This window comes from Oncorhynchus tshawytscha, unplaced genomic scaffold (genome assembly GCF_018296145.1).
Source record: "Oncorhynchus tshawytscha isolate Ot180627B unplaced genomic scaffold, Otsh_v2.0 Un_contig_10349_pilon_pilon, whole genome shotgun sequence".
NCBI classification, from domain to species: Eukaryota; Metazoa; Chordata; class Actinopteri; order Salmoniformes; family Salmonidae; genus Oncorhynchus; species Oncorhynchus tshawytscha.
The window spans coordinates 2,161-74,249 of record NW_024608928.1 but is presented as its reverse complement, the minus strand read 5'-3'; the positions used below and the strand labels follow the sequence as shown (position 1 = coordinate 74,249).

The following is a 72,089-nucleotide window of genomic DNA, read 5'->3' as shown; positions in this document are numbered from 1 at the left end:
GTAGTTGACTGTGTTGTGGTGTTGTGTAGGAGACCTGGGGATTTAACCTGGTTCATTCATGTAGTTGACTGTGTTGTGGTTTTATGTAGGAGACATTGGGATTTAACCTGGTTCATTCATGTAGTTGACTGTGTTGTGGTTTTGTGTAGGAGACATTGGGATTTAACCTGGTTCATTCATGTAGTTGACTGTGTTGTGGTGTTGTGTAGGAGACCTGGGTATTTAACCTGGTTCATTCATGTAGTTGACTGTGTTGTGGTTTTGTGTAGGAGACATTGGGATTTAACCTGGTTCATTCATGTAGTTGACTGTGTTGTGGTGTTGTGTAGGAGACCTGGGTATTTAACCTGGTTCATTCATGTAGTTGACTGTGTTGTGGTGTTGTGTAGGAGACCTGGGTATTTAACCTGGTTCATTCATGTAGTTGACTGTGTTGTGGTTTTGTGTAGGAGACATTGGGATTTAACCTGGTTCATTCATGTAGTTGACTGTGTTGTGTTGTTGTGTAGGAGACATTGGGATTTAACCTGGTTCATTCATGTAGTTGACTGTGTTGTGGTTTTGTGGAGACATTGTTGGAGTTGACTGTGTTGTGTGTTGTGTAGGAGACCTGGGTATTTAACCTGGTTCATTCATGTAGTTGACTGTGTTGTGGTGTTGTGTAGGAGACCTGGGTATTTAACCTGGTTCATTCATGTAGTTGACTGTGTTGTGGTTTTATGTAGGAGACATTGGGATTTAACCTGGTTCATTCATGTAGTTGACTGTGTTGTGGTGTTGTGTAGGAGACCTGGGGATTTAACCTGGTTCATTCATGTAGTTGACTGTGTTGTGTTGTTGTGTAGGAGACATTGGGATTTAACCTGGTTCATTCATGTAGTTGACTGTGTTGTGGTTTTGTGTAGGAGACATTGGGATTTAACCTGGTTCATTCATGTAGTTGACTGTGTTGTGGTGTTGTGTAGGAGACCTGGGTATTTAACCTGGTTCATTCATGTAGTTGACTGTGTTGTGGTGTTGTGTAGGAGACCTGGGTATTTAACCTGGTTCATTCATGTAGTTGACTGTGTTGTGGTTTTATGTAGGAGACATTGGGATTTAACCTGGTTCATTCATGTAGTTGACTGTGTTGTGGTGTTGTGAAGATTTAACCCCATTGGTTAAAAAAAAACAGCTGCCTGATTGATCCGCTTCTTCCATCCTGACCTCTGACCAACAGCAACACCTTCTTAGAGGTCAAGTCCGTCTCCAACCAGATCTGGAAGTTCCAACGTTACCAGCTGATCATGAAATTCCACGACCGGCCCCTCCTCCCTCCGCCCCTCATCATCTTCAGCCACATCTACATCGTTCTGAAACACGTCTGTCGTCGCTGCAAGAGGAGAACAGAGGGAGAGCAGGACGACAGGGACAACAAAGGACTACGTCAGTGGTTTTCGGGGATATGGGTTGACTGATTGGATGACTGGTTGATTGGTTGACTGATTGGATGACTGGTTGATTGGTTGACTCTGATTGGATGACTGGTTGATTGGTTGAGTGATTGGTTGACTGATTGGTTGAGTGATTGGATGACTGGTTGATTGGTTGAGTGAATGGATGACTGGTTGATTGGTTGACTGATTGGATGAAGGCTTGATTGATTAGCTAGCTGGCTAACTGGCTGAAATGGTTTTCTGGCTGGCCAGCCGGTTGGTTGGCTGTCTGGTTGGTTGGCTGGGTTGACTGATTGGATGACTGGTTGATTGGTTGACTGATTGGATGACTGGTTGATTGGTTGACTGATTGGATGACTGGTTGATTGGTTGATTGATTGGATGACTGGTTGATTGGTTAATTGATTGGATGACTGGTTGATTGGTTGACTGATTGGATGACTTGGTTGATTGATTAGCTAGCTGGTTATCTGGCTGAAATGGTTTTCTGGCTGGCCAGCCGGTTGGTTGGCTGTCTGGTTGGTTGGCTGGGTTGACTGATTGGATGACTGGTTGATTGGTTGACTGATTGGATGACTGGTTGATTGGTTGATTGATTGGATGACTGGTTGATTGGTTGATGGATTGGATGACTGGTTGATTGGTTGACTGATTGGATGACTTGGTTGATTGATTAGCTAGCTGGCTAACTGGCTGAAATCGTTTTCTGGCTGGCCAGCCAGTTGGTTGGCTGTCTGGTTGGTTGGCTGGGTTGACTGATTGGATGACTGGTTGATTGGTTGACTGATTGGATGACTGGTTGATTGGTTGACTGATTGGATGACTGGTTGATTGGATGACTGGTTGGTTGTCTGGTTGGTTGGCTGGGTTGACTGATTGGATGACTGGTTGATTGGTTGACTGATTGGATGACTGGTTGATTGGTTGACTGATTGGATGACTGGTTGATTGGTTGACTGATTGGATGACTGGTTGATTGGTTGACTGATTGGATGACTGGTTGATTGGTTGACTGATTGGATGACTGCTTGGTTGTCTGGTTGGTTGGCTGGGTTGACTGATTGGATGACTGGTTGGTTGTCTGGTTGGTTGTCTGGTTGGTTGTCTGGTTGGTTGACTGATTGGATGACTGGTTGGTTGTCTGGTTGGTTGTCTGGTTGGTTGTCTGGTTGGTTGTCTGGTTGGTTGACTGATTGGATGACTGGTTGACTGGTTGGTTGTCTGGTTGGTTGACTGATTGGATGACTGGTTGGTTGTCTGGTTGGTTGTCTGGTTGGTTGTCTGGTTGGTTGACTGATTGGATGACTGGTTGGTTGTCTGGTTGGTTGTCTGGTTGGTTGTCTGGTTGGTTGTCTGGTTGGTTGACTGATTGGATGACTGGTTGGTTGTCTGGTTGGTTGTCTGGTTGGTTGGCTGGGTTGACTGATTGGATGACTGGTTGGTTGTCTGGTTGGTTGTCTGGTTGGTTGTCTGGTTGGTTGGCTGGGTTGTCTGGTTGGTTGTCTGGTTGGTTGGCTGGGTTGACTGATTGGATGACTGGTTGGTTGTCTGGTTGGTTGTCTGGTTGGCTGGTTGGTTGACTGATTGGATGTCTGGTTGGTTGGCTGGGTTGACTGATTGGTTGTCTGGTTGGTTGGCTGGGTTGACTGGTTGGTTGTCTGGTTGGTTGTCTGGTTGGTTGTCTGGCTGGTTGTCTGGTTGGTTGTCTGGTTGGTTGGCTGGGTTGACTGATTGGTTGTCTGGTTGGTTGTCTGGTTGGTTGTCTGGTTGGTTGGCTGGGTTGACTGATTGGATGACTGGTTGGTTGTCTGGTTGGTTGTCTGGTTGGTTGTCTGGTTGGTTGTCTGGTTGGTTGTCTGGTTGGCTGGGTTGACTGATTGGATGACTGGTTGGTTGTCTGCTTGGTTGTCTGGTTGGTTGGCTGGGTTGACTGATTGGATGACTGATTGGTTGTCTGGTTGGTTGTCTGGTTGGTTGTCTGGTTGGTTGTCTGGTTGGTTGTCTGGTTGGCTTGACTGGTTGGTTGTCTGGTTGGTTGTCTGGTTGGTTGTCTGGGTTGACTGGTTGGTTGTCTGGTTGGTTGACTGGTTGGTTGACTGGTTGGTTGTCTGGTTGGTTGTCTGGGTTGACTGATTGGTTGTCTGGTTGGCTGGGTTGACTGATTGGTCCTTCCGAGACCGATGTCAGTGCGTTCTACCAGGTTTCAGAAGCAGTTGAACTCCACCAACCCCGGAACCAACGTGTGACGTGTGTTTCTCTCTCTGACAGAGCTGCTGCTGAACGCTGAGGAGCTGAAGGCTCTGTATGACTTCGAGGAGCAGTGTGTGGAGGAGTATTTCAGAGAGAAGGAGGACGAGGAGCAGTCGTCTAGCAACGAACGCATCCGGGTCACATCGGAGAGGTCTGAGACCGGACAGCTATGGTCTTTCCTCTTTGGGGGAACTACTTTAAATTAGCCTTGTAGAACTGTCTCAGTATTCGCTACAGTTATTCATATTTATTAGTAATACATTTGGTGTAATCCCAATACATTTGGTGTGATCATTTAGTAATACATTTGGTGTAATCCCAATACATTTGGTGTGATCATTTAGTAATACATTTGGTGTAATCCCAATACATTTGGTGTAATCCCAATACATTTGGTGTAATCCCAATACATTTGGTGTAATCATTTAGTAATACATTTGGTGTAATCCCAATACATTTGGTGTAATCACAATTAATTTGGTGTAATCACAATACATTTGGTGTAATCGGCAGGGTGAGTAAAGTGTTGTGGTACCGTTGACTCTCTCTCCACTCAGGGTGGAGAACATGTCGATGCGTCTGGAGGAGGTGAACGAGAGGGAGCACTCCATGAAGGCTTCCCTGCAGACGGTGGACCTGCGACTGGGTCAGCTGGAGGAGTTCTCTGGACGTATGATGAACGCCCTGGAGAAGCTGGCCGGGGTGGACCACAACGACCTGGTCAGAACCCAGTCGGGGGTCTCCTCGGTCTGCGACACGTCCTCTCTGCTCCGGCACAGCTCCATCAACAGGTTCAATAACTTCTTTAAGGACTCCAGATGAGAAAGACGGAATGGTCTGCTCTGTCATGTACAGTACAGTAGTCTAGTGTTTAATAAGGATGATGAGAGGATGATGTTTACTGATGATCAGTACAGTAGTCTAGTGTTTAATAAGGATGATGAGAGGATGATGTTTACTGATTATCAGTACAGTAGTATAGTGTTTAATAAGGATGATGAGAGGATGATGTTTACTGATGATCAGTACAGTAGTCTAGTGTTTAATAAGGATGATGAGAGGATGATGTTTACTGATGATCAGTACAGTAGTCTAGTGTTTAATAAGGATGATGAGAGGATGATGTTTACTGATTATATATCTGTCTGTGTGTCTGTCTGTCCATCAGCTCTGACGGCTACAGTCTGTACCGGTACCACCTGGAGATGGGAGATGACACCCGCTCTGAGGCTGGGGACATCAGGAGCCCTGAGAGGAAGAGGAGCCAGAGGAAGGTGGTTGAGAGGAAACGGAGTATGAGAGAAACCACGACCGGCATCACGGCCTCTGTGAAGGAGTACGGAGCCACGTTAGACGTGGTGGGCCCCAGAGAGAGGAATCATTCCAGCTCCAGCGTCTCTGTCTGCGAAGGGGCGAAGGAAACCCCAACCCAGAGGCCTGAGGTTCCTACAGAGCCTTCTCCACAGCCCTGCAGCCCTTGCAGCCTCGATGGACGCGGCCCTGGAGAAGGCAGGCGTGACCACGGAGAAGATCAAGCTAGAAGCAGCCATCTCATACCCTCTGGAGAGGGTCAGGTCCCTGCAGTACCAGTCACCCGAGACCCACAGTGACTGTCTCACCTCCAGGCCCAGATCCAGGAGCACTATGGTGTTCAACCCAGCCGATGGGGGAGACGACGGGGCTACTTGGGCCACAGACGTCAACAACCCCCGCACAGGGGATCAGGAAACGGTTACCTCCAGATCTCCGACCATGGGTCACTGGGCAGTGCGCTTCGAGTACAAAGTCCACCCCTGCCCGTTCGGCCACATGCCCAAAGTCTCCATGGAGAAGCTAGTCCCCACCACCACAGATACAAAGGACGAGGCAGAGGCCAAAGAGACAACGACAGACAGTGAACCACAGGAGCCAGGGAAGAGTCAGTCAGAGAGCAACCAAGATGGAGGTGAGGAGAAGCAGGAAGCGGAGGCTAAAGATACTGGTGGACGCCTTCTGCTTGTGGCAGAGGACAGGATGTATCCCTCACTGAGGTCTAAGAGCCTGAACACCAACGCCAGAAAAGTGAAGGCCAGAGGGGACTGGGCACAGAAAACCAAGTCAGACAGTAGTGTAAAAGACCTAACAGCTATGTTAGGAGGGAATGGGGAGACAGAGACAGAGGTAGAGACTGACAGACAGTATTAAAGACCTAACAGCTATGTTTGGAGGGACTGGGGAGACAGAGACAGAGGTAGAGACTGACAGACAGGGTTAAAGACCTAACAGCTATGTTAGGAGGGACTGGGGAGACAGAGACAGAGGTAGAGACTAACAGACAGTATTAAAGACCTAACAGCTATGTTAGTAGGGACTGGGGAGACAGAGACAGAGCTAGAGACTGACAGACAATATTAAAGACCTAACAGCTATGTTAGTAGGGACTGGGGAGACAGAGGTAGAGACTGAGACAGAGGTAGAGACTGACAGACAGTATTAAAGACCTAACAGCTATGTTAGTAGGGACTGGGGAGACAGAGACAGAGGTAGAGACTGACAGACAGTATTAAAGACCTAACAGCTATGTTAGTAGGGACTGGGGAGACAGAGACAGAGGTAGAGACTGACAGACAGTATTAAAGACCTAACAGCTATGTTAGTAGGGACTGGGGAGACAGAAACAGAGGTAGAGACTGACAGACAGTATTAAAGACCTAACAGCTATGTTAGTAGGGACTGGGGAGACAGAAACAGAGGTAGAGACTGACAGACAGTATTAAAGACCTAACAGCTATGTTAGGAAGGACTGGGGAGACAGAGACAGAGGTAGAGACAGAGGTAGAGACTGACAGACAGACAGTATTAAAGACCCAACAGCTATGTTAGTAGGGACTGGGGAGACAGAGGTAGACACAGACAAAAAGCCTCAAAGACACAACACCTGTGAATGACTTCTGATGATGTCTGACTGGCATTACTCACTGTGGAATGGAATAAACTAGCCAATGGTGTGTGGTAGAGCTGAGCAGCGCTGAACTACTGTCTGAGACTCAGGAACGTTGCATATCTTGGTTTTTCCAATTCATTCCAGTTGATGGGGACAGCTTTGAGCGAGCGAATGGCGAAAGTGCGGTGATTATTCAGTTGTTGTTAAATGTTTATTTGTTTTTAAATGTTTATTGTATTAAATGTATTTCATGTTGATTAAACAAGCAAATAACATTGCAGATACAGATCTTATAAAGATAAGGGATATTTGTATTAATCTAAAATGGAAATCATTACACAAACAAGGTAAGAGACAAGGGGCGGCAGGTAGACTAGTGGTTAGAGAGTTGGACTAGTAACCAGCAGGTAAACTAGTGGTTAGATTGGAGGGGCGGCAGCGTAAACTAGTGGTTAGAGTGGAGGGGCGGCAGCGTAAAGTGGTTAGACTAGTGGTTAAAGGGGAGGGGCGGCAGCGTAAACTAGGTTAGAGTGGAGGGGCGGCAGCGTAAACTAGTGGTTAAGGGCGGCAGCGTAAACTAGTGGTTAGAGGAGTAAAACTAGTGGTTAGAGTGGAGGGCGGAGGTAAACTAGTGGTTAGAGTGGGGGCAGCAGCGTAAACTAGTGGTTAGAGTGGAGGGGCGGCAGCGTAAACTAGTGGTTAGAGTGGAGGGGCGGCAGCGTAAACTAGTGGTTAGATTGGAGGGGCGGCAGCGTAAACTAGTGGTTAGAGTGGAGGGGCGGCAGCGTAAACTAGTGGTTAGATAGTTGGACTAGTAACCAGCAGGTAGACTAGTGGTTAGAGAGTTGGACTAGTAACCAGCAGGTAAACTAGTGGTTAGAGCGTTGGACTAGTAACCGGAAGGTAAACTAGTGGTTAGAGCGTTGGACTAGTAACCGGAAGGTAAACTAGTGGTTAGAGCGTTGGACTAGTAACCGGAAGGTAAACTAGTGGTTAGAGCGTTGGACTAGTAACCGGAAGGTAAACTAGTGGTTAGAGCGTTGGACTAGTAACCGGAAGGTAAACTAGTGGTTAGAGCGTTGGACTAGTAACCGGAAGGTTGCAAGTTCATGTCCCCGAGCTGACAAGGTACAAATCTGTTGTTCTGCCCCTGAACAGGCAGTTAACCCACTGTTCCTAGGCCGTCATTGAAAATAAGAATTTGTTCTTAACTGACTTGCCTAGTTAAATAAAGGTAAACAAGGCATAGTTTTTCCAAACATTTGTTTGATCCTTAAAAATGGGTAAAAAGGGACAATTATAACGATCTCTATGTAACAGATTGAATAACGTTGTATTCTGAAATAAATAAAAAAATATTATTTGAATTATACTTGTGTTCAGTATCAGCATGTCGGTCTATCTGTGAGTTAAAATGTTGTAACAGCGCCATCTAGAGCTCAGCTGAGGAAAACAAAGCACCTTAATTACATCAACAATCCACATGGGAAGAACATACAGCAGGGATGGTCAGCTCCGGTCCTCTGGGCCGGATTTATAACACACTTTTGACCCAGTCCAAGCTGGTAAACCTGACTCTAAGAATCAGCTAATCATGGGTCGCGTTCCCCTATTCAGGTGTTGTTATATCTACTATGTGTCAGCAGCTTTCTGAGTCGGGGAACAACAGACAAAGTCTGAGTCGGGGAACAACAGACAAAGTCTGAGTCTGGGAACACAGTCTGAGTCGGGAAACAACAGACAAAGTCTGAGTCGGGGAACAACAGACAAAGTCTGAGTCGGGGAACACAGTCTGAGACGGGGAACAACAGACAAAGTCTGAGACGGGGATCAACAGACAAAGTCTGAGACGGGGAACAACAGACAAAGTCTGAGACGGGGAACACAGTCTGAGACGGGGAACACAGTCTGAGACGGGGAACACAGTCTGAGACGGGAGTCAACAGACCAAGTCTGGGACACAGTCTGGGGGGAACACAGTCTGAGACGGGGAACACAGTCTGAGACGGGGAACACAGTCTGAGACGGGGAACACAGTCTGAGATGGGGAACACAGTCTGAGACGGGGAACACAGTCTGAGACGGGGAACACAGTCTGAGACGGGGAACACAGTCTGAGTCGGGGAACACAGTCTGAGACGGGGAACAACAGACAAAGTCTGAGACGGGGAACAACAGCCAAAGTCTGAGTCGGGGAACAACAGACAAAGTCTGAGTCGGGGAACAACAGACAAAGTCTGAGTCGGGGAACAACAGACAAAGTCTGAGTCGGGGAACAACAGACAAAGTCTGAGTCGGGGAACAACAGACAAAGTCTGAGACGGGGAACAACAGACAAAGTCTGAGTCGGGGAACAACAGACAACGTCTCAGGTTTGGAATGGAATTAGTTGAATCAGGGCCCAGACCTACAAAGCATCTCAGAAAAGGCCCTAGGAGTCCTGTTAAAACCTGTTAACGAAAACAACAACCTCCCAGCTCAGAGTAGGTTTTAGGATGATGTTAGACACAGCTCAGATTAGGTTTTAGGATGACGATAAGACACAGCTCAGATTAGGTTTTAGGATGATGTTAGACACAGCTCAGATTAGGTTTTAGGATGACGATAAGACACAGCTCAGAGTAGGTTTTAGGATGACGATAAGACACAGCTCAGATTAGGTTTTAGGATGATGTTAAGACACAGCTCAGATGAGGTTTTAGGATGATGTTAAGACACAGCTCAGATTAGGTTTTAGGATGATGTTAAGACACAGCTCAGATTAGGTTTTAGGATGATGTTAAGACACAGCTCAGATTAGGTTTTAGGATGACGATAAAACACAGCTCAGAGTAGGTTTTAGGATGACGATAAGACAAAGCTCAGATTAGGTTTTAGGATGATGTTAAGACACAGCTCAGAGTAGGTTTTAGGATGATGTTAAGACACAGCTCAGATGAGTTTTTAGGATGATGTTAAGACAAAGCTCAGATTAGGTTTTAGGATGATGTTAAGACACTACTGAGACGGGGAACACAGTCTGAGATGGGGAACACAGTCTGAGACGGGGAACACAGTCTGAGACGGGGAACACAGTCTGAGACGGGGAACACAGTCTGAGTCGGGAACACAGTCTGAGACGGGGAACACAGTCTGAGATGGGGAACACAGTCTGAGAGGGAACACAGCCAACGTCTGAGTTGGGGAACACAGTCTGAGACGGGGAACACAGTCTGAGACGGGGAACACAGTCTGAGTCGGGAACACAGTCTGAGACGGGGAACACAGTCTGAGACGGGGAACACAGCCTGAGATGCGGAACACAGTCTGAGACGGGGAACACAGCCAACGTCTGAGTTGGGGAACACAGTCTGAGACGGGGAACACAGTCTGAGACGGGGAACACAGCCAACGTCTGAGTTGGGGAACACAGTCTGAGACGGGGAACACAGTCTGAGACGGGGAACAACAGACAAAGTCTGAGTCGGGGAACAACAGACAAAGTCTGAGACGGGGAACAACAGACAAAGTCTGAGTCGGGGAACAACAGACAAAGTCTGAGTCGGGGAACAACAGCCAAAGTCTGAGTCGGGGAACAACAGACAAAGTCTGAGACGGGGAACAACAGACAAAGTCTGGGTCGGGGAACAACAGACAAAGTCTGAGTCGGGGAACAACAGACAAAGTCTGAGACGGGGAACAACAGACAACGTCTCAGGTTTAGAATGGAATTAGTTGAATCAGGGCCCAGACCTACAAAGCATCTCAGAAAAGGCCCTAGGAGACAACAACAACCTCCCCGCTCAGATTAGGTTTTAGGATGATGTTAGACACAGTTCAGATTAGGTTTTAGGATGACGATAAGACACAGCTCAGATTAGGTTTTAGGATGATGTTAGACACAGCTCAGATTAGGTTTTAGGATGACGATAAGACACAGCTCAGATTAGGTTTTAGGATGACGATAAGACACAGCTCAGATTAGGTTTTAGGATGATGTTAGACACAGCTCAGATTAGGTTTTAGGATGATGTTAGACACAGCTCAGATTAGGTTTTAGGATGATGTTAGACACAGCTCAGATTAGGTTTTAGGATGATGTTAGACACAGCTCAGATTAGGTTTTAGGATGACGATAAAACACAGCTCAGATTAGGTTTTAGGATGATGTTAGACACAGCTCAGATTAGGTTTTAGGATGACGATAAGACACAGCTCAGATTAGGTTTTAGGATGATGTTAGACACAGCTCAGATGAGTTTTTAGGATGATGTTAAGACAAAGCTCAGATTAGGTTTTAGGATGATGTTAAGACACTACTGAGACGGGGAACACAGTCTGAGATGGGGAACACAGTCTGAGAAACACAGTCTGAGACGGGGAACACAGTCTGAGACGGGGAACACAGTCTGAGTCGGGGAACACAGTCTGAGACGGGGAACACAGTCTGAGATGGGGAACACAGTCTGAGACGGGGAACACAGCCAACGTCTGAGTTGGGGAACACAGTCTGAGACGGGGAACACAGTCTGAGACGGGAACACAGTCTGAGTCGGGGAACACAGTCTGAGACGGGGAACACAGTCTGAGACGGGGAACACAGCCTGAGATGCTGAACACAGTCTGAGACGGGGAACACAGCCAACGTCTGAGTTGGGGAACACAGTCTGAGACGGGGAACACAGTCTGAGACGGGGAACACAGCCAACGTCTGAGTTGGGGAACACAGTCTGAGACGGGGAACACAGTCTGAGACGGGGAACACAGTCTGAGATGGGGAACACAGTCTGAGACGGGGAACACAGTCTGAGTTGGGGAACACAATCTGAGACGGAGAACACAGTCTGAGACGGGGAACAACAGACTGAGTCGGGGAACACAGTCTGAGTCGGGAACACAGTCTGAGACAGGGAACAACAGACTGAGTCGGGAACACAGTCTGAGACGGGGAACACAGTCTGAGACGGGACCACAGTCTGAGACGGGGAACACAGTCTGAGACGGGGAACACAGACAACGTCTGAGACGGGGAACAGTCTGAGACGGGGAACACAGTCTGGGAACAACAGACAAAGTCTGAGACGGGGAACAACAGTCTGAGACGGGGAACAGACAAAGTCTGAGACGGGGAACAACAGACAAAGTCTGAGACGGGGAACAACAGCCAAAGTCTGAGTCGGGGAACAACAGACAAAGTCTGAGTCGGGGAACAACAGACAAAGTCTGAGTCGGGGAACAACAGACAAAGTCTGAGTCGGGGAACAACAGACAAAGTCTGAGACGGGGAACAACAGACAAAGTCTGAGTCGGGGAACAACAGACAACGTCTCAGGTTTGGAATGGAATTAGTTGAATCAGGGCCCAGACCTACAAAGCATCTCAGAAAAGGCCCTAGGAGTCCTGTTAAAACCTGTTAACGAAAACAACAACCTCCCAGCTCAGAGTAGGTTTTAGGATGACGATAAGACACAGCTCAGATTAGGTTTTAGGATGACGTTAAGACACAGCTCAGATTAGGTTTTAGGATGATGTTAGACACAGCTCAGAGTAGGTTTTAGGATGACGATAAGACACAGCTCAGAGTAGGTTTTAGGATGACGATAAGACACAGCTCAGATTAGGTTTTAGGATGATGTTAGACACAGCTCAGATTAGGTTTTAGGATGATGTTAGACACAGCTCAGATTAGGTTTTAGGATGATGTTAGACACAGCTCAGATTAGGTTTTAGGATGATGTTAGACACAGCTCAGATTAGGTTTTAGGATGACGATAAAACACAGCTCAGATTAGGTTTTAGGATGACGATAAAACACAGCTCAGATTAGGTTTTAGGATGACGATAAGACACAGCTCAGAGTAGGTTTTAGGATGATGTTAAGACACAGCTCAGATGAGTTTTTAGGATGATGTTAAGACAAAGCTCAGATTAGGTTTTAGGATGATGTTAAGACACTACTCAGACTCTGAGCCAGGAGTAAAAATCAACTCATAAGGTTGATCTCAGCTGGTAATCACGACAGTTTGAGGTACTGCCAAGGAAAGATAATGATGACGCTCATTGACATTGTTGCAAACGATGAGGAAATAACCAATCACGATGAGGTGTCGCCAGCTGTGAATTCTATTGGTGCGCTCAAGACAACTGGGCACTGCATCTCAGTGCTAGAGCCGTCACTGCAGTACCTGGTTCAAATCCAGGCTGCGTCACGTCCGGCCGTGATTGGGAGTCACATTGGGCGGCACACAATTGGCCCAGCGTCGTCCGGGTTTGGCCGGTGTAGGCCGTCATTGTAAAATAAGAATTTGTTCTTAACTGACTTTCCGTAGTTAAATAAAGGTCACATAAAGGTCACATAAAGGTTAAATAAAGGTCACATAAAGGTTAAATAAAGGTTACATAAAGGTTACATAAAGGTCACATAAAGGTTAAATAAAGGCTACATAAAGGTTACATAAAGGTTACATAAAGGTCACATAAAGGTTAAATAAAGGTTACATAAAGGTCACATAAAGGTTAAATAAAGGTCACATAAAGGTTAAATAAAGGTTACATAAAGGTTAAATAAAGGTTAAATAAAGGTTACATAAAGGTTAAATAAAGGTCACATAAAGGTTAAATAAAGGTCACATAAAGGTTAAATAAAGGTTACATAAAGGTTAAATAAAGGTTAAATAAAGGTTACATAAAGGTCACATAAAGGTTAAATAAAGGTCACATAAAGGTTAAATAAAGGTTACATAAAGGTTAAATAAAGGTTACATAAAGGTCACATAAAGGTTACATAAAGGTTAAATAAAGGTTACATAAAGGTTACACATTAAAAATGTTGGAAAGTCAGAGCTATTTTTTATAGCTCTAGAAGAGTTGGAATTCCGAGTAGGATGACCGAGTAGGATGACCGAGTTGGATGACCGAGTAGGATGACCGAGTTGGATGACCGAGTTGGATGACCGAGTAGGATGACCGAGTAGGATGACCGAGTTGGATGACCGAGTAGGATGACCGAGTTGGATGACCGAGTTGGATGACCGCTCAAACCTATTTTTCCCCAGTCGGAGTTCGTTTTTACCAAGGTGAAAGTTGCTTTGAACAGCACATTTCAGACAACAACAGCGATCGTGACTTCTAATATTTCACGTTTTTATGTCACATGCACAAGTACAGTGAAATGCCTTGTTTTCAAAACCCAACAATGCAGTATTCAATAAGAATGTATTACAAGTAAGTAAGAATACTATATACAGGGTCAGTTAGTACCATACTATATACAGGGGCAGGTAATACCATACTATATACAGGGTCCGTTAATACCATACTATATACAGGGTCAGTTAATACCACACTATATACAGGGTCAGTTAATACCATACTATATACAGGGTCCGTTAATACTATATACAGGGTCCGTTAATACCATACTATATACAGGGTCAGTTAATACCACACTATATACAGGGTCAGTTAGTACCATACTATATACAGGGTCAGTTAATACCATACTATATACAGGGTCAGTTAGTACCATACTATATACAGGGTCAGTTAATACCATACTATATACAGGGTCAGTTAGTACCATACTATATACAGGGTCAGTTAATACCATACTATAAACAGGGTCCGTTAATACCATACTATATACAGGGTCCGTTAATACCATACTATATACAGGGTCAGTTAATACCATACTATATACAGGGTCAGTTAATACCTTACGATATACAGGGTCAGTTAATACCATACTATATACAGGGTCCGTTAATACCATACTATATACAGGGTCAGTTAATACCATACTATATACAGGGTCAGTTAATACCTTACGATATACAGGGTCAGTTAATACCATACTATATACAGGGTCAGTTAATGCCTTACTATATACAGGGTCAGTTAATACCATACTATATACAGGGTCAGTTAATACCATACTATATACAGGGTCAGTTAATACCATACTATATACAGGGTCAGTTAATACCATACTATATACAGGGTCAGTTAATACTATATACAGGGTCAGTTAATACCATACTATATACAGGGTCAGTTAATACCATACTATATACAGGGTCAGTTAATACAATATACAGGGTCAGTTAATACCATACTATATACAGGGTCAGTTAGTACCATACTATATACAGGGTCAGTTAATACCATACAATATACAGGGTCAGTTAGTACCATACCATATACAGGGTCAGTTAATACCATACAATATACAGGGTCAGTTAATACCATACTATATACAGGGGTAGTTAATACCACACTATATACAGGGTCAGTTAATACCTTACTATATACAGGGTCAGTTAATACCATACTATATACAGGGTCAGTTAATACCATACTATATACAGGGTCAGTTAATACCATACTATATACAGGGTCAGTTAATACCATACTATATACAGGGTCAGTTAATACTATATACAGGGTCAGTTAATACCATACTATATACAGGGTCAGTTAGTACCATACTATATACAGGGTCCGTTAATACCATACCATAAACAGGGTCCGTTAATACCATACTATATACAGGGTCCGTTAATACCATACTATATACAGGGTCAGTTAATACCATACTATATACAGGGTCCGTTAATACCATACCATAAACAGGGTCCGTTAATACCATACTATATACAGGGTCCGTTAATACCATACTATATACAGGGTCAGTTAATACCATACTATATACAGGGTCAGTTAATACTATATACAGGGTCAGTTAATACCATACTATATACAGGGTCAGTTAATACCATACTATATACAGGGTCAGTTAATACCATACTATATACAGGGTCAGTTAATACTATATACAGGGTCAGTTAATACCATACTATATACAGGGTCAGTTAGTACCATACTATATACAGGGTCAGTTAATACCATACTATATACAGGGTCCGTTAATACCATACCATAAACAGGGTCCGTTAATACCATACTATATACAGGGTCCGTTAATACCATACTATATACAGGGTCAGTTAATACCATACTATATACAGGGTCAGTTAATACCATACTATATACAGGGTCAGTTAGTACCATACTATATACAGGGTCAGTTAATACCATACTATATACAGGGTCAGTTAATACCATACTATATACTATATACAGGGTCAGTTAGTACCATACTATATACAGGGTCAGTTACTACCAGACTATATAGAGGGTCAGTTAATACCATACTATATACTATATAGAGGGTCAGTTAATACCATACTATATACTATATACAGGGTCAGTTAATATCATACTATATACAGGGTCAGTTAATACCATACTATATACAGGGTCAGTTAATACCATACTAAAAACAGGGTCAGTTAATACCTTACTATATACAGGGTCAGTTAATACCATACTATATACCGGGTCAGTTAGTACCATACTATATACAGGGACAGTTAATACCATACTATATACAGGGTCAGTTAATACCATACTATATACAGGGGCAGTTAATACCATACTATATACAGGGTCAGTTAATACCATACTATATACAGGGTCAGTTAATACCATACTATATACAGGGTCAGTTAATACCATACTATATACAGGGTCAGTTAATACCATATACAGGGTCAGTTAATACCATATACAGGGTCAGTTAATACCATACTATATACAGGGTCAGTTAATACCATACTATATACAGGGTCAGTTAATACCATACTATATACAGGGGCAGTTAATACCATACTATATACAGGGGCAGTTAATACCATACTATATACAGGGTCAGTTAATACCATACTATATACAGGGTCAGTTAATACCATACTATATACAGGGTCAGTTAATACCATACTATATACAGGGTCAGTTAATACCATACTATATACAGGGTCAGTTAATACCATACTATATACAGGGTCAGTTAATACCATACTAAAAACAGGGTCAGTTAATACCTTACTATATACAGGGTCAGTTAATACCATACTATATACCGGGTCAGTTAGTACCATACTATATACAGGGATGGTTAATATGCAAATAGTAATGATGTAATAATGGGTAGCCATTTGATTAGACATTCAGAAGTCTTCTGGCTTAGGGGTAAATGCTGTTTAGAAGCCGCTTGAATCTAGACTTGGCGCTCCAGTACCGCTTGCCGTGGGGTAGTAGAGAGTACAGTCTATGACTAGGGTGGCTGGAGTCTTTGACAATTTTTAGGGCCTTCCTCTGACACCGCCTGGTATAGAGGTCCTGTATGGCAGGAAGCTTGCCCCTGGTGATGTACTGGGCCTTAAGCACTACCCTCTGTAGTGCCTTGCGGTCGGAGGCCGAGAAGTTGCCATACCAGGCAGTGATGCAACCCGTCAGGATGCTCTCGATGGTGCAGCTGTAAAACCTTTTGAGGATCTGAGGACCCGTGCCAAATATTTTAAGTCTCTTGAGAGGGAATAGGTTTTGTCGTGCCCTCTTCACGACTGTCTTGGTGTGTTTGGACCATGTTAGTTTGTTAGTGATGTGGACGCCAAGGAACTTCAAGCTCTCAACCTGCTCCACTACAGCACAATCGATGAGAATGGGGGCGTGGTCGGTCCTCCTTTCCCTTTAGTCCACAATCATCTCCTTTGTTTTGATCACGTTGAGGGAGAGTTTTTTTTTATTTTTAATTTTTACCCCTTTTTCTCCTTAATTTCGTGCCCACCAGGACACCTACACCACCCGATGTCACAGGAAGGCCAAAAAGATCATCAAGGACAGCAACCACCGGAGCCACTGCCTGTTCACCCCGCTGTCATCCAGAAGGCGAGGTCAGTACAGGTGCGTCAAAGCAGGGACGGAGAGACTGAAAAACAACTTCTATCTCAAGGCCATGTGGTGGTTAATTTCTTAACTATCAAATGAGGAGAGACAAACTTATCACACAAGTCAGAGTTATACTTAAACTACATCTTTAATAATAAGAGCTTTGTGCCATTTCTAACGAACCATTGAAAATGACAACACAAAAGTACAAAGATCTTTCAGAGTTTTCATTGTATAGGTACCAGTGTCTGGTCCTCTGACTCCATACTGGAACCATCTCTTCCTGGTACGGTATAGAACAGAACCATTAACTCACGTTCTCCGGAATGCTCTTTAGGTTTTATCACCCAAAGACATCGTAAATCTCCTCTGTCACCTCCTCTGTCTCATAGAGGCCCATCCTCAGTAGAACACACACCCAATAGTTAACAGAATACTCTATTCTGTCAAATAAAACAACCATTATAATGCAATACAAGCATTATAACATAATCTTACAGCCATCAAACTGTTAAACGGCCATCACTAACATTGAGTGGCTGCTGCCAACATACTGACTCAACTCTAGCCACTTTAATAATGGAAAAATTGATATAATAATTGTATCACTAGCCAATTTAAACAATGCCACTTTATATAATGTTTACATACCCTACATGACTCATCTCACATGTATGTACTGTACTCTATACCATCTACTGCATCTTGCCTATGCCGTTCTGTACCATCACTCATTCATATATCTTTATTACTGCATCTTGCCTATGCCGTTCTGTACCATCACTCATTCATATATCTTTATTACTGCATCTTGCCTATGCCGTTCTGTACCATCACTCATTCATATATCTTTATTACTGCATCTTGCCTATGCCGTTCTGTACCATCACTCATTCATATATCTTTATTACTGCATCTTGCCTATGCCGTTCTGTACCATCACTCATTCATATATCTTTATTACTGCATCTTGCCTATGCCGTTCTGTACCATCACTCATTCATATATCTTTATTACTGCATCTTGCCTATGCCGTTCTGTACCATCACTCATTCATATATCTTTATTACTGCATCTTGCCTATGCCGTTCTGTACCATCACTCATTCATATATCTTTATTACTGCATCTTGCCTATGCCGTTCTGTACCATCACTCATTCATATATCTTTATTACTGCATCTTGCCTATGCCGTTCTGTACCATCACTCATTCATATATCTTTATTACTGCATCTTGCCTATGCCGTTCTGTACCATCACTCATTCATATATCTTTATTACTGCATCTTGCCTATGCCGTTCTGTACCATCACTCATTCATATATCTTTATTACTGCATCTTGCCTATGCCGTTCTGTACCATCACTCATTCATATATCTTTATTACTGCATCTTGCCTATGCCGTTCTGTACCATCGCTCATTCATATATCTTTATTACTGCATCTTGCCTATGCCGTTCTGTACCATCACTCATTCATATATCTTTATTACTGCATCTTGCCTATGCCGTTCTGTACCATCACTCATTCATATATTTATATGTACATATTCTTATTCATTCCTTTACACTTGTGTGTATAAGGTAGTTGTTGTGGAATTGTTAGGTTAAATTACTTGTGAGATATTACTGCATTGTCGGAACTAGAAGCACAAGCATTTCGCTACACTCGCATTAACATCTGCTAACCATGTGTATGTGACAAATAAAATTGGATTTGATTTCTTGGGCACAGGGACTATGGTGGTCTGCTTGAAACATGTTGGTATTACAGACTCAGACAGGGAGAGGTTGAACATGTCAGTGAAGTCACTTGCCAGTTGGTCAGCACATGCTCGGAACACACGTCCTGGTAATCCGACTGAAACTCAAAGCGGCTGCGGAGAGTGTGATCACACAGTCATCCGGAACAGCTGATGCTCTCATGCATGTTTCAATGTTATTTGCCTCAAAGCGATCCGAGAAGTTATTTAGCTTCTGGTTGGGTTATGTACGTACGGTCACCATGGGGACGACGTCCTCAATGCACTTATTGATAAAGCCAATGACTGATGTGGTGAACTCCTCAATGCACTTATTGATGAAGCCGGTGACTGATGTGGTGAACTCCTCAATGGACTTATTGATAAAGCCAGTGACTGATGTGGTGAACTCCTCAATGCACTTATTGATGAAGCCGGTGACTGATGTGGTGAACTCCTCAATGGACTTATTGATAAAGCCAGTGACTGATGTGGTGAACTCCTCAATGGACTTATTGATAAAGCCAGTGACTGATGTGGTGAACTCCTCAATGGACTTATTGATAAAGCCAGTGACTGATGTGGTGAACTCCTCAATGCACTTATTGATAAAGCCAGTGACTGATGTGGTGAACTCCTCAATGCCATTAGAAGAATCCCGGTACATATTCCAGTCTGTGCTAGCAGAACAGTCCTGAAGTTTAGCATCTTCTTCATCTGACCACTTTTTTATTGACCGAGTCACTTTTTTATAGACCGAGTCACTAGTTGCACATTTAACATATTGATAGAAATGAGGTAAAACTGATTTAAGTTTCCCTGCATTAAAGTCCCCGGCCACTAGGAGCCTGGCCTCTGGATGAGTGTTTTCCTGTTTGCTTATGGTGGTATACAGCTCATTGAGAATGCTATTAGTGCCAGCATCAGTCTGTGGTGGTATGTAGAAAATGAAAACTCTCTAGGTAGACAGTGTGGTCTACAGTTTATCATGAGATACTCTACCTCAGGAAAAGCAAAACCTTGAGACTTCCTTAGATATCTTGCACCAGCTGTTGTTTACGTGAATGAATAGACCCCGCCCCCGTGTCTTACCAGAGGCTGCTGTTCTCTCCTGCCGATAGGGTGTATAACCCACCAGCTGTTGTTTACGTAAATGAATAGGCCCCGCCCCCGCGTCTTACCAGAGGCTGCTGTTCTCTCCTGCTGTGTATAACCCACCAGCTGTATGTTCTTAATGTCGTTGTTCAGCCACAACTCGGTGAAAGTAGGTAGGATATACGTGCTTTCAGTTCCTCACATTTATTTTCCAGCGATTGAACACTAGCTAGCAGGACAGAAGGCAAGGGCAGATTAGCCACTCGTCGCCTGTTCCTCGCAAGACACCCTGATCTTTTTCCACCAAATCTCAGTTTCCTTCTCAAGCGAATCACAGAGATCTTGGCCTGGTCGGGTGTCTGTGGTAGTATACCCCTCCTGTCCGACTTATTGAAGAAGAACTCTTTGACCAGTTTGAGGTGACCATCGCAGTTCTGATGTCCAGAAGCTCTTTTCGGTCAAAAGAGATGGTGGCAGCAACATTATGTACAAAACAAGTTACGAATAACGCCAAAAAAACATGTCAGATAAACACACTAGCAGCAGCTTGTACAGTTGAAGTCGGAAGTTTACATACACCTTAGCCAAATACATTTAAACTCAGTTTTTCACAATTCCTGACATTTAATCCTCGTAAATTTTTGCTCTCTTAGGTCAGTTAGGATCACCACTTTATTTTAAGAATGTGAAATGTCAGAATAATAGTAGAGAATTAATTATTTCAGCTTTCGTTTCTTTCATCACATTCCCAGTGGGTCAGAAGATTACATACACTCAATTAGTATTTGGTTGCACTGCCTTTAAATTGTTTAACTTGGGTCAAATGGTTCAATATATCCACATAATTTCCCTTCCTCATGATGCCATCTATTTTGTGAAGGGCACCAGTCTCTCCTGCAGCAAAGCACCTCACAACATGATGCTGCCACCCCCATGCTTCACGGTTGGGATAGTGTTCTTCGGCTTGCAAGCCTCCCCCTTTTTCCTCCAAACATAACGATGGTCATTATGGCCAAACAGTTGTATTTTTGTTTCATCAGACCAGAGGACATTTCTCCAAAAAGTGCGATCTCTGTCCCCATGTGCAGTTGCAAACCGTAGTCTGGCTTTTTTCTGGCGGTTTTGGAGCAGAGGCTTCTTCCTTGTTGAGCGGCTTTTCGGGTTACGTCGATATAGGACTCGTTTTACTGTGGATATAGATACTTTTGTACCTGTTTCCTCCAGCATCTTCATAAGGTCCTTTGCTGTTGTTCTGGGATTGATTTGCACTTTTTGCACCAAAGTATGTTCATCTCTAGGAGACAGAACGTGTCTCCTTCCTGAGCGGTATGACGGCTGCGTGGTCCCATGGTGTTTATACTTGCGTACTATTGTTTGTACAGATGAACGTGGCACCATCAGGTGTTTTGAAATTGCTCCCAAGGATGAACCAGTCTTAGTGGAGGTCTACAATTTTTTTCTGAGGTGTTGGCTGATTTCTTTTGATTTTCCCATGATGTCAAGCAAAGAGGCACTGAGTTTGAAGGTAGATCTAGAAATACATCCACAACTACATCTCCAATTGACTCAAATTATGTCAATTAGCCTATCAGAAGCTTCTAAAGCCATTACATCATTTTCTGGAATTTTCCAAGCTGATTAATGGCACAGTCAACTTAGTGTATGTAAACTTCTGACCCACTGTTATTGTGATACAGTGAATTATAAGTGAAACAATTGTTGGAAAATGTACTTATGTCATGCACAAAGTAGATGTCCTAACCGATTTGCCAAAACTATAGTTTGTTCACAAGAAATTTGTGAAGTGGTTTAAAAAACAAGTTTTAATGACTCCAACCTAAGTGTATGTAAACTAGTGTTAATGACTCCCAACCTAAGTGGATGTAAACTAGTTTTAATGACTCCAACCTAAGTGTATGTAAACTAGTTTTAATGACTCCAACCTAAGTGTATATAAACTAGTGTTAATGACTCCAACCTAAGTGTATATAAACAAGTTTTAATGACTCCAACCTAAGTGTATGTAAACTAGTGTTAATGACTCCAACCTAAGTGTATATAAACAAGTTTTAATGACTCCAACCTAAGTGTATATAAACAAGTTTTAATGACTCCAACCTAAGTGTATATAAACAAGTTTTAATGACTCCAACCTAAGTGTATATAAACAAGTTTTAATGACTCCAACCTAAGTGTATATAAACAAGTTTTAATGACTCCCAACCTAAGTGTATATAAACAAGTTTTAATGACTTTTAATGACTCCAACCTAAGTGTATGTAAACTAGTGTTAATGACTCCAACCTAAGTGTATATAAACAAGTTGTAATGACTCTCAACCTAAGTGTATATAAACAAGTGTTAATGACTCCAACCTAAGTGTATATAAACAAGTTTTAATGACTCCCAACCTAAGTGTATATAAACAAGTGTTAATGACTCCAACCTAAGTGTATATAAACAAGTGTTAATGACTCCAACCTAAGTGTATATAAACAAGTGTTAATGACTCCAACCTAAGTGTATATAAACAAGTTTTAATGACTCCAACCTAAGTGTATATAAACAAGTTGTAATGACTCTCAACCTAAGTGTATATAAACAAGTTGTAATGACTCTCAACCTAAGTGTATATAAACAAGTGTTAATGACTCCAACCTAAGTGTATATAAACAAGTTGTAATGACTCTCAACCTAAGTGTATGAAAACTAAATGACTCCCAACCTAAGTGTATGTAAACTAGTTTTAATGACTCCAACCTAAGTGTATATAAACAAGTTTTAATGACTCCAACCTAAGTGTATATAAACAAGTTGTAATGACTCTCAACCTAAGTGTATATAAACAAGTTTTAATGACTCCAACCTAAGTGTATATAAACAAGTTGTAATGACTCTCAACCTAAGTGTATATAAACAAGTTTTAATGACTCTCAACCTAAGTGTATATAAACAAGTTTTAATGACTCCAACCTAAGTGTATGTAAACTTCCGATGAGGAAATAATAAGGAAGGAAACAAACAAAAAACACCCACACTGGATTTAAAAAAAAGACAAAAGTAATTTAATTTTTATACAATATCAGTTCACACTGATCAGTTCGATATGTTACAGAGTTGACAAAAAGTAGCCGGAAGACAAGGTAACAAGCTGCTTGTACAAAGTACGTCGATAAGGAGAAAATACCAATTTAAACATGTCTTTCAGATCTGAAGAGAATGAACGCCAAAACAAATGGAGGAATGCTTTCATTGTTACACCAACAGGATAGAAAACAAATGGGAGGAATGCTTTCATTGTTACACCGACATGATAGAAAACAAATGGGAGGAATGCTTTCATTGTTACACCAACATGATAGAAAACAAATGGGAGGAATGCTTTCATTGTTACACCGACATGATAGAAAACAAATGGGAGGAATGCTTTCATTGTTACACCGACATGATAGAAAACAAATGGGAGGAATGCTTTCATTGTTACACCAACATGATAGAAAACAAATGGGAGGAATGCTTTCATTGTTACACCAACATGATAGAAAACAAATGGGAGGAATGCTTTCATTGTTACACCAACATGATAGAAAACAAATGGGAGGAATGCTTTCATTGTTACACCAACATGATAGAAAACAAATGGGAGGAATGCTTTCATTGTTACACCAACATGATAGAAAGTATTCTAGAATGTCTGCATACATCTGTATTTCCAGACATGATGCTACATGACGTTCCCATGAGAATTCATGTCCCTCGCCATCACTGCATTACAACAACAGCTCTCTATCAGACATATCTACTACATGTAGTAACTCAAGCCTTCACGCATCGTTCCGAAAAAAACAAGTGATTATTATACCGTCAGTAACTGTCCCGTATTTACAAATGTCTATGAAATATGATCTGCAAAATGTATTAGTTTTCCTTCCAAAAATGGGTAATTAATTACGTTAAAAAGCAGCTTTTCTGTTTGGAACGGTGTGGAGGTAACCCTAACAACAGAACGGTGAGTTAACAGAACGGTGTGGAGGTAACCCTAACAACAGAACGGTGAGGTAGAAAACAGAATGGGAGGTAATGAACTGTTATCCCCATGGTGTTACCCCAACAACAGAATGATGGAGGTAAAACAGAATGGGAGGTAACCCCAACAACAGAACGGTGAGTTAACAGAACGGTGTGTTAACCCCAACAACAGAACGGTGTGGAGAACCCCAACAACAGAATGTGTGAGGTAACCCTAACAACAGAACTGTGAGATAATAGAACGGTGTGGAGGTAACCCCAACAACAGAACGGTGTGGAGGTAACCCCAACAACAGAACCCCAACAACAGAACGGTGTGGAGGTAACCCCAACAACAGAACGGTGTGGAGGTAACCCCAACAACAGAACGGTGTGGAGGTAACCCCAACAACAGAACGGTGTGGAGGTAACCCCAACAACAGAACGGTGTGGAGGTAACCCCAACAACAGAACGGTGAGTTAACAGAACGTGTGGAGGTAACCCCAACAACAGAACGGTGAGTTAACAGAACGGTGTGGAGGTAACCCCAACAACAGAATGGTGTGGAGGTAACCCCAACAACAGAACGGTGTGGAGGTAACCCTAACAACAGAACGGTGTGGAGGTAACCCCAACAACAGAACGGTGTGGAGGTAACCCCAACAACAGAACGGTGTGGAGGTAACCCCAACAACAGAACGGTGTGGAGGTAACCCCAACAACAGAACGGTGTGGAGGTAACCCCAACAACAGAACGGTGTGGAGGTAACCCCAACAACAGAACGGTGTGGAGGTAACACCAACAACAGAACGGTGTGGAGGTAACCCTAACAACAGAACGGTGAGTTAACAGAACGGTGTGGAGGTAACCCCAACAACAGAACGGTGTGGAGGTAAACCTAACAACAGAACGGTGTGGAGGTAACCCTAACAACAGAATGGTGTGGAGGTAACCCCAACAACAGAACGGTGTGGAGGTAACCCCAACAACAGAACGGTGTGGAGGTAACCCCAACAACAGATCGGTGTGGAGGTAACCCCAACAACAGAACGGTGTGGAGGTAACCCTAACAACAGAACGGTGAGTTAACAGAACGGTGTGGAGGTAACCCCAACAACAGAACGGTGTGGAGGTAACCCCAACAACAGAACGGTGTGGAGGTAACCCTAACAACAGAATGGTGTGGAGGTAACCCCAACAACAGAAGGGTGTGGAGGTAACCCTAACAACAGAACAGTGAGATAATAGAACGGTGTGGAGGTAACCCCAACAACAGAACGGTGAGATAATAGAACGGTGTGGAGGTAACCCTAACAACAGAACGGTGTGGAGGTAACCCTAACAACAGAACGGTGTGGAGGTAACCCCAACAACAGAACGGTGTGGAGGTAACCCCAACAACAGAACGGTGTGGAGGTAACCCTAACAACAGAACGGTGTGGAGGTAACCCCAACAACAGAACGGTGTGGAGGTAACCCCAACAACAGAACGGTGTGGAGGTAACCCCAACAACAGAACGGTGTGGAGGTAACCCCAACAACAGAACGGTGTGGAGGTAACCCCAACAACAGAACGGTGAGTTAACAGAACGGTGTGGAGGTAACCCTAACAACAGAACGGTGTGGAGGTAACCCCAACAACAGAACGGTGTGGAGGTAACCCTAACAACAGAACGGTGTGGAGGTAACCCCAACAACAGAACGGTGTGGAGGTAACCCTAACAACAGAATGGTGAGTTAACAGAACGGTGTGGAGGTAACCCCAACAACAGAACGGTGAGTTAACAGAATGGTGTGGAGGTAACCCCAACAACAGAATGGTGTGGAGGTAACCTTAACAACAGAATGGTGAGTTAACAGAACGGTGTGGAGGTAACCCTAACAACAGAACGGTGAGTTAACAGAATGGTGTGGAGGTAACCCTAACAACAGAACGGTGTGGAGGTAACCCCAACAACAGAACGGTGTGGAGGTAACCCCAACAACAGAACGGTATGGAGGTAACCCCAACAACAGAACGGTGTGGAGGTAACCCCAACAACAGAACGGTGTGGAGGTAACCCCAACAACAGAACGGTGTGGAGGTAACCCTAACAACAGAACGGTGAGTTAACAGAACGGTGTGGAGGTAAACCCCAACAACAGAACGGTGTGGAGGTAACCCCAACAACAGAACGGTGTGGAGGTAACCCCAACAACAGAACGCTGTGGAGGTAACCCCAACAACAGAACGGTGTGGAGGTAACCCCAACAACAGAACGGTGTGGAGGTAACCCCACAACAGAACGGTGAGTTAACAGAACGGTGTGGAGGTAACCGGTGTGGAGGTAACCCCAACAACAGAACGGTGTGGAGGTAACCCCAACAACAGAACGGTGTGGAGGTAACCCCAACAACAGAACGGTGTGGAGGTAACCCCAACAACAGAACGGTGTGGAGGTAACCCCAACAACAGAACGGTGTGGAGGTAACCCTAACAACAGAACGGTGAGTTAACAGAACGGTGTGGAGGTAACCCCAACAACAGAACGGTGTGGAGGTAACCCCAACAACAGAACGGTGTGGAGGTAACCCTAACAACAGAACGGTGTGGAGGTAACCCTAACAACAGAACGGTGAGTTAACAGAACGGTGTGGAGGTAACCCCAACAACAGAACGGTGAGTTAACAGAATGGTGTGGAGGTAACCCCAACAACAGAACAGTGTGGAGGTAACCCTAACAACAGAACGGTGTGGAGGTAACCCTAACAACAGAACGGTGTGGAGGTAACCCCAACAACAGAACAGGTAACCCTAACAACAGAACGGTGAGTTAACAGAGGTGTGGAAACCCTAACAACAGAACAGAACAACAGAACGGTGTGGAGGTAACCCTAACAACAGAACGGTGTGGAGGTAACCCTAACAACAGAACGGTGTGGAGGTAACCCCAACAACAGAACGGTGTGGAGGTAACCCCAACAACAGAACGGTGTGGAGGTAACCCCAACAACAGAACGGTGTGGAGGTAACCCCAACAACAGAACGGTGTGGAGGTAACCCCAACAACAGAACGCTGTGGAGGTAACCCCAACAACAGAACGATGTGGAGGTAACCCCAACAACAGAACGGTGAGTTAACAGAACGGTGTGGAGGTAACCCCAACAACAGAATGGTGTGGAGGTAACAGAACAGAACAGTGTGGAGGTAACCCTAACAACAGAACGGTGTGGAGGTAACCCCAACAACAGAACGGTGTGGAGGTAACCCCAACAACAGAACGGTGTGGAGGTAACCCCAACAACAGAACGGTGTGGAGGTAACCCTAACAACAGAACGGTTTGGAGGTTAAAAAAAAAGTTTTCAGAAAAAAATTAAGTTAGGTTTGACAGCTAGACTAACCGTAAATTAAAATAAAAAAATTAATTAAATCCTATCTGGTGTGTCTTTTGTCATGACATGGAGTGGTACAGACATCATCAAACTACTGACCCTTCACATGAAATATAGATGTGTTAGAAGCACCTTCAATCTGAACACACACACACACACACACACAAACACACACACACACAAACACAAACACACACCCAGAGAAGATAAAGTGCAGCAGAACAGAATAATACAACGGTGGTTTTATAAACCAGAAAGAACAGGATGTAACAACAGATATAAGGATATTAATATGAACTGGAAAAAGTGTCCTTATCAACATGTTTTTGTTTGGCGATAATAAAGAGCTAATAAATTGAAACATGTAGAAAGTGGTTTACCTTGTGGTTTCACAAAGCATGCTGGGAGTAAACGCCAGTGTCCAATGTCTTATAGGATACCGTACGAAAATATAATACCATAAACAACATTTGCATGAACGCACCAACGATAGAACACAAGAGGTTTTTTGCTTGTTGCTACTTTTCAAAAGCACTTATACGAGTCGGTATCTGCTACCCTGGTGGATGTATGAGTTGGTATCTGCTACCCTGGTGGATGTATGAGTCAGTATCTGCTACCCTGGTGGATGTATGAGTTGGTATCTGCTACCCTGGTGGATGTATGAGTTGGTATCTGCTACCCTGGTGGATGTATGAGTCGGTATCTGCTACCCTGGTGGATGTATGAGTTGGTATCTGCTACCCTGGTGGATGTATGAGTAGGTATCTTCTACCCTGGTGGATGTATGAGTTGGTATCTGCTACCCTGGTGGATGTATGAGTCGGTACCTGCTACCCTGGTGGATGTATGAGTTGGTATCTGCTACCCTGGTGGATGTATGAGTCGGTATCTGCTACCCTGGTGGATGTATGAGTTGGTATCTGCTACCCTGGTGGATGTATGAGTTGGTATCTGCTACCCTGGTGGATGTATGAGTCGGTATCTGCTACCCTGGTGGATGTATGAGTCGGTACCTGCTACCCTGGTGGATGTATGAGTCGGTATCTGCTACCCTGGTGGATGTATGAGTCGGTACCTGCTACCCTGGTGGGTGTATGAGTCGGTAGCTGCTACCCTGGTGGATGTATGAGTCGGTATCTGCTACCCTGGTGGATGTATGAGTCGGTATCTGCTACCCTGGTGGATGTATGAGTCGGTATCTGCTACCCTGGTGGATGTATGAGTCAGTATCTTCTACCGTGGTGGTTGTAGTCATTGTATGAGTCGGTATCTTCTACCGTGGTGGTTGTGGTCGTTGTATGAGTCAGTATCTGCTACCCTGGTGGATGTATGAGTCGTTATCTGCTACCCTGGTGGATGTATGAGTCAGTATCTGCTACCGTTGTGGTTGTATGAGTCGGCATCTGCTACCGTGGTGGTTGTGGTCGTTGTATGAGTCAGTATCTGCTACCGTGGTGGATGTATGAGTCAGTAGAGCCTGCTCAGTGGTTTTAAGTTGAGTAGAGGCTAATCAGTGGTTTTAAGTTGAGTAGAGGCTGATCAGTGGTTTTAAGTTGAGTAGAGGCTGCTCAGTGGTTTTAAGTTGAGTAGAGGCTGCTCAGTGGTTTTAAGTTGACTAGAGGCTGCTCAGTGGTTTTAAGTTGAGTAGAGGCTGCTCAGTGGTTTTAAGTTGAGTAGAGGCTGCTCAGTGGTTTTAAGTTGAGTAGAGGCTGCTCAGTGGTTTTAAGTTGAGTAGAGGCTGCTCAGTGGTTTTAAGTTGAGTAGAGGCTGCTCAGTGGTTTTAAGTTGAGTAGAGGCTGCTCAGTGGTTTTAAATTGGAGTCATTGAGAAACCTCCTTCTGTAAGTGCATGACTAAGTGACAACATTAAAACTAGTCATTCATTACGTCCGATTGAGTGAAGCCAATTCTGAGACCGTCATCAGTTGAAGTGCCGAGCAATGAGCATCCTTTAACTCTTTAGAGTGGTTCTGAAGAGCGGTTCTGAAGAGCGGCTCTGAATCTAGCCTTTAGTGCTCTGGACCAGGGATGCATCGTCGAATGACTGCAGTGTCCTTTTTGACAGAGGCGGTGTTTTAACAATCATTGAAACATCCATAACGATCTCCAGTGCGATTATCATAAAGATTATATAAAACTAAAAGACCCAAAAAATAAAAAATAAAGACATGGGTGAAACAACCACCACAATGAAGTCATCAGCTTTGGTAGAATACTAAACAACAGTTACATTTTCCTTTCTAGCGTGGGCAGAACATGCAGTACAACACTCTCTTTTCTCTCCATCTCTCCCTGCAGTCATGTTCATTCATCACTTTAAAAAATGACTATATTCTTCTCTAATAGCAAACCAACCCGAGATCCACGTCAAAACAAACTCTTCCAATCCTTCAGGTGTCAATCTTATTTTTTTCCCCCTGCAGAAAGATAGGCAGGTAAAGAAAGACAAGACACGCGACATCAAAATAAAAAGTTAACTGTGCATCGAGTGGATACAGGGGGAAGTCAGCTTCAGCTAATCAGGAAGCTGAACAAACAACGAAGCGTTTCCAGGGTTAAAGTTAAAGAACACAGAAGACAGGGTTCAACTGTCAATCAGAGCTGTTGGGGGGGGAGTGGAGAAATGTACTGCATCCAAAATGCCACCCTATTCCCTATATAGTGCACTACTTTTGACCAGGGCCTGCATAATAGGGCTCTGGTGAAGAGTAGTGCACTATATAGGGAATAGGATTCCATTTGGGACGCAAGCCCTAGACTAACTCCTTTGGGGAAGGGAGAGAGGGGTGCAGTTGAGGGGCATTCCTTGTTCTTTTCAGAATTTTGGTTCTCTAACGTGTCATTTTTTAAAATGGGATGGTGAGTCGCTTTCCTCTGTAGCCTACGGAATAGTCAGGCAGTTCAGCAGCAATAAGTAGCCTAGCCTGGCCAAGACCCAGTGCTTTGTAGGTAGCCTGGTACCAGGCCTGGTGAGGGGTTGGAGGAGTGCTAGGTAGGTAGAATGGTTTCAGGCCTGGTGAGGGGTTGGAGGAGTGCTAGGTAGGTAGAATGGTTTCAGGCCTGGTGAGGGGTTGGAGGAGTGCTAGGTAGGTAGAATGGTTTCAGGCCTGGTGAGGGGTTGGAGGAGTGCTAGGTAGGTAGAATGGTTTCAGGCCTGGTGAGGGGTTGGAGGAGTGCTAGGTAGGTAGCCTGGTACCAGGCCTGGTGAGGGGTTGGAGGAGTGCTAGGTAGGTAGCCTGGTACCAGGCCTGGTGAGGGGTTGGAGGAGTGCTAGGTAGGTAGCCTGGTACCAGGCCTGGTGAGGGGTTGGAGGAGTGCTAGGTAGGTAGCCTGGTGAGGGGTTGGAGGACTGCTAAGTAGGTAGCCTGGTACCCAGGCCTGGTGAGGGGTTGGAGGAGTGCTAGGTAGATAGCCTGGTACCAGGCCTGGTGAGGGGTTGGAGGAGTGCTAGGTAGGTAGCCTGGTACCAGGCCTGGTGAGGGGTTGGGGGTGTATTCTGCTCAGCTCTAGGTTGAAGCAGCAGTTTGGGGGTGTATTCTGCTCAGCTCTAGGTTGAAGCAGCAGGTTGGGGGTGTATTCTGCTCAGCTCTAGGTTGAAGCAGCAGGTTGGGGGTGTATTCTGCTCAGCTCTAGGGGGAAACAGCAGGGCAGGTAAAGGCTGTATCAGTCCATGGAAAGGAGAGGACGGATCCACTAGAACAGTGAACATCTGAAGAAGTTGCTCTTCTTTGACCGGGTCTCTGTGATCTTGACCGGCCCACCTCCTCCTGGAGGACTGCTGTCGTTCTAAAGCGGGGGGGTGAAAGGGTTTGTGTCAAAGGTCAATTACCATTCTTAAGTTCCCATTGTTGTCAACAACTGAAGATACATCATATCATATGAGCATCATCTGCAAAACAACAAACATAAACTCACTATTTTTCTGTTGAGTCTCGTCATTATGTCTCTTCCCAGTGTGAAAAAGGACTGTGTTTCAAAACAAAACAAGACTAAAATGTATACTTCAGGAACACGTTGATTAGAGGAAAACATGTCCTGTTTTCAATGGAAAAAGACTGAGAGAAGAATGAATAAATAGGTATAAATGAATAGTATGGAACAGAACTCACCTCTTCCACGTTCAGGCTGGATTTGGCGCTCGTTTCTAAGAACTTGATGCCGTAATCAATCGCCAACTGTGACAAATAAAACATTATGAGAACAATTCATGATAATAACTCATGTTACAGATGTACCCCCCACATGCAACACATCCCATGAGGCATAGCACAGAACATAAAAGTGATGTTACCTTTCTGTTACAAAAGGGAATTGTACTACATCATGAAGGGAGAACTGGGCTGGCTATGACAGACATAGATCATACTGTATATTATGAGTATTGTCAAACATACAACTGGGAGTACATTTACACCAAATACACTATGAAGAGCAGTGTGGGGGTTTCTCCAAATACACTATGAAGAGCAGTGTGGGGGTTTCTCCAAAGATACTATGAAGAGCAGTGTGGGGGTTTCTCCAAAGACACTATGAAGAAATGATACTATGAAGAGCAGAGGGGTTTCAGATACTATGAAGAGGTGGGGTTTCTCCAAAGATACTATGAAGAGCAGTGTGGGGGTTTCTCCAAAGATACTATGAAGAGCAGTGTGGGGGTTTGTCCAAAGATACTATGAAGAGCAGTGTGGGGGTTTCTCCAAAGATACTATGAAGAGCAGTGTGGGGGTTTCTCCAAAGATACTATGAAGAGCAGTGTGGGGGTTTCTCCAAAGATACTATGAAGAGCAGTGTGGGGGTTTCTCCAAAGATACTATGAAGAGCAGTTCTCCAAAGATACTATGAAGAGCAGGGGGGGTTTCTCCAAAGATACCAAAGCACACTATACTGAAGAGCAGTGTGGGGGTTTGTCCAAAGATACTATGAAGAGCAGTGTGGGGGTTTCTCCAAAGATACTATGAAGAGCAGTGTGGGGGTTTCACCAAAGATACTATGAAGAGTAGTGTGGGGGTTTCTCCAAAAATACTATGAAGGGCAGTGTGGGGGTTGCTCTTTTCTCGGGAACGTTATCACATTGTTTCCAACGCACCCTGCAACAAGACATCTCAGACTCGTCAGTGCTTATTTGAAACACACAGAGACCCTGAAACTTGGAGACCCTCCATACCTTTTCTCCTCGTTCTTTTGACACCTGTCTTTTGTCGTTCATGTCACACTTGTTTCCTAGGATCATCCTCTCCACGTCAGAGGAGGCATGCTACAGACAGACAGAGAAGGAGGAGACTCAGTAATACTACAGACAGAATGAGAGAAGACTGATTATTGCTACAGACAGAATGAGAGAAGACTGATTATTGCTACAGACAGAATGAGAGAAGACTGATTATTGCTACAGACAGAATGAGAGAAGACTGATTATTGCTACAGACAGAATGAGAGAAGACTGATTATTGCTACAGACAGAATGAGAGAAGACTGATTATTGCTACAGACAGAATGAGAGAAGACTGATTATTGCAACTGATTGTTTTTAGGCTACCTGCTGCGGTAGCTTCACAACTGATTGTTTTTAGGCTACCTGCTGCGGTAGCTTCACAACTGATTGTTTTTAGGCTACCTGCTGCGGTAGCTTCACACCTGATTGTTTTTAGGCTACCTGCTGCGGTAGCTTCACACCTGATTGTTTTTAGGCTACCTGCTGCGGTAGCTTCACAACTGATTGTTTTTAGGCCACCTGCTGCGGTAGCTTCACACCTGATTGTTTTTAGGCTACCTGCTGCGGTAGCTTCACACCTGATCGTTTTTAGGCTACCTGCTGCGGTAGCTTCACAAATGATTGTTTTTAGGCTACCTGCTGCGGTAGCTTCACAACTGATTGTTTTTAGGCTACCTGCTGCGGTAGCTTCACACCTGATTGTTTTTAGGCTACCTGCTGCGGTAGCTTCACACCTGATTGTTTTTAGGCTACCTGCTGCGGTAGCTTCACACCTGATTGTTTTTAGGCTACCTGCTGCGGTAGCTTCACACCTGATCGTTTTTAGGCCACCTGCTGCGGTAGCTTCATACCTCTTCAATGTTCCTGATCCAGTTCTTGATGTTCTCGAAGGACTTCTCGTTAGTGATGTCATACACTAGCATGATACCCTGTTGGACAAAGGACAGGAAGTGACGTCAGAGGAAGTGACACGCCGTGACATTAACAGGAAAAGACCCAACCTAGCTCAATTCCAGTCATGACCCGGTGAAATGTCTGTATGTCTGTGCTGTCGTCAAGTAAGGGGCTTGGGTCTTGACTGTTATCACTACAAGCTTGAAGCCCTTATAAACCCAGAATACTCTGCCTCAATAAAATAATAACAATAACAGGTTGTTTTTCCAAACATGTATTGACATATATAGAACCTGGTTAGTAAGTAAAACATAAGAACAGTACATTTTCTAACCGGACACACAGCCATGAATAGGGTGGAATAGACATCATTCTGACTATTCTACTAGAACTCTGAGGCAGTGGAACTGACCACAGGATACATCTTCTTAAGGATCCGCCCCCTTTTATTCAATTTTCACCTAAAATGACTCATACCCAAATCTAACTAGCCTAGTGGTTAGAGCGTTGGACTAGTAACCGGAAGGTTGCAAGTTCAAATCCCCGAGCTGACAAGGTACAAATCTGTCGTTCTGCCCCTGAACAAGGCAGTTAACCCACTGTTCCTAGACGTCATTGAAAATAAGAATTTGTTCTTAACTGACTTGCCTAGTTAAATAAAGGTAAAATAAAAATTTTAAAATAACTTCCTGTAGCTCAGGCCCTGAAGCAAGGATATACATATTCTTGGTACCATTTGAAAGGAAACACTTTGAGGTTTGTGGAAATGTGAAAGAGATGTAGGAGAATATAACACATTAGATCTGGTAGAAGAAAATACAAAGACAAAACCAACCGTTTGTTTTTCTGTCGCCATCTTTGAAATGCAAGAGAAAGGTCACAGCTAAAGCCATCACTCTGGTTGTAATTCCGATAGTGTCCACAAGATGGCAGCAGAGGGTATGTGCAAAGTTTCAGACAGATAACTTGAAGTATGAGTGAACTACAAGACTTTTAGTCCCCCCAGGTACATTTGGGCAAATCGTGAAGGAGACATTCGCAATTCATATAAAACAATTCTGCAAGAATATCGTCAAATCTGTATACTTGGACTTGTGATTTAACTTTCCAAGTATTAGTAGCCATATTATAAGTTTAACATTTGCAAAACAACCAGTTTTCATAACTTCATAACTCTGAATATTCTTAGTGTCCAAAAAGAAAAGGCATGCTGTCGTAAAAGGTTAGCGCCAAAATTTAGCGACAGAGACGGGGTTTCCTGATACTCCCGTAAAGCCCAGCTCATTGGCTATCTAGCTAGCTTTGTTTTGACCCCCGATTGGTGCTTATTTTGAGAAAGAGAGTCATTAACATGAAGACCGGCCGCGCCATGAAGGCGTCGCTCTCTGATCAAATATGGTGTCCTATAGGATATACTACACCCCTAATGATAGAGTGAAGTCTGGTTACGTTCTAGGATCTCTGATATGGTGTCCTATAGGATATACTACACCCCTAATGATAGAGTGAAGTCTGGCTATGTTCTAGGATCTCTGAGGAATACATACGAACGTGATTTGACTGGTTGAAACAACGTTCAGGGTGAGATTTTCACAGATTCCTTTCTTTGCAAATTGAACGAGTGGAAATACAAAATCGATCGTGCATGAGAGGAGACAGAGGAGAGTTAGTAGAGGTCATGTAGTGTAGAACAACAGAGAGGAGACAGAGTAGAGTTAGTAGAGGTCATGTAGTGTAGAACAACAGAGAGGAGACAGAGTAGAGTTAGTAGAGGTCATGTAGTGTAGAACAACAGAGAGGAGACAGAGGAGAGTTAGTAGAGGTCATGTAGTGTAGAACAACAGAGTGTAGAGTTAGTAGAGGTCATGTAGTGTAGAACAACAGAGAGGAGACAGAGTAGAGTTAGTAGAGGTCATGTTGTAGAACAACAGAGAGGAGACAGAGTAGAGTTAGTCATGTAGTGTAGAACAACAGGGAGGAGACAGAGGAGAGTTAGTAGAGGTCATGTAGTGTAGAACAGCAGAAAGGAGGAGACAGAGTAGAGTTAGTAGAGGTCATGTAGTGTAGAACAGCAGAAAGGAGGAGACAGAGTAGAGTTAGTAGAGGTCATGTAGTGTAGAACAGCAGGGAGGAGGAGACAGAGGAGAGTTAGTAGAGGTCATGTAGTGTAGAACAACAGAGAGGAGGAGACAGAGAGAGTTAGTAGAGGTCATGTAGTGTAGAACAACAGAGAGGAGGAGACAGAGAGAGTTAGTAGAGGTCATGTAGTGTAGAACAACAGAGAGGAGGAGAAGACAGAGGAGAGTTAGTAGAGGTCATGTAGTGTAGAACAACAGAGAGGAGACAGAGGAGAGTTAGTAGAGGTCATGTAGTGTAGAACAACAGAGAGGAGACAGAGTAGAGTTAGTAGAGGTCATGTAGTGTAGAACAACAGAGAGGAGACAGAGTAGAGTTAGTAGAGGTCATGTAGTGTAGAACAACAGAGAGGAGGAGACAGAGTAGAGTTAGTAGAGGTCATGTAGTGTAGAACAACAGAGAGGAGACAGAGTAGAGTTAGTAGAGGTCATGTAGTGTAGAACAACAGAGAGGAGACAGAGGAGAGTTAGTAGAGGTCATGTAGTGTAGAACAACAGAGAGGAGACAGAGTAGAGTTAGTAGAGGTCATGTAGTGTAGAACAGCAGAAAGGAGGAGACAGAGTAGAGTTAGTAGAGGTCATGTAGTGTAGAACAACAGAGAGGAGGAGACAGAGTAGAGTTAGTAGAGGTCATGTAGTGTAGAACAACAGAGAGGAGACAGAGGAGAGTTAGTAGAGGTCATGTAGTGTAGAACAGCAGAGAGGAGACAGAGTAGAGTTAGTAGAGGTCATGTAGTGTAGAACAGCAGGGAGGAGAAGACAGAGGAGAGTTAGTAGAGGTCATGTAGTGTAGAACAACAGAGAGGAGACAGAGGAGAGTTAGTAGAGGTCATGTAGTGTAGAACAACAGAGAGGAGACAGAGGAGAGTTAGTAGAGGTCATGTAGTGTAGAACAACAGAGAGGAGGAGACAGAGTAGAGTTATTAGAGGTCATGTAGTGTAGAACAACAGAGAGGAGACAGAGGAGAGTTAGTAGAGGTCATGTAGTGTAGAACAACAGAGAGGAGACAGAGTAGAGTTAGTAGAGGTCATGTAGTGTAGAACAACAGAGAGGAGGAGACAGAGTAGAGTTAGTAGAGGTCATGTAGTGTAGAACAGCAGGGAGGAGGAGACAGAGTAGAGTTAGTAGAGGTCATGTAGTGTAGAACAGCAGGGAGGAGGAGACAGAGGAGAGTTAGTAGAGGTCATGTAGTGTAGAACAACAGGGAGGAGAAGACAGAGTAGAGTTAGTAGAGGTCATGTAGTGTAGAACAACAGAGAGGAGACAGAGTAGAGTTAGTAGAGGTCATGTAGTGTAGAACAACAGAGAGGAGGAGACAGAGAGGAGTTAGTAGAGGTCATGTAGTGTAGAACAACAGAGAGGAGACAGAGTAGAGTTAGTAGAGGTCATGTAGTGTAGAACAACAGAGAGGAGACAGAGTAGAGTTAGTAGAGGTCATGTAGTGTAGAACAACAGAGAGGAGGAGACAGAGAGGAGTTAGTAGAGGTCATGTAGTGTAGAACAACAGAGAGGAGGAGACAGAGAGGAGTTAGTAGAGGTCATGTAGTGTAGAACAACAGAGAGGAGGAGAGAGAGAGAGTTAGTAGAGGTCATGTAGTGTAGAACAACAGAGAGGAGACAGAGTAGAGTTAGTAGAGGTCATGTAGTGTAGAACAACAGAGGAGGAGACAGAGGAGAGTTAGTAGAGGTCATGTAGTGTAGAACAACAGAGAGGAGACAGAGTAGAGTTAGTAGAGGTCATGTAGTGTAGAACAACAGAGAGGAGACAGAGTAGAGTTAGTAGAGGTCATGTAGTGTAGAACAACAGAGGAGGAGACAGAGGAGAGTTAGTAGAGGTCATGTAGTGTAGAACAACAGAGAGGAGGAGACAGAGTAGAGTTAGTAGAGGTCATGTAGTGTAGAACAACAGAGAGGAGGAGACAGAGAGGAGTTAGTAGAGGTCATGTAGTGTAGAACAACAGAGAGGAGACAGAGTAGAGTTAGTAGAGGTCATGTAGTGTAGAACAACAGAGGAGGAGACAGAGTAGAGTTAGTAGAGGTCATGTAGTGTAGAACAACAGGGAGGAGGAGACAGAGTAGAGTTAGTAGAGGTCATGTAGTGTAGAACAACAGAGAGGAGACAGAGGAGAGTTAGTAGAGGTCATGTAGTGTAGAACAACAGAGAGGAGACAGAGGAGAGTTAGTAGAGGTCATGTAGTGTAGAACAACAGAGAGGAGACAGAGGAGAGTTAGTAGAGGTCATGTAGTGTAGAACAACAGAGAGGAGACAGAGTAGAGTTAGTAGAGGTCATGTAGTGTAGAACAACAGAGAGGAGGAGACAGAGTAGAGTTAGTAGAGGTCTTGTAGTGTAGAACAACAGAGGAGAGAAGACAGAGGAGAGTTAGTAGAGGTCATGTAGTGTAGAACAACAGAGAGGAGGAGACAGAGTAGAGTTAGTAGAGGTCATGTAGTGTAGAACAGCAGGGAGAGGAGACAGAGTAGAGTTAGTAGAGGTCATGTAGTGTAGAACAACAGGGAGGAGGAGACAGAGTAGAGTTAGTAGAGGTCATGTAGTGTAGAACAACAGAGAGGAGAGACAGAGTAGAGTTAGTAGAGGTCATGTAGTGTAGAACAACAGAGAGGAGGAGACAGAGAGGAGTTAGTAGAGGTCATGTAGTGTAGAACAACAGAGAGGAGACAGAGGAGAGTTAGTAGAGGTCATGTAGTGTAGAACAACAGAGAGGAGGAGACAGAGGAGAGTTAGTAGAGGTCATGTAGTTTATAACAACAGAGAGGAGACAGAGTAGAGTTAGTAGAGGTCATGTAGTGTAGAACAACAGGGAGGAGACAGAGGAGAGTTAGTAGAGGTCATGTAGTGTAGAACAACAGAGAGGAGACAGAGTAGAGTTAGTAGAGGTCATGTAGTGTAGAACAACAGAAAGGAGGAGACAGAGTAGAGTTAGTAGAGGTCATGTAGTGTAGAACAACAGAGAGGAGGAGACAGAGTAGAGTTAGTAGAGGTCATGTAGTGTAGAACAACAGAGAGGAGGAGACAGAGAGAGTTAGTAGAGGTCATGTAGTGTAGAACAACAGAGAGGAGACAGAGTAGAGTTAGTAGAGGTCATGTAGTGTAGAACAGCAGAGAGGAGACAGAGTAGAGTTAGTAGAGGTCATGTAGTGTAGAACAACAGAGAGGAGGAGACAGAGAGAGTTAGTAGAGGTCATGTAGTGTAGAACAACAGAGAGGAGGAGACAGAGTAGAGTTAGTAGAGGTCATGTAGTGTAGAACAACAGAGAGGAGGAGACAGAGAAGAGTTAGTAGAGGTCATGTAGTGTATAACAACAGAGAGGAGACAGAGTAGAGTTAGTAGAGGTCATGTAGTGTAGAACAACAGGGAGGAGACAGAGGAGAGTTAGTAGAGGTCATGTAGTGTAGAACAACAGAGAGGAGACAGAGTAGAGTTAGTAGAGGTCATGTAGTGTAGAACAACAGAGAGGAGACAGAGTAGAGTTAGTAGAGGTCATGTAGTGTAGAACAACAGAGGAGGAGACAGAGTAGAGTTAGTAGAGGTCATGTAGTGTAGAACAACAGAGAGGGAGAGACAGAGTAGAGTTAGTAGAGGTCATGTAGTGTAGAACAACAGAGAGGAGGAGACAGAGTAGAGTTAGTAGAGGTCATGTAGTGTAGAACAACAGAGAGGAGACAGAGTAGAGTTAGTAGAGGTCATGTAGTGTAGAACAACAGAAAGGAGGAGACAGAGTAGAGTTAGTAGAGGTCATGTAGTGTAGAACAACAGAGAGGAGAGACAGAGGAGAGTTAGTAGAGGTCATGTAGTGTAGAACAACAGAGAGGAGACAGAGGAGAGTTAGTAGAGGTCATGTAGTGTAGAACAGCAGGGAGGAGACAGAGTAGAGTTAGTAGAGGTCATGTAGTGTAGAACAGCAGGGAGGAGACAGAGTAGAGTTAGTAGAGGTCATGTAGTGTAGAACAGCAGGGAGGAGACAGAGTAGAGTTAGTAGAGGTCATGTAGTGTAGAACAACAGAGAGGAGACAGAGGAGAGTTAGTAGAGGTCATGTAGTGTAGAACAACAGAGAGGAGACAGAGTAGAGTTAGTAGAGGTCATGTAGTGTAGAACAACAGAGAGGAGGAGACAGAGTAGAGTTAGTAGAGGTCATGTAGTGTAGAACAACAGAGAGGAGACAGAGGAGAGTTAGTAGAGGTCATGTAGTGTAGAACAACAGAGAGGAGACAGAGGAGAGTTAGTAGAGGTCATGTAGTGTAGAACAACAGAGAGGAGACAGAGTAGAGTTAGTAGAGGTCATGTAGTCCATAGAACAACAGAGAGGAGGAGAGACAGAGTCCAGAGTTAGTAGAGGTCATGTAGTGTAGAACAGCAGGGAGGACAGACGGCCCTCCAGAGTTAGTAGAGTCATGTAGTGTAGAACAACAGAGAGGAGGAGTAAGTAGAGGTCATAGTAGTGTAGTAACAACAGCAGGGAGGAGGACAGAGTAGAGTTAGTAGAGGTCATGTAGTGTAGAACAACAGGGAGGAGGAGACAGAGGCCCTCCATAGTAGAGGTCATGTAGTGTAGAACAACAGGGAGGCCCTCAGAGGAGAGTTAGTAGAGGTCATGTAGTGTAGAACAACAGGGAGGAAGACAGAGTAGAGTTAGTAGAGGTCATGTAGTGTAGAACAACAGAGGCCCTCCAGTAGAGTTAGTAGAGGTCCATAGTAACACACACACGGCCCTCCATAGTAACACACACGGCCCTCCATAGTAACAGTAACACACACGGCCCTCCATAGTAACACACACGGCCCTCCATAGTAACACACACGGCCCTCCATAGTAACACACACGGCCCTCCATAGTAACACACACGGCCCTCCATAGTAACACACACGGCCCTCACACACGCCCTCCATAGTAACACAACACGGCCCTCCATAGTAACACACACGGCCCTCCATAGTAACACACACGGCCCTCCATAGTAACAAACACACACGGCCCTCCATAGTAACACACATAGTAACACACACGGCCCTCCATAGTAACACACACGGCCCTCCATAGTAACACACACACCCCCTCCATAGTAACACACACGGCCCTCCATAGCCCCTCCATAGTAACAATAGTAACACACGGCCCTCCATAGTAACACACACGGCCCTCCATAGTAACACACACGGCCCTCCATAGTAACACACACGGCCCTCCATAGTAACACACACGGCCCTCCATAGTAACACACACGGCCCTCCATAGTAACAACACACGGCCCTCCATAGTAACAGCCCTCCATAGTAACACACACGGCCCTCCATAGTAACCCACCCCTCCATAGTAACACACACGGCCCTCCATAGTAACAAACACACGGCCCTCCATAGTAACAAACACACACACGGCCCTCCATAGTAACAACACACAGCCCTCCATAGTAACAACACACACGGCCCTCCATAGTAACACACACGGCCCTCCATAGTAACACACACGGCCCTCCATAGTAACAAACACACGGCCCTCCATAGTAACAAACACACGGCCCTCCATAGTAACAAACACACGGCCCTCCATAGTAACACACACGGCCCTCCATAGTAACACACACACGGCCCTCCATAGTAACAAACACACGGCCCTCCATAGTAACAAACCCTCCACACAAACACACGCCCTCCATAGTAACAAACACACGGCCCTCCATAGTAACAAACACACGGCCCTCCATAGTAACACACACGGCCCTCCATAGTAACACACACGGCCCTCCATAACAAACACACGTCCATAGTAACACACGGCCCTCCATAGTAACACACACGGCCCTCCATAGTAACAAACACACGGCCCTCCATAGTAACACACACGGCCCTCCATAGTAACACACACACGGCCCTCCATAGTAACAAACACACGGCCCTCCATAGTAACACACACGGCCCTCCATAGTAACACACACGGCCCTCCATAGTAACACACACGGCCCTCCATAGTAACACACGGCCCTCCATAGTAACACACACGGCCCTCCATAGTAACACACACGGCCCTCCATAGTAACAAACACACGGCCCTCCATAGTAACACACACGGCCCTCCATAGTAACACACACGGCCCTCCATAGTAACAACACCATCAGCCCCAGTGATTGAATGGTCCAACAGCTCTAGGGAAACTCCACTTGGGTCCTTCCTGTGTATACAGTCTCCTATCAAACTGTCCATTCCATCGTATTCACCACTTCACACAGAGCATACACGCCTGTAAGATGGGCCTCGGCGTTAACAAGCAGTTCATAGATACATCTAGCTTAACTAGAGACACTGTTTAATATGACTGGACCGGAGACATACGGAGGAGACAGGCCGACAGAGTAGGCTACAACTCATTATAAAAGATGGCTCCCATTCTGAACACACACACACACACACAAACACAAACACACACACACACACGATAACCTCCACGCGAGTTGTTTTATCTGTGTCTGTGTTCAGTCTGTGACCTTTTGGAGACCTGTGACAGGGGACGGATCTTACCATAGCTCCTCTGTAGTAGGCTGTTGTGATGGTCCTGAACCTCTCCTGGCCGGCTGTGTCCCTGGGAGAGACAGAACAACGTCAGTACAACGTAACAACCATGTTGATAATGCAGTAGCTACAGCATTACTACATTACCCTGGGAGAGACAGAACAACGTAACAAACATGTCGATAGTGCAGTAGCTACAGCATTACTACATTACCCTGGGAGAGACAGTACAATGTCAGTACAATGTAACAACCATGTCGATAGTGTAGTAGCTACAGCATTACTACATTACCCTGGGAGAGACAGTACAACGTCAGTACAACGTAACAACCATGACGATAGTGTAGTAGCTACAGCATTACTACATTACCCTGGGAGAGACAGTACAACGTAACAAACATGTTGATAATGCAGTAGCTACAGCATTACTACATTACCCTGGGAGAGACAGTACAACATCAGTACAACGTAACAACCATGTTGGCAGTGTAGTAGCTACAGCATTACTACATTAACCTGGGAGAGACAGTACAATGTCAGTACAACGTAACAACCATGACGATAGTGTAGTAGCTACAGCATTACTACATTACCCTGGGAGAGACAGTACAACATCAGTACAACGTAACAATCATGTTGATAATGCAGTAGCTACAGCATTACTACATTACCCTGGGAGAGACAGTACAACGTCAGTACAACGTAACAACCATGTTGATAATGCAGTAGCTACAGCATTACTACATTACCCTGGGAGAGACAGTACAACGTCAGTACAACGTAACAACCATGACGATAGTGTAGTAGCTACAGCATTACTACATTACCCTGGGAGAGACAGTGCAACGTAACAACCATGACGATAGTGTAGTAGCTACAGCATTACTACATTACCCTGGGAGAGACAGAACAACGTAACAACCATGTCGATAGTGCAGTAGCTACAGCATTACTACATTACCCTGTGAGAGACAGTACAACGTCAGTACAATGTAACAACCATGTCGATAGTGTAGTAGCTACAGCATTACTACATTACCCTGGGAGAGACAGTACAACGTAACAACCATGACGATAGTGTAGTAGCTACAGCATTACTACATTACCCTGGGAGAGACAGTACAACGTACCAACCATGACGATAGTGTAGTAGCTACAGCATTACTACATTACCCTGGGAGAGACAGTACAACGTAACAACCATGTTGATAATGCAGTAGCTACAGCATTACTACATTACCCTGGGAGAGACAGTACAACGTCAGTACAACGTAACAACCATGTTGGCAGTGTAGTAGCTACAGCATTACTACATTACCCTGGGAGAGACAGTACAACATCAGTACAACGTAACAACCATGACGATAGTGTAGTAGCTACAGCATTACTACATTACCCTGGGAGAGACAGAACAACGTAACAACCATGTCGATAGTGCAGTAGCTACAGCATTGCTACATTACCCTAGGAGAGACAGTACAACGTAACAACCATGTTGATAGTGCAGTAGCGAAAGCATTACATTACCCTGGGAGAGACAGCACAACGTAACAACCATGACGATAATGCAGTAGCTACAGCCAGTGATACCAAACGTCAGTGTAAGAGGGCCTGGGGGTTCTCCCTCTAATCCGTGTCAGACAGTGATACGACCACCTAGTGTAAGGGACGACCCTGGACAGGGGATGAATAAGCAGGCCAAATGTGTGTATCCAGAGGCTCTCCAAGTATCCACACTCTTACACACGCAAGCTATCACTGACTACAAGTCAGTCAACACTACACTTCAGATCCACTCAGGGCTGAAAGAGGCTCTCCAAGCTATCACTGACTACAAGGCAGTCAACACTACACTTCAGATCCCCTCAGGGCTGATAGAGGCTCTCCAAGCTATCACTGACTACAAGGCAGTCAACACTACACTTCTGGAGCTAGTAGTCTGGGAAACCAGGCAAACTCACCATATCTGGAGCTAGGAGTTTGGGTAACCAGGCATACTCACCATATCTGGAGCTAGGAGTCTGGGTAACCAGGCAAACTCACCATATCTGGAGCTAGGAGTCTGGGTAACCAGGCAAACTCACCATATCTGGAGCTAGGAGTCTGGGTAGCCAGGCAAACTCACCATATCTGGAGCTTGATCTTCTTCCCGTCCAACTCTATCGTCCTGATTTTGAAGTCAATACCTGAAATCAAAGAAAAAGTGAGGAAAAACATTTCTAAAGTGTTAAACTACATCTGAGCCAGTGGTCTGGGTAGCTGGGGGCTCACCATATCTGGGGCTAAGTCTGGGGGGCAAACTCACTGGGGAGCTAACTGGAGGCTGGGTAACTGGGGGCAAACTGGGGGCATAGCTGGGGCTAGTCTGGGTAGCCTGGGGCTAAACTGGGGGCTAGATATCTGGAGCTAGGAGTCTGGGGGCCAGGCAAACTCACCATATGGAGCTAGGAGTCTGGGGCCAGGCAAACTCACCATATCTGGGGGCTCTATCGGGGCCTGATTTTGGGGTCAATACCTGAAATCAAAGAAAAAGTGAGGAAAAACATTTCTAAAGTGTTAAACTACATCTGAGCCAGTGGGTAGGGCTAACTGGGGGCTAGCTGGGGGCTAACTGGGGGCTAGGGGGGGCTAGATGGGGGCTAGCTGGGGGCAACTGGGGCTAGATGGGGGCTAGATGGGGGCTAACTGGGGGCTAACTGGGGGCTAGCTGGGGGCTAACTGGGGGCTAACTGGGGGCTAGCTGGGGGCTAACTGGGGGCTAGCTGGGGCTAGCTGGGGGCTAACTGGGGCTAACTGGGGAGCTAGCTGGGGGCTAACTGGGGGCTAGCTGGGGGCTAGCTGGGAGCTAACTGGGGGCTAGCTGGGGCTAACTGGGGCTGGGGCTGGGGGCTAACTGGGAGCCCCTGGGGGCTCACTGGTATTGAACTGGGGGCTAGATGGGGGCCACCTATTAACACTGCTAACTGGGGACTGAAGGTAAACATATAACTGGGAGCAACTGGGGGCTAAACATTGGGGGCTAACTGGAGGCTAGCTGGTGGCTAGTTGGGGCTAACTGGGGGCTAACTGGGGGCTAGCTGGGAGGGAGTTAGCATTCCTATTAACACTGGGACAGACTAGCTATGCGGCTAACTGGGAGCTAACTGGGGACGAGATGGGGGGCATTCCTAACTGGGGGCTAGCTGGGGCACTGGGACAGACCATGGGGACTGAACTGGGGGCATAACTGGGAGCTAACTGGGAGCAACTGGGGGCTAGCTTCCTATAACACTGTTACAGACCATGAGGACTGAAGGTCAGCATTCCTATTAACACTGTTACAGACCATGAGGACTGAGGCAGCTTCCTATTAACACTGTTACAGACCATGAGGACTGAAGGTAACATTCCTATTAACACTGTTACAGACCATGAGGGAAGGTAATTCCTATTAGCACTGTTACAGACCATGAGGACTGGGAGCTAACTGGGGATGAGCTGGGGGCAACTGGGGGCTAGCTGTTACAGACCATGAGGACTGGGAGCATTCCTATTAACACTGTTACAGACCATGAGGACTGAAGGTCAGCATTCCTATTAACACTGGGAGCTAGACTGGGGACTGAAGGCTGGAGGCCTATTAACTGGGGCAGACTGAGGCTGCTGGGGGCTAGCATTCCCCTTAACACTGGTACAGACCGTGAGGACTGAAGGTCAAGCATTCCTATTAACACTGTTACAGACCATGAGGACTGAAGGTAAACATTCCTATTAACACTGTTACAGACCATGAGGACTGAAGGTCAGCATTCCTATTAACACTGTTACAGACCATGAGGACTGAAGGTCAGCATTCCTATTAACACTGTTACAGACCATGAGGACTGAAGGTCAGCATTCCTATTAACACTGTTACAGACCATGAGGACTGAAGGTCAGCATTCCTATTAACACTGTTACAGACCATGAGGACTGAAGGTCAGCATTCCTATTAACACTGTTACAGACCATGAGGACTGAAGGTCAGCATTCCTATTAACACTGTTACAGACCATGAGGACTGAAGGTCAGCATTCCTATTAACACTGTTACAGACCATGAGGACTGAAGGTCAGCATTCCTATTAACACTGTTACAGACCATGAGGACTGAAGGTCAGCATTCCTATTAACACTGTTACAGACCATGAGGACTGAAGGTCAGCATTCCTATTAACACTGTTACAGACCATGAGGACTGAAGGTCAGCATTCCTATTAACACTGTTACAGACCATGAGGACTGAAGGTCAGCATTCCTATTAACACTGTTACAGACCATGAGGACTGAAGACAGACAGACAGTTACAGACCATGAGGACTGAAGGTCAGCATTCCTATTAACACTGTTACAGACCATGAGGACTGAAGGTCAGACATTCCTATTAACACTGTTACAGACCATGACAGACAGACAGGACAGACAGACAGACAGACACAGACAGACAGACAGACAGACAGACAGACAGACAGACAGACAGACAGACAGACAGACAGACAGACAGACAGACAGACAGACAGAGACAGACAGAGACAGACAGAGAGAGACAGACAGACAGACAGACAGAGACAGACAGAGACAGACAGACAGACAGACAGACAGACAGACAGACAGACAGACAGACAGACAGACAGACAGACAGAGAGAGAGACAGACAGAGACAGACAGTCAGTCAGACAGACAGACAGACAGTCAGACAGACAGACAGACACCAGGTAAAATCTATCCCCTATAAGCGGTCTGTCAAGCGGTTTCTCTTACTGAAAAGTGTAGGTTCTGAGTGTATAAATCTATTGGCACGTAGTAGGTTGCTATGGTGTACTTCTGTAACCTGATGACAGACGAGCTCCAATCAGAATAGTCCTTGTTGAGTGCTGAGGGACAGCACACGTCACTAGCCAGTAACAGGAGAAGAAACGTGGGTACCTGCACAATTACCAGTCTGTCCCTGGAACAAGTGTCAATATTAAAACACATAATGAGCTAGCCTAGCGCCAGCTAGCTGCGGAGCTTTGATACAAGTCTGGCAACCTATTCCCTATATAGTGCACTACCTTTGACTAAAATAGGGAATAAGGGTGCTATTCAGGACGCAGATGCAGACGGAGGGGGTGATGCAGGTGGGCAGGCTCACTGAGAGGAGAGGAAGTGGTGTAGAGAACAGAGCACCACAGCAGGTTGTAGAGAGCAGTCTACCGGGAATACAGACTCACTATTTACACCAGATACTAAACAGACACTAGAGTGTTTGTCCCTCGGGGGGGGATACATAAAACTCAATTGAATTGAATAAAAGTGGTCTACGTAGCAAATGAGACATGACTTCTGTTACAGTCGTCTGCTGCAGGCTAGAGTTTCAGACGCTTTCTGTAGGTTTAACTACTGCCTTCAGTAAGTGCAAGATGAGGATGCTAGGCTACCTTCCTGTTGTAGAGAACCTGCTGTGTTTATACAGGGCCTTTACAATATAAACTGCTGTGTTTCCTATGGGTTTATACAGGGCCTTTACAATAGATAACTGCTGTGTTTCCTAGGGGTTTATACAGGGCCTTTACAATAGATAACTGCTGTGTTTCCTGGGGGTTTATACAGGACCTTTACAATATAAACTGCTGTGTTTCCTAGGGGTTTATACAGGACTTTACAATATAAACTGCTGTTTCCTAGGGGTTTATACAGGACTTTACAATATAAACTGCTGTTTCCTAGGGGTTTATACAGGACTTTACAATATAAACTGCTGTTTCCTAGGGGTTTATACAGGGCTTTACAATAGAAACTGCTGTGTTTCCTAGGGGTTTATACAGGGCCTTTACAATATAAACTGCTGTGTTTCCTAGGGGTTTATACAGGGCCTTTACAATAGATAACTGCTGTGTTTCCTAGGGGTTTATACAGGACCTTTACAATATAAACTGCTGTGTTTCCTAGGGGTTTATACAGGGCCTTTACAATAGATAACTGCTGTGTTTCCTAGGGGTTTATACAGGGCCTTTACAATAGATAACTGCTGTGTTTCCTAGGGGTTTATACAGGGCCTTTACAATAGATAACTGCTGTGTTTCCTAGGGGTTTATACAGGGCCTTTACAATAGATAACTGCTGTGTTTCCTAGGGGTTTATACAGGGCCTTTACAATAGATAACTGCTGTGTTTCCTAGGGGTTTACAATAGATAACTGCTGTGTTTCCTAGGGGTTTATACAGGGCCTTTACAATAGATAACTGCTGTGTTTCCTAGGGGTTTATACAGGGCCTTTACAATAGATAACTGCTGTGTTTCCTAGGGGTTTATACAGGGCCTTTACAATAGATAACTGCTGTGTTTCCTAGGGGTTTATACAGGGCCTTTACAATAGATAACTGCTGTGTTTCCTAGGGGTTTATACAGGACCTTTACAATATAAACTGCTGTTTCCTAGGGGTTTATACAGGGCCTTTACAATAGAAACTGCTGGGACAGTGCTGCTCACTAACTAACTCTGCAGCTCCACTATACACGTTGAGTTGCTTTGCCATCGGCGCTGTGTCAATGTGATGCTCTACCTGAGGAGAGGAGAGGAGGGGAGGGGTAGAGGAAAAGAGGGGCGGAGAGGAGGGGAGGGGAAGAGGACAGGAGGAGAGGAGAGGGGAAGAGAGGAGCAGAGGAGAGAGGAAGAGGACAGGAGGAGAGGAGAGGGGAAGAGAGGAGCAGAGGAGAGAGGAAGAGGAAAGGGGGAGAGGGGAAGAGAGGAGCAGAGGAGATGAGGAGAGGGCAAAAGGGGAAGAGGGGAGGACAGAAGAGGAGAGGATGAGAGGGGAAGAGGAGAGGACAGAAGAGGAGAGGATGAGAGGGGAAAAGGAGAGGACAGAAGAGGAGAGGATGAGAGGGGAAGAGGAGAGGATGAGAGGTGAAGAGGAGAGGATGAGAGGGGAAAAGGAGAGGACAGAAGAGAAAAGGAGAGGACAGAAGAGGAGAGGATGAGAGGGGAAAAGGAGAGGACAGAAGAGGAGAGGATGAGAGGGGAAAAGGAGAGGACAGAAGAGGAGAGGATGAGAGGGGAAGAGGAGAGGATGAGAGGTGAAGGGGAGAGGATGAGAGAGGAAGAGGAGAGGATGAGAGGGGAAGAGGAGAGGATGAGAGGGGAAGAGGAGAGGATGAGAGGTGAAGAGGAGAGGATGAGAGGGGGAAGAGGAGAGGATGAGAGGGGAAGAGGAGAGGATGAGAGGTGGAGAGGAGAGGAGAGGAGAGGGGAAGAGAAGAGGATGAGAGGATGAGAGGGGAAGAGGAGAGGATGAGAGGGGAAGAGGAGAGGATGAGAGGGGAAGAGGAGAGGACAGAAGAGGGGAAGAGGAGAGGACAGAAGAGGAGAGGATGAGAGGGGAAGAGGAGAGGATGAGAGGGAAGAGGAGAGGACAGAAGAGGAGAGGATGAGAGGGGAAGAGGAGAGGATGAGAGGGGAAGAGGAGAGGGTGAGAGGGGAAGAGGAGACGACAGAAGAGGAGAGGATGAGAGGGGAAGAGGGGAGGATGAGAGGGGAAGAGGAGAGGACAGAAGAGGTGAGGATGACAGGGGAAGGAGAGGAGCAGAGGGAATGAGGCCAGGAGCCAAGAGGAAAGCATCTTTATTCTGGTCCCTCTAATGTACTGCACCATATTCATCCAGGAGGCCGTAACCAGTGGTGTCTAGTGGAGGATATAACCAGTGGTGTCTAGTGGAGGATATAAACAGTGGTGTCTAGTGGAGGACAGTGGTGTCTAGTGGAGGACATAATAACCAGTGGTGTCTAGTGGAGGACATAACCAGTGGTGTCTAGTGGAGGATATAACCAGTGGTGTCTAGTGGAGGACAGTGGTGTCTAGTGGAGGATATAACCAGTGGTGTCTAGTGGAGGACAGTGGTGTCTAGTGGAGGATATAACCAGTGGTGTCTAGTGGAGGATATAACCAGTGGTGTCTAGTGGAGGATATAACCAGTGGTGTCTAGTGGAGGACATAACCAGTGGTGTCTAGTGGAGGACATAACCAGTGGTGTCTAGTGGAGGATATAACAGTGGTGTCTAGTGGAGGATATAACCAGTGGTGTCTAGTGGAGGACATAACCAGTGGTGTCTAGTGGAGGACATAACCAGTGGTGTCTAGTGGAGGATATAACCAGTGGTGTCTAGTGAGGATATAAAGTGGTGTCTAGTGGAGGATATAACCAGTGGTGTCTAGTGGAGGATATAACCAGTGGTGTCTAGTGGAGGATATAACCAGTGGTGTCTAGTGGAGGACATAACCAGTGCTGTCTAGTGGAGGATATAACCAGTGGGAGTCTAGTGGAGGATAAACCAGTGGTGTCTAGTGGAGGACATAACCAGTGGTGTCTAGTGGAGGATATAACCAGTGGTGTCTAGTGGAGGATATAACCAGTGGTGTCTAGTGGAGGACATAACCAGTGGTGTCTAGTGGAGGACATAACCAGTGGTGTCTAGTGGAGGATATAACCAGTGGTGTCTAGTGGAGGACATAACCAGTGGTGTCTAGTGGAGGATATAACCAGTGGTGTCTAGTGGAGGACATACAGTAACCAGTGGTGTCTAGTGGAGGACATAACCAGTGGTGTCTAGTGGAGGATATAACCAGTGGTGTCTAGTGGAGGACAGTGGTGTCTAGTGGAGGATATAACCAGTGGTGTCTAGTGGAGGACAGTGGTGTCTAGTGGAGGATATAACCAGTGGTGTCTAGTGGAGGATATAACCAGTGGTGTCTAGTGGAGGATATAACCAGTGGTGTCTAGTGGAGGACATAACCAGTGGTGTCTAGTGGAGGATATAACCAGTGGTGTCTAGTGGAGGATATAACCAGTGGTGTCTAGTGGAGGACATAACCAGTGGTGTCTAGTGGAGGATATAACCAGTGGTGTCTAGTGGAGGACAGTGGTGTCTAGTGGAGGATATAACCAGTGGTGTCTAGTGGAGGATATAACCAGTGGTGTCTAGTGGAGGACATAACAGTGGTGTCTAGTGGAGGATACCAGTGGTGTCTAGTGGAGGATATAACCAGTGGTGTCTAGTGGAGGATATAACCAGTGGTGTCTAGTGGAGGACAGTGGTGTCTAGTGGAGGATGTGGTGTCTAGTGGAGGACATAACCAGTGGTGTCTAGTGGAGGACATAACCAGTGGTGTCTAGTGGAGGATATAACCAGTGGTGTCTAGTGGAGGACATAACCAGTGGTGTCTAGTGGAGGATATAACCAGTGGTGTCTAGTGGAGATACCAGTGGTGTCTAGTGGAGGATATAACCAGTGGTGTCTAGTGGAGGACATAACCAGTGGTGTCTAGTGGAGGATATAACCAGTGGTGTCTAGTGGAGGACATAACCAGTGGTGTCTAGTGGAGGATATAACCAGTGGTGTCTAGTGGAGGACATAACCAGTGGTGTCTAGTGGAGGATATAACCAGTGGTGTCTAGTGGAGGACATAACCAGTGGTGTCTAGTGGAGGACATAACCAGTGGTGTCTAGTGGAGGATATAACCAGTGGTGTCTAGTGGAGGACATAACCAGTGGTGTCTAGTGGAGGATATAACCAGTGGTGTCTAGTGGAGGACATAACCAGTGGTGTCTAGTGGAGGATATAACCAGTGGTGTCTAGTGGAGGACATACAGTAACCAGTGGTGTCTAGTGGAGGACATAACCAGTGGTGTCTAGTGGAGGATATAACCAGTGGTGTCTAGTGGAGGATATAACCAGTGGTGTCTAGTGGAGGATATAACCAGTGGTGTCTAGTGGAGGATATAACCAGTGGTGTCTAGTGGAGGACAGTGGTGTCTAGTGGAGGATATAACCAGTGGTGTCTAGTGGAGGATATAACCAGTGGTGTCTAGTGGAGGACAGTGGTGTCTAGTGGAGGATATAACCAGTGGTGTCTAGTGGAGGATATAACCAGTGGTGTCTAGTGGAGGATATAACCAGTGGTGTCTAGTGGAGGACATAACCAGTGGTGTCTAGTGGAGGACATATAACCAGTGGTGTCTAGTGGAGGACATAACCAGTGGTGTCTAGTGGAGGATATAACCAGTGGTGTCTAGTGGAGGACATAACCAGTGGTGTCTAGTGGAGGATATAACCAGTGGTGTCTAGTGGAGGACATAACCAGTGGTGTCTAGTGGAGGATATAACCAGTGGTGTCTAGTGGAGGACATAACCAGTGGTGTCTAGTGGAGGACATAACCAGTGGTGTCTAGTGGAGGACATAACCAGTGGTGTCTAGTGGAGGACAGTGGTGTCTAGTGGAGGATATAACCAGTGGTGTCTAGTGGAGGACATAACCAATGGTGTCTAGTGGAGGACATAACCAGTGGTGTCTAGTGGAGGATATAACCAGTGGTGTCTAGTGGAGGATATAACCAGTGGTGTCTAGTGGAGGACAGTGGTGTCTAGTGGAGGATATAACCAGTGGTGTCTAGTGGAGGACAGTGGTGTCTAGTGGAGGATATAACCAGTGGTGTCTAGTGGAGGACAGTGGTGTCTAGTGGAGGATAACCAGTGGTGTCAGTGGTGTCTAGTGGAGGATATAACCAGTGGTGTCTAGTGGAGGATATAACCAGTGGTGTCTAGTGGAGGATATAACCAGTGGTGTCTAGTGGAGGATATAACCAGTGGTGTCTAGTGGAGGATATAACCAGTGGTGTCTAGTGGAGGACATAACCAGTGGTGTCTAGTGGAGGATATAACCAGTGGTGTCTAGTGGAGGATGTAACCAGTGGTGTCTAGTGGAGGACATAACCAGTGGTGTCTAGTGGAGGACAGTGGTGTCTAGTGGAGGATATAACCAGTGGTGTCTAGTGGAGGATATAACCAGTGGTGTCTAGTGGAGGACAGTAACCAGTGGTGTCTAGTGGAGGACATAACCAGTGGTGTCTAGTGGAGGACATAACCAGTGGTGTCTAGTGGAGGACATAACCAGTGGTGTCTAGTGGAGGACATAACCAGTGGTGTCTAGTGGAGGACATACAGTAACCAGTGGTGTCTAGTGGAGGACATAACCAGTGGTGTCTAGTGGAGGACATAACCAGTGGTGTCTAGTGGAGGACAGTGGTGTCTAGTGGAGGATATAACCAGTGGTGTCTAGTGGAGGACATAACCAGTGGTGTCTAGTGGAGGACATAACCAGTGGTGTCTAGTGGAGGACATAACCAGTGGTGTCTAGTGGAGGACATAACCAGTGGTGTCTAGTGGAGGATATAACCAGTGGTGTCTAGTGGAGGACATAACCAGTGGTGTCTAGTGGAGGACATAACCAGTGGTGTCTAGTGGAGGACAGTGGTGTCTAGTGGAGGACATAACCAGTGGTGTCTAGTGGAGGACATAACCAGTGGTGTCTAGTGGAGGACATAACCAGTGGTGTCTAGTGGAGGACATAACCAGTGGTGTCTAGTGGAGGACATAACCAGTGGTGTCTAGTGGAGAGACACCAGTGGTGTCTAGTGGAGGACATAACCAGTGGTGTCTAGTGGAGGACATAAACCAGTGGTGTCTAGTGGAGGACATAACCAGTGGTGTCTAGTGGAGGACATAACCAGTGGTGTCTAGTGGAGGACATAACCAGTGGTGTCTAGTGGAGGACATAACCAGTGGTGTCTAGTGGAGGACATAACCAGTGGTGTCTAGTGGAGGATATAACCAGTGGTGTCTAGTGGAGGACATAACCAGTGGTGTCTAGTGGAGGACATAACCAGTGGTGTCTAGTGGAGGACATAACCAGTGGTGTCTAGTGGAGGACATAACCAGTGGTGTCTAGTGGAGGACATAACCAGTGGTGTCTAGTGGAGGATATAACCAGTGGTGTCTAGTGGAGGACATAACCAGTGGTGTCTAGTGGAGGACATAACCAGTGGTGTCTAGTGGAGGATATAACCAGTGGTGTCTAGTGGAGGACAGTGGTGTCTAGTGGAGGATATAACCAGTGGTGTCTAGTGGAGGACATAACCAGTGGTGTCTAGTGGAGGATATAACCAGTGGTGTCTAGTGGAGGACATAACCAGTGGTGTCTAGTGGAGGATATAACCAGTGGTGTCTAGTGGAGGACATAACCAGTGGTGTCTAGTGGAGGATATAACCAGTGGTGTCTAGTGGAGGACATACAGTAACCAGTGGTGTCTAGTGGAGGACATAACCAGTGGTGTCTAGTGGAGGATATAACCAGTGGTGTCTAGTGAAGGACAGTGGTGTCTAGTGGAGGATATAACCAGTGGTGTCTAGTGGAGGACAGTGGTGTCTAGTGGAGGATATAACCAGTGGTGTCTAGTGGAGGATATAACCAGTGGTGTCTAGTGGAGGACATAACCAGTGGTGTCTAGTGGAGGACATAACCAGTGGTGTCTAGTGGAGGACATAACCAGTGGTGTCTAGTGGAGGACATAACCAGTGGTGTCTAGTGGAGGACATAACCAGTGGTGTCTAGTGGAGGACAGTGGTGTCTAGTGGAGGATATAACCAGTGGTGTCTAGTGGTGGACATAACCAGTGGTGTCTAGTGGAGGACATAACCAGTGGTGTCTAGTGGAGGACATAACCAGTGGTGTCTAGTGGAGGACATAACCAGTGGTGTCTAGTGGAGGATATAACCAGTGGTGTCTGGTGGAGGACATAACCAGTGGTGTCTAGTGGAGGACATAATCAGTGGTGTCTAGTGAAGGACAGTGGTGTCTAGTGGAGGATATAACCAGTGGTGTCTAGTGGAGGACATAACCAGTGGTGTTTAGTGGAGGACATAACCAGTGGTGTCTAGTGGAGGACATAACCAGTGGTGTCTAGTGGAGGACATAACCAGTGGTGTCTAGTGGAGGACATAACCAGTGGTGTCTAGTAGAGGACAGTGGTTTCTAGTGGAGGACATAACCAGTGGTGTCTAGTGGAGGACAGTGGTGTCTAGTGGAGGACATAACCAGTGGTGTCTAGTGGAGGACATAACCAGTGGTGTCTAGTGGAGGACAGTGGTGTCTAGTGGAGGACATAACCAGTGGTGTCTAGTGGAGGACATAACCAGTGGTGTCTAGTGGAGGATATAACCAGTGGTGTCTAGTGGAGGACATAACCAGTGGTGTCTAGTGGAGGACATAACCAGTGGTGTCTAGTGGAGGACATAACCAGTGGTGTCTAGTGGAGGACATAACCAGTGGTGTCTAGTGGAGGACATAACCAGTGGTGTCTAGTGGAGGACATAACCAGTGGTGTCTAGTGGAGGACATAACCAGTGGTGTCTAGTGGAGGATATAACCAGTGGTGTCTGGTGGAGGACATAACCAGTGGTGTCTAGTGGAGGACATAATCAGTGGTGTCTAGTGAAGGACAGTGGTGTCTAGTGGAGGATATAACCAGTGGTGTCTAGTGGAGGACATAACCAGTGGTGTTTAGTGGAGGACATAACCAGTGGTGTTTAGTGGAGGACATAACCAGTGGTGTCTAGTGGAGGACATAACCAGTGGTGTCTAGTGGAGGACATAACCAGTGGTGTCTAGTGGAGGACAGTGGTGTCTAGTGGAGGACATAACCAGTGGTGTCTAGTGGAGGACCAGTGGTGTCTAGTGGAGGACATAACCAGTGGTGTCTAGTGGAGGACATAACCAGTGGTGTCTAGTGGAGGACAGTGGTGTCTAGTGGAGGACATAACCAGTGGTGTCTAGTGGAGGACATAACCAGTGGTGTCTAGTGGAGGATATAACCAGTGGTGTCTAGTGGAGGACATAACCAGTGGTGTCTAGTGGAGGACATAACCAGTGGTGTCTAGTGGAGGACATAACCAGTGGTGTCTAGTGGAGGATATAACCAGTGGTGTCTAGTGGAGGACATAACCAGTGGTGTCTAGTGGAGGACATAACCAGTGGTGTCTGGTGGAGGACATAACCAGTGGTGTCTAGTGGAGGACATAATCAGTGGTGTCTAGTGAAGGACAGTGGTGTCTAGTGGAGGATATAACCAGTGGTGTCTAGTGGAGGACATAACCAGTGGTGTTTAGTGGAGGACATAACCAGTGGTGTCTAGTGGAGGACATAACCAGTGGTGTCTAGTGGAGGACATAACCAGTGGTGTCTAGTGGAGGACATAACCAGTGGTGTCTAGTGAGGACAGTGGTTTCTAGTGGAGGACATAACCAGTGGTGTCTAGTGGAGGACAGTGGTGTCTAGTGGAGGACATAACCAGTGGTGTCTAGTGGAGGACATAACCAGTGGTGTCTAGTGGAGGACAGTGGTGTCTAGTGGAGGACATAACCAGTGGTGTCTAGTGGAGGACATAACCAGTGGTGTCTAGTGGAGGATATAACCAGTGGTGTCTAGTGGAGGACATAACCAGTGGTGTCTAGTGGAGGACATAACCAGTGGTGTCTAGTGGAGGACATAACCAGTGGTGTCTAGTGGAGGACATAACCAGTGGTGTCTAGTGGAGGACATAACCAGTGGTGTCTAGTGGAGGATATAACCAGTGGTGTCTAGTGGAGGACATAACCAGTGGTGTCTAGTGGAGGATATAACCAGTGGTGTCTAGTGGAGGACATAACCAGTGGTGTCTAGTGGAGGATATAACCAGTGGTGTCTAGTGGAGGACATAACCAGTGGTGTCTAGTGGAGGATATAACCAGTGGTGTCTAGTGGAGGACATAACCAGTGGTGTCTAGTGGAGGATATAACCAGTGGTGTCTAGTGGAGGACAGTGGTGTCTAGTGGAGGATATAACCAGTGGTGTCTAGTGGAGGACAGTGGTGTCTAGTGGAGGATATAACCAGTGGTGTCTAGTGGAGGATATAACCAGTGGTGTCTAGTGGAGGACATAACCAGTGGTGTCTAGTGGAGGACATAACCAGTGGTGTCTAGTGGAGGATATAACCAGTGGTGTCTAGTGGAGGACATAACCAGTGGTGTCTAGTGGAGGACATAACCAGTGGTGTCTAGTGGAGGACAGTGGTGTCTAGTGGAGGATATAACCAGTGGTGTCTAGTGGAGGACATAACCAGTGGTGTCTAGTGGAGGACATAACCAGTGGTGTCTAGTGGAGGACATAACCAGTGGTGTCTAGTGGAGGATATAACCAGTGGTGTCTAGTGGAGGACATAACCAGTGGTGTCTAGTGGAGGATATAACCAGTGGTGTCTAGTGGAGGACATAACCAGTGGTGTCTAGTGGAGGACATAACCAGTGGTGTCTAGTGGAGGATATAACCAGTGGTGTCTAGTGGAGGATATAACCAGTGGTGTCTAGTGGAGGACATAACCAGTGGTGTCTAGTGGAGGACATAACCAGTGGTGTCTAGTGGAGGATATAACCAGTGGTGTCTAGTGGAGGACATAACCAGTGGTGTCTAGTGGAGGACATAACCAGTGGTGTCTAGTGGAGGACATACAGTAACCAGTGGTGTCTAGTGGAGGACATAACCAGTGGTGTCTAGTGGAGGATATAACCAGTGGTGTCTAGTGGAGGACAGTGGTGTCTAGTGGAGGATATAACCAGTGGTGTCTAGTGGAGGACAGTGGTGTCTAGTGGAGGATATAACCAGTGGTGTCTAGTGGAGGACAGTGGTGTCTAGTGGAGGATATAACCAGTGGTGTCTAGTGGAGGATATAACCAGTGGTGTCTAGTGGAGGATATAACCAGTGGTGTCTAGTGGAGGACATAACCAGTGGTGTCTAGTGGAGGATATAACCAGTGGTGTCTAGTGGAGGATATAACCAGTGGTGTCTAGTGGAGGACATAACCAGTGGTGTCTAGTGGAGGATATAACCAGTGGTGTCTAGTGGAGGACAGTGGTGTCTAGTGGAGGATATAACCAGTGGTGTCTAGTGGAGGATATAACCAGTGGTGTCTAGTGGAGGACATAACCAGTGGTGTCTAGTGGAGGACAGTGGTGTCTAGTGGAGGATATAACCAGTGGTGTCTAGTGGAGGATATAACCAGTGGTGTCTAGTGGAGGACATAACCAGTGGTGTCTAGTGGAGGACATAACCAGTGGTGTCTAGTGGAGGACATAACCAGTGGTGTCTAGTGGAGGATATAACCAGTGGTGTCTAGTGGAGGACATAACCAGTGGTGTCTAGTGGAGGATATAACCAGTGGTGTCTAGTGGAGGACAGTGGTGTCTAGTGGAGGATATAACCAGTGGTGTCTAGTGGAGGACATAACCAGTGGTGTCTAGTGGAGGATATAACCAGTGGTGTCTAGTGGAGGACATAACCAGTGGTGTCTAGTGGAGGATATAACCAGTGGTGTCTAGTGGAGGACATAACCAGTGGTGTCTAGTGGAGGATATAACCAGTGGTGTCTAGTGGAGGACATAACCAGTGGTGTCTAGTGGAGGACATAACCAGTGGTGTCTAGTGGAGGATATAACCAGTGGTGTCTAGTGGAGGACATAACCAGTGGTGTCTAGTGGAGGATATAACCAGTGGTGTCTAGTGGAGGACATAACCAGTGGTGTCTAGTGGAGGATATAACCAGTGGTGTCTAGTGGAGGACATACATAACCAGTGGTGTCTAGTGGAGGACATAACCAGTGGTGTCTAGTGGAGGATATAACCAGTGGTGTCTAGTGAAGGACAGTGGTGTCTAGTGGAGGATATAACCAGTGGTGTCTAGTGGAGGACAGTGGTGTCTAGTGGAGGATATAACCAGTGGTGTCTAGTGGAGGATATAACCAGTGGTGTCTAGTGGAGGACAGTGGTGTCTAGTGGAGGATATAACCAGTGGTGTCTAGTGGAGGATATAACCAGTGGTGTCTAGTGGAGGATATAACCAGTGGTGTCTAGTGGAGGACATAACCAGTGGTGTCTAGTGGAGGACATAACCAGTGGTGTCTAGTGGAGGACATAACCAGTGGTGTCTAGTGGAGGATATAACCAGTGGTGTCTAGTGGAGGACATAACCAGTGGTGTCTAGTGGAGGATATAACCAGTGGTGTCTAGTGGAGGACATAACCAGTGGTGTCTAGTGGAGGATATAACCAGTGGTGTCTAGTGGAGGACATAACCAGTGGTGTCTAGTGGAGGACATAACCAGTGGTGTCTAGTGGAGGACATAACCAGTGGTGTCTAGTGGAGGACAGTGGTGTCTAGTGGAGGATATAACCAGTGGTGTCTAGTGGAGGACATAACCAATGGTGTCTAGTGGAGGACATAACCAGTGGTGTCTAGTGGAGGATATAACCAGTGGTGTCTAGTGTTGTCTAGTGGAGGACAGTGGTGTCTAGTGGAGGATATAACCAGTGGTGTCTAGTGGAGGACAGTGGTGTCTAGTGGAGGATATAACCAGTGGTGTCTAGTGGAGGACAGTGGTGTCTAGTGGAGGATATAACCAGTGGTGTCTAGTGGAGGATATAACCAGTGGTGTCTAGTGGAGGACATAACCAGTGGTGTCTAGTGGAGGATATAACCAGTGATGTCTAGTGGAGGATATAACCAGTGGTGTCTAGTGGAGGACATAACCAGTGGTGTCTAGTGGAGGATATAACCAGTGGTGTCTAGTGGAGGATGTAACCAGTGGTGTCTAGTGGAGGACATAACCAGTGGTGTCTAGTGGAAGACAGTGGTGTCTAGTGGAGGATATAACCAGTGGTGTCTAGTGGAGGATATAACCAGTGGTGTCTAGTGGAGGACATAACCAGTGGTGTCTAGTGGAGGACATAACCAGTGGTGTCTAGTGGAGGTCATAACCAGTGGTGTCTAGTGGAGGACATAACCAGTGGTGTCTAGTGGAGGACATAACCAGTGGTGTCTAGTGGAGGACATAAGTAACCAGTGGTGTCTAGTGGAGGACATAACCAGTGGTGTCTAGTGGAGGACATAACCAGTGGTGTCTAGTGGAGGACAGTGGTGTCTAGTGGAGGATATAACCAGTGGTGTCTAGTGGTGGACATAACCAGTGGTGTCTAGTGGAGGACATAACCAGTGGTGTCTAGTGGAGGACATAACCAGTGGTGTCTAGTGGAGGATATAACCAGTGGTGTCTAGTGGAGGACATAACCAGTGGTGTCTAGTGGAGGACATAATCAGTGGTGTCTAGTGAAGGACAGTGGTGTCTAGTGGAGGACATAACCAGTGGTGTCTAGTGGAGGACATAACCAGTGGTGTCTAGTGGAGGACATAACCAGTGGTGTCTAGTGGAGGACATAACCAGTGGTGTCTAGTGGAGGACAGTGGTGTCTAGTGGAGGATATAACCAGTGGTGTCTAGTGGTGGACATAACCAGTGGTGTCTAGTGGAGGACATAACCAGTGGTGTCTAGTGGAGGACATAACCAGTGGTGTCTAGTGGAGGATATAGCCAGTGGTGTCTGTGGAGGACATAACCAGTGGTGTCTAGTGGAGGACATAATCAGTGGTGTCTAGTGAAGGACAGTGGTGTCTAGTGGAGGACATAACCAGTGGTGTTTAGTGGAGGACATAACCAGTGGTGTCTAGTGGAGGACATAACCAGTGGTGTCTAGTGGAGGACATAACCAGTGGTGTCTAGTGGAGGACATAACCAGTGGTGTCTAGTAGAGGACAGTGGTTTCTAGTGGAGGACATAACCAGTGGTGTCTAGTGGAGGACAGTGGTGTCTAGTGGAGGACATAACCAGTGGTGTCTAGTGGAGGACATAACCAGTGGTGTCTAGTGGAGGACAGTGGTGTCTAGTGGAGGACATAACCAGTGGTGTCTAGTGGAGGACATAACCAGTGGTGTCTAGTGGAGGATATAACCAGTGGTGTCTAGTGGAGGACATAACCAGTGGTGTCTAGTGGAGGACATAACCAGTGGTGTCTAGTGGAGGACATAACCAGTGGTGTCTAGTGGAGGACATAACCAGTGGTGTCTAGTGGAGGACATAACCAGTGGTGTCTAGTGGAGGATATAACCAGTGGTGTCTAGTGGAGGACATAACCAGTGGTGTCTAGTGGAGGACATAACCAGTGGTGTCTAGTGGAGGATATAACCAGTGGTGTCTAGTGGAGGACAGTGGTGTCTAGCGGAGGATATAACCAGTGGTGTCTAGTGGAGGACATAACCAGTGGTGTCTAGTGGAGGATATAACCAGTGGTGTCTAGTGGAGGACAGAACCAGTGGTGTCTAGTGGAGGATATAACCAGTGGTGTCTAGTGGAGGACATAACCAGTGGTGTCTAGTGGAGGATATAACCAGTGGTGTCTAGTGGAGGACATACAGTAACCAGTGGTGTCTAGTGGAGGACATAACCAGTGGTGTCTAGTGGAGGATATAACCAGTGGTGTCTAGTGAAGGACAGTGGTGTCTAGTGGAGGACATAACCAGTGGTGTCTAGTGGAGGACAGTGGTGTCTAGTGGAGGATATAACCAGTGGTGTCTAGTGGAGGATATAACCAGTGGTGTCTAGTGGAGGACATAACCAGTGGTGTCTAGTGGAGGACATAACCAGTGGTGTCTAGTGGAGGACATAACCAGTGGTGTCTAGTGGAGGACATAACCAGTGGTGTCTAGTGGAGGACATAACCAGTGGTGTCTAGTGGAGGACATAACCAGTGGTGTCTAGTGGAGGATATAACCAGTGGTGTCTAGTGGTGGACATAACCAGTGGTGTCTAGTGGAGGACATAACCAGTGGTGTCTAGTGGAGGACATAACCAGTGGTGTCTAGTGGAGGACATAACCAGTGGTGTCTAGTGGAGGATATAACCAGTGGTGTCTGGTGGAGGACATAACCAGTGGTGTCTAGTGGAGGACATAATCAGTGGTGTCTAGTGAAGGACAGTGGTGTCTAGTGGAGGATATAACCAGTGGTGTCTAGTGGAGGACATAACCAGTGGTGTTTAGTGGAGGACATAACCAGTGGTGTCTAGTGGAGGACATAACCAGTGGTGTCTAGTGGAGGACATAACCAGTGGTGTCTAGTGGAGGACATAACCAGTGGTGTCTAGTAGAGGACAGTGGTTTCTAGTGGAGGACATAACCAGTGGTGTCTAGTGGAGGACAGTGGTGTCTAGTGGAGGACATAACCAGTGGTGTCTAGTGGAGGACATAACCAGTGGTGTCTAGTGGAGGACAGTGGTGTCTAGTGGAGGACATAACCAGTGGTGTCTAGTGGAGGACATAACCAGTGGTGTCTAGTGGAGGATATAACCAGTGGTGTCTAGTGGAGGACATAACCAGTGGTGTCTAGTGGAGGACATAACCAGTGGTGTCTAGTGGAGGACATAACCAGTGGTGTCTAGTGGAGGACATAACCAGTGGTGTCTAGTGGAGGACATAACCAGTGGTGTCTAGTGGAGGACATAACCAGTGGTGTCTAGTGGAGGATATAACCAGTGGTGTCTGGTGGAGGACATAACCAGTGGTGTCTAGTGGAGGACATAATCAGTGGTGTCTAGTGAAGGACAGTGGTGTCTAGTGGAGGATATAACCAGTGGTGTCTTGTGGAGGATATAACCAGTGGTGTTTAGTGGAGGACATAACCAGTGGTGTCTAGTGGAGGACATAACCAGTGGTGTCTAGTGGAGGACATAACCAGTGGTGTCTAGTGGAGGACATAACCAGTGGTGTCTAGTAGAGGACAGTGGTTTCTAGTGGAGGACATAACCAGTGGTGTCTAGTGGAGGACAGTGGTGTCTAGTGGAGGACATAACCAGTGGTGTCTAGTGGAGGACATAACCAGTGGTGTCTAGTGGAGGACAGTGGTGTCTAGTGGAGGACATAACCAGTGGTGTCTAGTGGAGGACATAACCAGTGGTGTCTAGTGGAGGATATAACCAGTGGTGTCTAGTGGAGGACATAACCAGTGGTGTCTAGTGGAGGACATAACCAGTGGTGTCTAGTGGAGGACATAACCAGTGGTGTCTAGTGGAGGACATAACCAGTGGTGTCTAGTGGAGGACATAACCAGTGGTGTCTAGTGGAGGACATAACCAGTGGTGTCTAGTGGAGGACATAACCAGTGGTGTCTGGTGGAGGACATAACCAGTGGTGTCTAGTGGAGGACATAATCAGTGGTGTCTAGTGAAGGACAGTGGTGTCTAGTGGAGGATATAACCAGTGGTGTCTAGTGGAGGACATAACCAGTGGTGTCTAGTGGAGGACATAACCAGTGGTGTCTAGTGGAGGACATAACCAGTGGTGTCTAGTGGAGGACAGTGGTTTCTAGTGGAGGACATAACCAGTGGTGTCTAGTGGAGGACAGTGGTGTCTAGTGGAGGACATAACCAGTGGTGTCTAGTGGAGGACATAACCAGTGGTGTCTAGTGGGGACATAACCAGTGGTGTCTAGTGGAGGACATAACCAGTGGTGTCTAGTGGAGGATATAACCAGTGGTGTCTAGTGGAGGACATAACCAGTGGTGTCTAGTGGAGGACATAACCAGTGGTGTCTAGTGGAGGACATAACCAGTGGTGTCTAGTGGAGGACATAACCAGTGGTGTCTAGTGGGGACATAACCAGTGGTGTCTAGTGGAGGACATAACCAGTGGTGTCTAGTGGAGGACATAACCAGTGGTGTCTAGTGGAGGATATAACCAGTGGTGTCTGTGGAGGACATAACCAGTGGTGTCTAGTGGAGGACATAATCAGTGGTGTCTAGTGAAGGACAGTGGTGTCTAGTGGAGGATATAACCAGTGGTGTCTAGTGGAGGACATAACCAGTGGTGTCTAGTGGAGGACATAACCAGTGGTGTCTAGTGGAGGACATAACCAGTGGTGTCTAGTGGAGGACATAACCAGTGGTGTCTAGTGGAGGACAGTGGTGTCTAGTGGAGGACATAACCAGTGGTGTCTAGTGGAGGACATAACCAGTGGTGTCTAGTGGAGGATATAACCAGTGGTGTCTAGTGGAGGACATAACCAGTGGTGTCTAGTGGAGGACATAACCAGTGGTGTCTAGTGGAGGACATAACCAGTGGTGTCTAGTGGAGGACATAACCAGTGGTGTCTAGTGGAGGACATAACCAGTGGTGTCTAGTGGAGGATATAACCAGTGGTGTCTGGTGGAGGACAAACCAGTGGTGTCTAGTGGAGGACATAATCAGTGGTGTCTAGTGAAGGACAGTGGTGTCTAGTGGAGGATATAACCAGTGGTGTCTTGTGGAGGACATAACCAGTGGTGTTTAGTGGAGGACATAACCAGTGGTGTCTAGTGGAGGACATAACCAGTGGTGTCTAGTGGAGGACATAACCAGTGGTGTCTAGTGGAGGACATAACCAGTGGTGTCTAGTGAGGACAGTGGTTTCTAGTGGAGGACATAACCAGTGGTGTCTAGTGGAGGACAGTGGTGTCTAGTGGAGGACATAACCAGTGGTGTCTAGTGGAGGACATAACCAGTGGTGTCTAGTGGAGGACAGTGGTGTCTAGTGGAGGACATAACCAGTGGTGTCTAGTGGAGGACATAACCAGTGGTGTCTAGTGGAGGATATAACCAGTGGTGTCTAGTGGAGGACATAACCAGTGGTGTCTAGTGGAGGACATAACCAGTGGTGTCTAGTGGAGGACATAACCAGTGGTGTCTAGTGGAGGACATAACCAGTGGTGTCTAGTGGAGGACATAACCAGTGGTGTCTAGTGGAGGATATAACCAGTGGTGTCTAGTGGAGGACATAACCAGTGGTGTCTAGTGGAGGATATAACCAGTGGTGTCTAGTGGAGGATATAACCAGTGGTGTCTAGTGGAGGACATACAGTAACCAGTGGTGTCTAGTGGAGGATATAACCAGTGGTGTCTAGTGGAGGACAGTGGTGTCTAGTGGAGGATATAACCAGTGGTGTCTAGTGGAGGACAGTGGTGTCTAGTGGAGGATATAACCAGTGGTGTCTAGTGGAGGATATAACCAGTGGTGTCTAGTGGAGGACATAACCAGTGGTGTCTAGTGGAGGACATAACCAGTGGTGTCTAGTGGAGGATATAACCAGTGGTGTCTAGTGGAGGACATAACCAGTGGTGTCTAGTGGAGGACATAACCAGTGGTGTCTAGTGGAGGACAGTGGTGTCTAGTGGAGGATATAACCAGTGGTGTCTAGTGGTGGACATAACCAGTGGTGTCTAGTGGAGGACATAACCAGTGGTGTCTAGTGGAGGACATAACCAGTGGTGTCTAGTGGAGGATATAACCAGTGGTGTCTAGTGGAGGACATAACCAGTGCTGTCTAGTGGAGGATATAACCAGTGGTGTCTAGTGGAGGACATAACCAGTGGTGTCTAGTGGAGGACATAACCAGTGGTGTATAGTGGAGGATATAACCAGTGGTGTCTAGTGGAAGATATAACCAGTGGTGTCTAGTGGAGGACATAACCAGTGGTGTCTAGTGGAGGACATAACCAGTGGTGTCTAGTGGAGGATATAACCAGTGGTGTCTAGTGGAGGACATAACCAGTGGTGTCTAGTGGAGGATATAACCAGTGGTGTCTAGTGGAGGACATAAACCAGTGGTGTCTAGTGGAGGACATAACCAGTGGTGTCTAGTGGAGGATATAACCAGTGGTGTCTAGTGGAGGACAGTGGTGTCTAGTGGAGGATATAACCAGTGGTGTCTAGTGGAGGACAGTGGTGTCTAGTGGAGGATATAACCAGTGGTGTCTAGTGGAGGACAGTGGTGTCTAGTGGAGGATATAACCAGTGGTGTCTAGTGGAGGATATAACCAGTGGTGTCTAGTGGAGGATATAACCAGTGGTGTCTAGTGGAGGACATAACCAGTGGTGTCTAGTGGAGGATATAACCAGTGATGTCTAGTGGAGGATATAACCAGTGGTGTCTAGTGGAGGACATAACCAGTGGTGTCTAGTGGAGGACATAACCAGTGGTGTCTAGTGGAGGACAGTGGTGTCTAGTGGAGGATATAACCAGTGGTGTCTAGTGGAGGATATAACCAGTGGTGTCTAGTGGAGGACATAACCAGTGGTGTCTAGTGGAGGACAGTGGTGTCTAGTGGAGGATATAACCAGTGGTGTCTAGTGGAGGATATAACCAGTGGTGTCTAGTGGAGGACATAACCAGTGGTGTCTAGTGGAGGACATAACCAGTGGTGTCTAGTGGAGGACATAACCAGTGGTGTCTAGTGGAGGACATAACCAGTGGTGTCTAGTGGAGGATATAACCAGTGGTGTCTAGTGGAGGACAGTGGTGTCTAGTGGAGGATATAACCAGTGGTGTCTAGTGGAGGACATAACCAGTGGTGTCTAGTGGAGGATATAACCAGTGGTGTCTAGTGGAGGACATAACCAGTGGTGTCTAGTGGAGGATATAACCAGTGGTGTCTAGTGGAGGACATAACCAGTGGTGTCTAGTGGAGGATATAACCAGTGGTGTCTAGTGGAGGACATAACCAGTGGTGTCTAGTGGAGGACATAACCAGTGGTGTCTAGTGGAGGATATAACCAGTGGTGTCTAGTGGAGGACATAACCAGTGGTGTCTAGTGGAGGATATAACCAGTGGTGTCTAGTGGAGGACATAACCAGTGGTGTCTAGTGGAGGATATAACCAGTGGTGTCTAGTGGAGGACATACAGTAACCAGTGGTGTCTAGTGGAGGACATAACCAGTGGTGTCTAGTGGAGGATATAACCAGTGGTGTCTAGTGAAGGACAGTGGTGTCTAGTGGAGGATATAACCAGTGGTGTCTAGTGGAGGACAGTGGTGTCTAGTGGAGGATATAACCAGTGGTGTCTAGTGGAGGATATAACCAGTGGTGTCTAGTGGAGGACAGTGGTGTCTAGTGGAGGATATAACCAGTGGTGTCTAGTGGAGGATATAACCAGTGGTGTCTAGTGGAGGATATAACCAGTGGTGTCTAGTGGAGGACATAACCAGTGGTGTCTAGTGGAGGACATAACCAGTGGTGTCTAGTGGAGGACATAACCAGTGGTGTCTAGTGGAGGATATAACCAGTGGTGTCTAGTGGAGGACATAACCAGTGGTGTCTAGTGGAGGATATAACCAGTGGTGTCTAGTGGAGGACATAACCAGTGCTGTCTAGTGGAGGATATAACCAGTGGTGTCTAGTGGAGGACATAACCAGTGGTGTCTAGTGGAGGACATAACCAGTGGTGTCTAGTGGAGGACATAACCAGTGGTGTCTAGTGGAGGACAGTGGTGTCTAGTGGAGGATATAACCAGTGGTGTCTAGTGGAGGACATAACCAGTGGTGTCTAGTGGAGGACATAACCAGTGGTGTCTAGTGGAGGATATAACCAGTGGTGTCTAGTGGAGGATATAACCAGTGTTGTCTAGTGGAGGACAGTGGTGTCTAGTGGAGGATATAACCAGTGGTGTCTAGTGGAGGACAGTGGTGTCTAGTGGAGGATATAACCAGTGGTGTCTAGTGGAGGACAGTGGTGTCTAGTGGAGGATATAACCAGTGGTGTCTAGTGGAGGATATAACCAGTGGTGTCTAGTGGAGGACATAACCAGTGGTGTCTAGTGGAGGATATAACCAGTGATGTCTAGTGGAGGATATAACCAGTGGTGTCTAGTGGAGGACATAACCAGTGGTGTCTAGTGGAGGATATAACCAGTGGTGTCTAGTGGAGGATGTAACCAGTGGTGTCTAGTGGAGGACATAACCAGTGGTGTCTAGTGGAAGACAGTGGTGTCTAGTGGAGGATATAACCAGTGGTGTCTAGTGGAGGATATAACCAGTGGTGTCTAGTGGAGGACATAACCAGTGGTGTCTAGTGGAGGACATAACCAGTGGTGTCTAGTGGAGGTCATAACCAGTGGTGTCTAGTGGAGGACATAACCAGTGGTGTCTAGTGGAGGACATAACCAGTGGTGTCTAGTGGAGGACATACAGTAACCAGTGGTGTCTAGTGGAGGACATAACCAGTGGTGTCTAGTGGAGGACATAACCAGTGGTGTCTAGTGGAGGACAGTGGTGTCTAGTGGAGGATATAACCAGTGGTGTCTAGTGGTGGACATAACCAGTGGTGTCTAGTGGAGGACATAACCAGTGGTGTCTAGTGGAGGACATAACCAGTGGTGTCTAGTGGAGGATATAGCCAGTGGTGTCTGGTGGAGGACATAACCAGTGGTGTCTAGTGGAGGACATAATCCAGTGGTGTCTAGTGAAGGACAGTGGTGTCTAGTGGAGGACATAACCAGTGGTGTTTAGTGGAGGACATAACCAGTGGTGTCTAGTGGAGGACATAACCAGTGGTGTCTAGTGGAGGACATAACCAGTGGTGTCTAGTGGAGGACAGTGGTGTCTAGTGGAGGATATAACCAGTGGTGTCTAGTGGTGGACATAACCAGTGGTGTCTAGTGGAGGACATAACCAGTGGTGTCTAGTGGAGGACATAACCAGTGGTGTCTAGTGGAGGATATAACCAGTGGTGTCTGGTGGAGGACATAACCAGTGGTGTCTAGTGGAGGACATAACAGTGGTGTCTAGTGAAGGACAGTGGTGTCTAGTGGAGGACATAACCAGTGGTGTTTAGTGGAGGACATAACCAGTGGTGTCTAGTGGAGGACATAACCAGTGGTGTCTAGTGGAGGACATAACCAGTGGTGTCTAGTGGAGGACATAACCAGTGGTGTCTAGTAGAGGACAGTGGTTTCTAGTGGAGGACATAACCAGTGGTGTCTAGTGGAGGACAGTGGTGTCTAGTGGAGGACATAACCAGTGGTGTCTAGTGGAGGACATAACCAGTGGTGTCTAGTGGAGGACAGTGGTGTCTAGTGGAGGACATAACCAGTGGTGTCTAGTGGAGGACATAACCAGTGGTGTCTAGTGGAGGATATAACCAGTGGTGTCTAGTGGAGGACATAACCAGTGGTGTCTAGTGGAGGACATAACCAGTGGTGTCTAGTGGAGGACATAACCAGTGGTGTCTAGTGGAGGACATAACCAGTGGTGTCTAGTGGAGGACATAACCAGTGGTGTCTAGTGGAGGATATAACCAGTGGTGTCTAGTGGAGGACATAACCAGTGGTGTCTAGTGGAGGACATAACCAGTGGTGTCTAGTGGAGGATATAACCAGTGGTGTCTAGTGGAGGACAGTGGTGTCTAGCGGAGGATATAACCAGTGGTGTCTAGTGGAGGACATAACCAGTGGTGTCTAGTGGAGGATATAACCAGTGGTGTCTAGTGGAGGACAGAACCAGTGGTGTCTAGTGGAGGATATAACCAGTGGTGTCTAGTGAAGGACATAACCAGTGGTGTCTAGTGGAGGATATAACCAGTGGTGTCTAGTGGAGGACATACAGTAACCAGTGGTGTCTAGTGGAGGACATAACCAGTGGTGTCTAGTGGAGGATATAACCAGTGGTGTCTAGTGAAGGACAGTGGTGTCTAGTGGAGGATATAACCAGTGGTGTCTAGTGGAGGACAGTGGTGTCTAGTGGAGGATATAACCAGTGGTGTCTAGTGGAGGATATAACCAGTGGTGTCTAGTGGAGGACATAACCAGTGGTGTCTAGTGGAGGACATAACCAGTGGTGTCTAGTGGAGGACAGTGGTTTCTAGTGGAGGACATAACCAGTGGTGTCTAGTGGAGGACAGTGGTGTCTAGTGGAGGACATAACCAGTGGTGTCTAGTGGAGGACATAACCAGTGGTGTCTAGTGGAGGATATAACCAGTGGTGTCTTGTGGAGGACATAACCAGTGGTGTTTAGTGGAGGACATAACCAGTGGTGTCTAGTGGAGGACAGTGGTTTCTAGTGGAGGACATAACCAGTGGTGTCTAGTGGAGGACAGTGGTGTCTAGTGGAGGACATAACCAGTGGTGTCTAGTGGAGGACATAACCAGTGGTGTCTAGTGGAGGACATAACCAGTGGTGTCTAGTGGAGGACATAACCAGTGGTGTCTAGTGGAGGACATAACCAGTGGTGTCTAGTAGAGGACAGTGGTTTCTAGTGGAGGACATAACCAGTGGTGTCTAGTGGAGGACAGTGGTGTCTAGTGGAGGACATAACCAGTGGTGTCTAGTGGAGGACATAACCAGTGGTGTCTAGTGGAGGACAGTGGTGTCTAGTGGAGGACATAACCAGTGGTGTCTAGTGGAGGACATAACCAGTGGTGTCTAGTGGGGACATAACCAGTGGTGTCTAGTGGAGGACATAACCAGTGGTGTCTAGTGGAGGATATAACCAGTGGTGTCTAGTGGAGGACATAACCAGTGGTGTCTAGTGGAGGACATAACCAGTGGTGTCTAGTGGAGGACATAACCAGTGGTGTCTAGTGGAGGACATAACCAGTGGTGTCTAGTGGAGACATAACCAGTGGTGTCTAGTGGAGGACATAACCAGTGGTGTCTAGTGGAGGACATAACCAGTGGTGTCTAGTGGAGGATATAACCAGTGGTGTCTGGTGGAGGACATAACCAGTGGTGTCTAGTGGAGGACATAATCAGTGGTGTCTAGTGAAGGACAGTGGTGTCTAGTGGAGGATATAACCAGTGGTGTCTAGTGGAGGACATAACCAGTGGTGTTTAGTGGAGGACATAACCAGTGGTGTCTAGTGGAGGACATAACCAGTGGTGTCTAGTGGAGGACATAACCAGTGGTGTCTAGTGGAGGACATAACCAGTGGTGTCTAGTAGAGGACAGTGGTTTCTAGTGGAGGACATAACCAGTGGTGTCTAGTGGAGGACAGTGGTGTCTAGTGGAGGACATAACCAGTGGTGTCTAGTGGAGGACATAACCAGTGGTGTCTAGTGGAGGACAGTGGTGTCTAGTGGAGGACATAACCAGTGGTGTCTAGTGGAGGACATAACCAGTGGTGTCTAGTGGAGGATATATCCAGTGGTGTCTAGTGGAGGACATAACCAGTGGTGTCTAGTGGAGGACATGGTGTCTAGTGGAGGACATAACCAGTGGTGTCTCGTGGAGGACATAACCAGTGGTGTCTAGTGGAGGACATAACCAGTGGTGTCTAGTGGAGGATATAACCAGTGGTGTCTAGTGGAGGACATAACCAGTGGTGTCTAGTGGAGGACATAACCAGTGGTGTCTAGTGGAGGATATAACCAGTGGTGTCTAGTGGAGGACAGTGGTGTCTAGTGGAGGATATAACCAGTGGTGTCTAGTGGAGGACATAACCAGTGGTGTCTAGTGGAGGATATAACCAGTGGTGTCTAGTGGAGGACAGAACCAGTGGTGTCTAGTGGAGGATATAACCAGTGGTGTCTAGTGGAGGACATAACCAGTGGTGTCTAGTGGAGGATATAACCAGTGGTGTCTAGTGGAGGACATACAGTAACCAGTGGTGTCTAGTGGAGGACATAACCAGTGGTGTCTAGTGAAGGACAGTGGTGTCTAGTGGAGGATATAACCAGTGGTGTCTAGTGGAGGACATAACCAGTGGTGTTTAGTGGAGGACATAACCAGTGGTGTCTAGTGGAGGACATAACCAGTGGTGTCTAGTGGAGGACATAACCAGTGGTGTCTAGTGGAGGACATAACCAGTGGTGTCTAGTAGAGGACAGTGGTTTCTAGTGGAGGACATAACCAGTGGTGTCTAGTGGAGGACAGTGGTGTCTAGTGGAGGACATAACCAGTGGTGTCTAGTGGAGGACATAACCAGTGGTGTCTAGTGGAGGACATAACCAGTGGTGTCTAGTGGAGGACAGTGGTGTCTAGTGGAGGACATAACCAGTGGTGTCTAGTGGAGGATATAACCAGTGGTGTCTAGTGAAGGACAGTGGTGTCTAGTGGAGGATATAACCAGTGGTGTCTAGTGGAGGACAGTGGTGTCTAGTGGAGGATATAACCAGTGGTGTCTAGTGGAGGACATAACCAGTGGTGTCTAGTGGAGGACATA

At 46.2% G+C, this 72,089-nt stretch overlaps 1 protein-coding gene, 3 long non-coding RNA genes and 1 pseudogene across 5 annotated transcripts; 4 read left to right on the top strand and 1 right to left on the bottom strand.

Moving 5' to 3' along the window:
* LOC112239502 overlaps positions 1–6,567 on the top strand; it is a 23,483-nt pseudogene extending 16,916 nt beyond the window's left edge.
* A 16,689-nt stretch (positions 6,568–23,256) lies between these two features.
* LOC112239504 (ras-related protein Rab-8B) lies at positions 23,257–44,628 on the bottom strand. 2 transcript variants are annotated; one of them, XM_042313858.1, is made up of 8 exons: positions 44,495–44,628; positions 42,379–42,439; positions 33,664–33,741; positions 32,765–32,854; positions 31,710–31,775; positions 31,516–31,566; positions 27,502–31,386; positions 23,257–24,178 (listed from the first exon to the last, which is right to left on the bottom strand). In XM_042313858.1, the coding sequence occupies exons 1-7, from the start codon at positions 44,584–44,586 to the stop codon at positions 31,294–31,296; spliced, it is 531 nt and encodes a 176-aa protein (XP_042169792.1). In that variant the 5' UTR covers positions 44,587–44,628; the 3' UTR covers positions 23,257–24,178; positions 27,502–31,293. The 2 variants fall into 2 exon arrangements, with proteins under 2 accessions (XP_042169792.1, XP_042169793.1); XM_042313859.1 differs by lacking the exon at positions 31,516–31,566.
* Positions 24,172–24,890, top strand: LOC121838786. The gene is made up of 3 exons (XR_006081818.1): positions 24,172–24,247; positions 24,496–24,523; positions 24,721–24,890. It is a non-coding gene; the product is annotated as an uncharacterized LOC121838786 (long non-coding RNA).
* LOC112239506 lies at positions 25,615–26,202 on the top strand. The gene is made up of 3 exons (XR_006081819.1): positions 25,615–25,668; positions 25,825–25,936; positions 26,141–26,202. It is a non-coding gene; the product is annotated as an uncharacterized LOC112239506 (long non-coding RNA).
* LOC121843959 lies at positions 26,232–26,793 on the top strand. The gene is made up of 3 exons (XR_006081820.1): positions 26,232–26,308; positions 26,382–26,493; positions 26,552–26,793. It is a non-coding gene; the product is annotated as an uncharacterized LOC121843959 (long non-coding RNA).
* Positions 44,629–72,089: the final 27,461 nt, after the last annotated feature.

Bases quoted from the DNA above. Each gene is read 5' to 3' on its own strand.
- LOC112239504 (XM_042313858.1), bottom strand. From the start codon at position 44,586: ATGTTTTTCCTCACTTTTTCTTTGATTTCAGGTATTGACTTCAAAATC. The intron at 31,776-32,764 runs GTATGGAGGGTC...TATTTGTCACAG, and splicing joins CAAAAGAACGAGGAGAAAAG to TTGGCGATTGATTACGGCAT. The intron at 31,387-31,515 runs GTGAGTTTATGT...CCCCCGCTTTAG, and splicing joins CGAGACTCAACAGAAAAATA to AACGACAGCAGTCCTCCAGG.